This window comes from Quercus robur, chromosome 2 (assembly GCF_932294415.1).
Source record: "Quercus robur chromosome 2, dhQueRobu3.1, whole genome shotgun sequence".
Classification (NCBI taxonomy): Eukaryota; Viridiplantae; Streptophyta; class Magnoliopsida; order Fagales; family Fagaceae; genus Quercus; species Quercus robur.
The window spans coordinates 83,983,341-84,055,429 of NC_065535.1; the positions used below are offsets into that span (position 1 = coordinate 83,983,341).

At 36.8% G+C, this 72,089-nt stretch overlaps 3 protein-coding genes and 1 long non-coding RNA gene across 8 annotated transcripts; 2 read left to right on the forward strand and 2 right to left on the reverse strand.

Annotated features, from left to right (window-relative positions):
* The first annotated feature begins 20,079 nt into the window (after positions 1–20,079).
* On the forward strand, positions 20,080–38,096 carry LOC126715429 (uncharacterized). 4 transcript variants are annotated; one of them, XM_050416025.1, is made up of 20 exons: positions 20,084–21,398; positions 23,211–23,694; positions 24,307–24,394; positions 24,530–24,711; positions 24,927–25,063; positions 26,008–26,074; positions 27,781–27,949; positions 28,110–28,218; positions 30,244–30,319; positions 30,526–30,708; positions 31,829–31,989; positions 33,008–33,113; positions 33,652–33,856; positions 33,959–34,245; positions 34,440–34,561; positions 35,588–35,732; positions 35,839–35,931; positions 36,857–36,930; positions 37,244–37,297; positions 37,376–38,096. In XM_050416025.1, the coding sequence occupies exons 1-20, from the start codon at positions 20,335–20,337 to the stop codon at positions 37,674–37,676; spliced, it is 4,107 nt and encodes a 1,368-aa protein (XP_050271982.1). In that variant the 5' UTR covers positions 20,084–20,334; the 3' UTR covers positions 37,677–38,096. The 4 variants fall into 4 exon arrangements, with proteins under 4 accessions (XP_050271980.1, XP_050271979.1, XP_050271982.1 ...); XM_050416024.1 differs by having other exon boundaries at positions 20,085–21,398; positions 28,104–28,218; XM_050416023.1 differs by having other exon boundaries at positions 20,080–21,398; positions 37,244–38,096.
* A 16,698-nt stretch (positions 38,097–54,794) lies between these two features.
* LOC126715432 (uncharacterized) lies at positions 54,795–56,872 on the forward strand. The gene is made up of 2 exons (XR_007651862.1): positions 54,795–56,054; positions 56,131–56,872. It is a non-coding gene; the product is annotated as an uncharacterized LOC126715432 (long non-coding RNA).
* A 585-nt stretch (positions 56,873–57,457) lies between these two features.
* On the reverse strand, positions 57,458–60,591 carry LOC126715431 (actin-related protein 6). Its single transcript, XM_050416026.1, has 8 exons — positions 59,687–60,591; positions 59,041–59,263; positions 58,909–58,972; positions 58,663–58,747; positions 58,483–58,533; positions 58,326–58,388; positions 58,095–58,242; positions 57,458–58,012 (listed from the first exon to the last, which is right to left on the reverse strand). The coding sequence occupies exons 1-7, from the start codon at positions 60,421–60,423 to the stop codon at positions 58,113–58,115; spliced, it is 1,353 nt and encodes a 450-aa protein (XP_050271983.1). The 5' UTR covers positions 60,424–60,591; the 3' UTR covers positions 57,458–58,012; positions 58,095–58,112.
* A 3,652-nt stretch (positions 60,592–64,243) lies between these two features.
* On the reverse strand, positions 64,244–66,753 carry LOC126715433 (putative clathrin assembly protein At2g25430). 2 transcript variants are annotated; one of them, XM_050416029.1, is made up of 2 exons: positions 66,452–66,753; positions 64,244–66,389 (listed from the first exon to the last, which is right to left on the reverse strand). In XM_050416029.1, exon 2 carries the CDS (start codon positions 66,373–66,375, stop codon positions 64,507–64,509), a length of 1,869 nt encoding a protein of 622 aa, XP_050271986.1. In that variant the 5' UTR covers positions 66,376–66,389; positions 66,452–66,753; the 3' UTR covers positions 64,244–64,506. The 2 variants fall into 2 exon arrangements, with proteins under 2 accessions (XP_050271986.1, XP_050271985.1); XM_050416028.1 differs by having other exon boundaries at positions 64,244–66,405.
* Positions 66,754–72,089: the final 5,336 nt, after the last annotated feature.

Consider the following 72,089-nt stretch of genomic DNA (forward strand, 5'->3'; position numbering starts at 1 on the left):
CTCGGAGGGCATCCCGTTGACGCGCTCTTCCCCGTCTCACCAGGCAGCGGAGGACGAAGGTAATTTGGGTCTATCCGAGGAGGGATTTAAGGCATTTGACCAAGCTGACCCATCCGAGGATCCTTCTGGTGATCTGGGTGACCCTGACTTGTCCAAAACAGAACTGTTATCAGTGGGAACATCCTCTCGAGCTGAGATGGATCTTAAGAGAAAGCCCCCGACCAGCTTATTCGACCTCATTGAGGGTCAACCGGGGAAGGGTGTACAGAGCCGCAATCCAGTGTTCCAACTCCCCCACCCCAGCCCCAGCCTGTCCAAACTAGGTCTTCCTCTTCCAAGTCGCAGCCACAATCTCCCCGCCCCAAACTTCCCGCTCCTCTTCAATCAGCTCTGCCTCCTTGGCCTGAGCCCACTGACCCAAAGAGAAAGAGGAGTCCCAAGGGTAAGGAACCAATGGATGGGGGGAAATCCCAATCCTCTCAGGAGGGGGACGAAGCCCCGCGAGCTCAAAAACAGTTAAAGACCGGGCATCAAGGTCAGGGGAAAGGGATCGATGTCCAATCCGCGCCGAGTGCTTGGCTTCCCGCCCCAATGCTCCACGGGGAACCATTGCTGAAAGACGCATCCATGAGGAACCTTGGAGACGGCGGTTATGTGGCCGACGCGCTAGAGAGGGCCCTGCTGCTTCCCACTAATATGGGAGAGTTGAAGAATATGAGGATGCAGAAGGTTGCCCTCAGCATGAAGAAGTACCTAGGTATGGTAAGGCTCCTAAAACCTAAGACTCTATCGATTCTTGCTCCTAGATTCTCATTCATAATGTGTTTGTCTCAATTGGTAGGCTATCCAGGCCACCTATAGGATGGAGGAAGAAATTAAGGGGCAAAGTAAGACCGCCGAGCTTGAGTGCAATAAACGTATAGATGCTGCGCGAACCCTCAAAACTTCCAAGGCTGACCTCACGAAAGTCAGGGAGGACTTAAAGGAGGCTACCAGAACCAGGGATAGTGCCGAGGCAGGTTTGACTGGTGCCCAAAAGCAGGCCGAGGAACAGACGAGGCGTCTACTTGCTGCCGAGGAGCAATTGAAGATTGCCAAGGAGCAGATCAGTGATTTAAAGAAGAAACTGATCGAGGCAGACAACGCTAAGGGCATGGCGGAATTTGCCAGGGATGAAGCCGTGAGGGCCAAGACGGAGGCTGAGTTTGCCAGGACGGAGGCCAAAACTGCTAAGGACAAGACCGAGGAGGAGGGTTACGAGGCGGGGGTGGCTAAAACCTAGGCCCTCCTTAAAGCTTAAATCCCTAGAGTATACAGGCTATACTACTCCCAGGTTTGGGACGAGGCCCTCAAACGAGCTGGGGTGGAGGCTTCGTCCAACTTGTGGAAGGCAGAGAACGTATTTTATCCTCTAGCCATCCGTGAGACCGCCTCCGCCAGCTCCGAGACTATGAGCGTTCCACAGGAGGCTGAGGCTACTCAGTCAGAAGCTGCTCAAATCATTGTTATTCCTGGCGAGTCGACTGAGGGAGGAGAGCCTCATGAGGCGACAGAAGCACCTAGAGGTCTGAATCCCGAGATGTCTCAAGAGACTGCCAAGTCTACAGTCAGTGCTCAGATCTCTGGTGCCGAGGAGCCAGCCATCTTTGTTCAACCCCTTCAGGCCATTCCCCTTACTGATGTCCCCAAGGGCACTGAGGCTAATCCTGCTCAGCCTTCCCAAGAAGGGGATATCTCCCAGGGCCCTGAGGCTAATCCTGCTCAGCCTTCCCAGGATATGGCCAAAACGAAATTGAAGAAGTAGAAGTCTTGGCCAACTTTTGTATTTGTTTCTAGTTTAACTGTTAATTAGTTTCCCTTTTTTTTTGAGGACTTTAGAGTTTGCTTGTAATTAAACTCTTTGACCGCATGTATGAAATTCTTTTCTTCCTTTTTCCTTTAAATTACATGTTCGTTATCCTTGCCGATATTTACTATTGTTGTGAATCTCATGGTTTTTGAACTAGTTATCTTAACATGTATGAATAGTTATGCATATGATATACTCGAGATCACATCCCAGAGTTCTAACTTACCCGCACCCATGAGGCGTTGAATTTGTATCTAAACATACTTCTGGGGGACTGAAGGCATCATCCGAGGTGTCGTGCGTGTTGTTGGGCCGCGTCTGGTACTTAGATTTTCTTGGAGTATCTAGTTTCTCCATAGATTTGAGTCTGAGGACCATACAAGACCTTGGTTCTGTCCAAAACTTATAGTTTCTTAAAGTAATTGGTTTACCCATAGATTTGAGTCTAAGGACCATACAAGACCTTGGTTCTATCCAAAACTTATAGTTTTTCTCAAAGTAGTTGGTTTCCCCATAAGTTTGAGTCCGAGGATCATATAAGACATTGGTTCTGTCCAAAACTTATAGTTTCTTAAAGTAGTTGGTTTCCCCATAAGTTTGAGTCCGAGGACCATACAAGACCTTGATTCTGTCCAAAACTTATAGTTTTTCTCAAAGTAGTTGGTTTCCCCATAGGTTTGAGTCCGAGGATCATACAAGACCTTGGTTCTGTCCAAAACTTATAGTTTTTCTCAAAGTAGTTGGTTTCCCTATAGGTTTGAGTCTAAGGACCATACAAGACCTTGGTTCTGTCAAAAACTTATAGTTTCTTAAAGTAGTTGGTTTCCTCATAGGTTTGAGTTCGAGGACCATACAAGACCTTGGTTTTGTCCAAAACTTATAGTTTTTCTCAAAGTAGTTGGTTTCCCCATAGGTTTGAGTCCGAGGATCATACAAGACCTTGGTTCTGTCCAAAACTTATAGTTTTTCTCAAAGTAGTTGGTTTCCCCATAGGTTTGAGTCTAAGGACCATACAAGACCTTGGTTCTGTCCAAAACTTATAGTTTCTTAAAGTAGTTGGTTTCCTCATAGATTTGAGTTCGAGGACCATACAAGACCTTGGTTCTGTCCAAAACTTATAGTTTTTCTCAAAGTAGTTGGTTTCCCCATAAGTTTGAGTCCGAGGACCATATAAGACCTTGGTTCTGTCCAAAACTTATAGTTTCTTAAAGTAGTTGGTTTCCCCATAGGTTTGAGTCCGAGGACCATACAAAACCTTGGTTCTGTTCAAAACTTATAGTTTTTCTCAAAATAGTTGGTTTCCCCATAGGTTTGAGTCTAAGGACCATACAAGACCTTGGTTCTGTCCAAAACTTATAGTTTCTTAAAGTAGTTGGTTTCCTCATAGGTTTGAGTTCGAGGACCATACAAGACCTTGGTTCTATCCAAAACTTATAGTTTTTCTCAAAGTAGTTGGTTTCCCCATAGGTTTGAGTCCAATGACCATACAAGACCTTGGTTCTGTCCAAAACTTATAGTTTCTTAAAGTAGTTGGTTTCCCCATAGGTTTGAATCCGAGGACCATACAAGACCTTGATTCTGTCCAAAACTTATAGTTTTTTTCAAAGTAGTTGGTTTCCCCATAGGTTTGAGCCCGAGGACTATACAAGACCTTGGTTCTGTCCAAAACTTATAGTTTTTCTCAAAGTAGTTTCGAGGATTAGCCCCTCGACCAAGGTGTGGGGCATTGACTTGATGTCGAAAGCCCCTAGAACTGCCCGTGCTACTAACGCTTCGAAGCGTAGCCCCTAGTGGAACTTTATATTAGGGCAACAATGGCGGGCTGCTAGAAATGATGGAGGGGCTTTCGCAGACCCTTGTTTGACATGAGCTTGATCCTACCACCGCCTGTACCAACGCACAAGCCTTCCCCATAGACAGCGCCAATTGTAAAGACTCAATTCATAACGATCCCAAACTGGTATTGGATTCATACGTTAAAAGCCCAAACAATAAATTTGTAGAGAGTGGGCTAAAAGGTTAGGCCTTGGTCACCGGACAGTGATTAGTCATGGTGTTCATGGTGGATGCACAGAGGTGAACTAAGTTTGTCCATGGACCTTGTCCATTGAGCTTAATATTCTTATTATTCCTTTCACTTTTTAGGTACAATTCTCTCCATTTTTTTTGGCGCATGAATCCTTACATTATATAGCCCTTCTCAGTTGATCCTGACCTTCCATCTGTCGATCAGGCAGGTAACTACTCGAGTGCCTGTCCCATCAGCCGCCTCCCCCCACTTTCTGTTAGTTGCAATAACCGAAACCACATTATTCAGGGGTCTTTTCCCATCAATGTGGCTAGAACGTTTGTTGGCGCATTCAATGCGGAGGTGACGTCTTTTCCTTGAACCACTCCCACACTGTATCCCCGTGCGAGTCTCATTCTACTCACTTTTTCTTCTGGGAGCGCTTTGGAAGCTACCTTTGATGACGTATCGTTCTTCCTTTTTAGGCCTCAGGATACCGAGGACAGGGTCATCCTCGGCTGCACCTCTAGGCCATATGGACTTTCACTGCTTGTCCTCGGTAACTATTCTCCTTGGCGCGGGCCTTGGGCCCTAATGGAAAGTGGGCCAGGACCACAAATTCTCTGGCCCCACAATTACTAATATGAGATTTTATATTTTTAAGGATAAAAAACTCTTACTTTAAAAAAAAAATGTGTTGACTATACATGGGAAGAGAATAAGTTGATAATAATGTGGACAAACTTGAGATTGTTCCATAATAAAATGAAACCAAATTTAAACATATAATCTAGTTTATGATAAACTAAAATTTAACTCATATTTGAAATAAAATTAAATAAACAATCATAAACCCTTTTTTTTTTCTTGCTAAACATAAACTTTAAATAATTGATTCAACTAAAACTGGTTTGGACGCGTATTCACTGCCAAGAGTCACATGTTTCAATGACATTATCCAATCTTTTTGTGACCAGAAGTTCAGTTCAAATCTTCTTTGACCTCTTGCAATAAAAGTTGGAAAAAGAAAATAAATAAATAAAATCTTGTTTCGTACCATCACTATGTGAGATTGCATGACCCATCGGCCATCCGCCATCACATCTCATACGATAGTATGAAAGAATATAAAAAACCAGTGTGGGAATATTATGTCCAATTTTCAAAGGTTTCTATGAAACTATTATATAATTGTGCCAACTGCCAAGTAATAAAGGAAAGCATTATTATTAATCTTGTTGCTTTTCTGATGTCTTATTACTCAATTAGGTGCTTGGGTTTGTCTTTGAAAGAAATTACTAGACAGATAAAGTTTTCGTTATTTTCTTATTGTACATATATTCCGGCCCCCACACAACAAAAGATCAGATCTCCAAGATAAAACCCACTTTTTAATTCTTGGTAATCATAAAGTTCAATTGCAAATATTCTTTTTCCCCCTTATGAATATAGCTATTATTAACAGCCAACAGTCTTGTATTTCAATATCATCCCATACATAACAACCCTTATTCGAATCTCCTCCATGGCTGAATTGGCAAATTCTTCCTTTAAAATCCTAAAACCTCTAACACTTTTATCAAACAAAAACTTATTTTGTTTTATTTTTCTTATATTGTGTGCTTCTAAATTTTATGGAACTTCTTTGGGATGGAATAAAACTATTAGATTGTATACTCAATACTGTAATTGAGATTATTATGAAATATACGCTCTGTTTGTTTTAGCATTAACGTTTTCTAGAAAATTGTTCATTTTTCAATGTTTGGTAACAACCTTGAAAATGAGCTTAAGAATGTTTTCTGGTGTTTGGTATACAATTTTTAAAAAATATTTCTTGTATAATTTAAAACATTATATTATGTAAACCAACTAATATAATCATTATAAATAAAAAACCAAGAGTGAATTTGGTTTTCATACTAAAATTTCGACAATAGATACAATCAAAATTAATTAGTTGTCAAATTTTCATAATCTCTACCACTCATTTTGCTCATATATATGGACAGTAACGTACGTACGTGCGCGCACACACACACACACACACATATACATCAACCATTTGTCTATATATATATATATATATATATATATATATATATATATATATTTGACAGGGGAATACATTTTCAATAAGTATAAATATCAATAACTTTTAATTGTCTACTCTTTTTGTTGGTATACTAATTGTCTACTATGGTCAACCACAAGTTTTCAATATTACTCTAAATTATGTATTTACATAATGTACTGCATGATATATCATTACTACATAGTATCTACATAAAGTATCTTCCAACAAAAAAAGTATTTGCCAACAAATCAATTCCCCTAAACAATTATCACTCATTATATAACAATATTATTAGTCCAAGGTAAAGATTGTCCCATGTAAAAGCAATTTAGAGCAATATAGGTACTATATTTAAATTTTTTATCTTTTACTTCATTCATTCATTCATTCATTCATTCATTCTTCTTCTTCTTTTATTTTATTTTTTATTATTATTATTTTGCACTTTATGTACGAAAAAGAAGTAACTTCTACCTGAAATCCATCAAACCAAAAATTTCTTAGAGAAAATGGAAAATCAAGCTTGAAATTCAAGGCAAAGAATTGGGATTTTGGTAGAGAGGAATGAAATAATTGCCACTGCAAATTTGTTCTCCTTTGCAAGTCTGAGCTATTGACTGATCAATGAAGGAAAAAAAAAATCTAATTAGAGAATTGTGTTACAGAGGAGAAAAGAAAATTGAAGGAAAGAGAGAAGAGAGAAAGATCTATAGGAAGAGGAGAGACCAGAGTTAGTAACAGTGAGGGTGTGAGTGTGAGGAGAGAAAAAGTAAAGGGAAGAGAGAAAAAGTGAGAAATCTTACCATGAGAGAGGGAAGGTGTCAAAAAATTATGTTTCCCACGGCTACAGATAAAGATAATATTCATAGGAGATGTAACACGTGAGAGAGAGATTGTTTTCTAAAAAAAATTTTGGAAAACAACTTATAGAAAATAAGTCTTATTTTTATCAAGGTTTTCCGTTGACCAAAGATAGTTTTCCATTAACCCTTTTTTTTTTTTGGGTGCTATCAAACATTGGAAAATGTGGAAAACTATATTTACAGAAGGTTTTCTAGCGAAACAAACACAGCGATAATTTTTATGGAAGTTGTTTATAATTATTATAACTAGTGTGTAACCCCATACATATGCACGGATACAATTAAAAATAATCACAATTATATATATATATATATATATATATATATATATATGATTTAGTATTTAATAGGCTTTAGACTCTTCAGTTTATGCACCCAATAATTCACTTGCCACAAAAATTTAAAACTTAGATGGACACGTGGTGGAAAATTGGACTCAAATTGAAATCTAATTTAGAATCTAATTGGATTAGGACTTTTCAATTTGTACACTCAATAATTCACTAAACACAAAATTAAAAATTAAATAGGACACATGGCACAAAATTGAGAATCCAATTAAAATCAAATTGGATTTTCTCTAAACTTTGGCTATTAATATATAATATAGATTTGTAGTTAAAAAATATAAAAACATGTGATGCCCCATATTGATAGGATATTGAATTGAATTAGTTGAGTGTGTGATGTGTGGGTGTGTACTAAGACCCATATTGGGCTTATATTGGGTTGATATGTGTGTAACATTGCGTTTGTTTTGAAGTAAAATATTTTTAGTAAAACGTTTTCATTTTACCGTGTTTAATTGTCAACTAGAAAAAATGAATTTTTTTTTCCACCGTTCTCAAAACCCACCAAATGCAGGCACAAGTGCACCAACCACCACCATCCACCATTAAAAACTCCACATCGAAAGAAAAAACAACCACCAAACCACCACTAACCATTCAAAAACAGCCACCAACCACCAAACTACAACCAACCACCCAAAAACAACAACCATAAACCAAAAATCCAGATTAGATAGCCAAATCATGGACCTAGATTAGAACCCCCCCCCCCCCCCCAAAAAAAATCCATGAAACAAATAACATAATATGAAAATCTAAACAAATGGAAGAGAGATCGGGTAACTACCAAAAACTCAAGACCGTTGCAACTTGTCAATCAAACCCAAGGGTGGTGCGAGAGAGAAGAGAAGATGAGTTTGTGCAAGGAAGAGATTTGATAAGGTTGGTAGTGCTGATGATAGTGGTTGGCGTCGGTAGGTGGCATTGGTTAATGGGTGGGCATCGATGTGAGATGGGTGAGGGAGATGGGTTGTGCCAGATGGGCAAAGATGAAAGGGTTATGGCCTTATGATTGAGAGTGCTAAGAGATGGAGAAGGGGAGAAGAACTGAGAAAGTGAGAGAGGGGGAGAAATTAAGAAAGTGTCGGGAGTGAGAAGAGAGAAGAAAGTTTAAAATATTTTACTAATTTTTCAAGTGTAAAACATTTAGAGCTTTTGCCTTTGGTTTTTCCTTTGATTGAAAATATTTTACATTTGGCCAATTATTTTATTGTAAAACAAACATTGTAAAATGTGAAAATATTTTCCTAAAAATATTTTTTTAAGGGAAAAGATAGAGAAAATATTTTGCATTAAAACAAACAGACCGCTATAAATAATTATAAGAAACTTCATGTATGAACAGGATTTGAGTCCTAAGCCCAAAAGTTAGAAGGATCTAGGCCCAAAGAGCCCAATATAATGAATTTGTAGAGAATGGGTTGGAAAACTAGGCTATAATGAGTTGGGTAGCAATTATAGTGGATCAAAATGACAATAAAGTAAAGATAGACTGGTTTTCTCTAAAGAAAATGGTTCTCGGCATAGTCCGAGGAGATCAGTTCTTATACATATTTCTTGAAGTTGATTACAAGTATAGCTCTTATTGCTACAGTATTTCTTTCTTATTTTTCCGACCCTTTCTCTCAAGGCCTCCCTTCCATTTTATACTATCTTTTCCCTTCCATCTCTGCCCTCCACGTGTAGATTAGATTGTTAGTGTTGATTCCCGTCACATCAGCACCTTCCTGAAGTTTTTGGGGAGTAGCTGTAAGGCTGAAAACTACTGTTTAGTATCACTTTCTCATTAATGCGGCCAGAGAGTTAGCTGAAGAGCATTCAATGTAGTGGTAGCAGCTTTCCCTTAGATATTTCCCAGCTCCCATTTGTCCTGTACGTTCATAAGGCATATCCTTATTAATAGAATTTCCTTGAACGTCACTTTGGATGACAGAACACACTTTCTGACCTCTACTTCATTTAGCTGAGGAGATACTCCTCATCGGCCTACCTTTCCCAGCCTTCCCATTCGTAGCTTACTCATGGAGTTTTGAGTCTCACATCTTCATTTTTGTTTATCTGTCTTTGGACCACTCAGCGTCCTCAAAAAAGGCCTAAGACCCAACATACATTCTTGGACCCCTCAACCCTACACTTCAATTGTGACTAGATCAGTTCTTTTGAAATATGACACATATGTGATTAGTGTTTTGGGTAATTTGGTAAATTGGTATATATTGTTGGAAATATAATTTGGAAGATTGCTCAAATTGATTAACAAAATTATAAAGCAATATCAGTAATATATCAATACAATAAAACAAGGACATGCTAAGATCAACTTAGTAAAATCAACAAGAGTAAAAGCACATAAAATTTAGATTAAACAAAAATTATTGCTAAGGCACAAAACTAAATCCGCTATTCTTAAGAAACTATTTCGCCTCCACTAGAGTGCATATGGCTCAGACGGTTGCTCTCCAAGATACAACGGTAAATCTGTTAGTGTGCACTCACAAAAAGAGTTCTGAACTCGTCTCAAATGCCTAAAGAGAAAATTTCCAATATAATAGTACTAGTAGAAAATATCAAAGTGGTAGTTTTGATCTTTTTTGGGACAATATTATGTAGAAGAGCTAACTAATATATAATAAGAAATTAAACACACTTACACAACTGGCTAGCTCCGTTTACAAATTACTCTCCATGGAAAATCCCCAATTGCAGAAGGTAATTTTCTGAATGTTGAAAGTAATGAATTTTTGTAAGATTGAATAAGGAAAGAAAGGACGGTAGACTTAGGAAATTCTACCAACAAAGGAGGGATTTGAGGGATTTCATCCCTTTGATATCGGAGTTGCCCAAATCACAACTTTATGAAAGGAAATAGATGATATTGGGGATTTGTTTCTGCTAAGTCTCCACGTGCTGGCTGACTTAATTTATCATGGGCTTGGGCTTAGTTAAACACACACTTGGGTTTCTAAGAAAATGGTTCAAAATTTTTTAAACATATCCAACATATATACCCTAGCTTATATTCACACCAGCTCATGTATAGTCTTCTAAAATGCAAAAAGTGCTCAATTTTGCACATTTTTACCCAAAAACCCCCTACACCAACTCGTGTATAATCTTCTAAATATACACCATGCTCTTAAAAATGAACAGTAACCGTGCATATATACACGGTTACTGTTTACCGTGCAAATGATTTTTTAATTCTTTTTTTCTCTCTCCTCTATCAAACTGCAACAAACTAGCGCGGCAAGGAAGAAGAATATCCAAGCGCCAGAGCCAGCGCCACCACCAAACTACAACAAACCCAACCACCAAACCCAGCGCCACCACCAAACATCGCAACCTAGCATAGAAAAATATCCCAAAATCAACAGAAACCCAAAAATCAACCCAACCCAAAATCAACAAAAACCCAAAAATCAACATAACTCAAAATCAATTAAAACTCACCGGGAAACCCAACCCAAAAACAGTCCACACCCACCGGAAAACCTAGCCCAATGGAGCCGGATCTGCCGCCCGATTTGCTGCCACTACTGCCATCGGGTCTTCCATTGTTGCCGCCGGATCTTCCATTGCTGTCGTTGGTTGGGGGTGGGAGGCGAAGGGTCGGTTGTGGAGGAGAGAGGGAGGGGCGAAGGAGAAAGGGAGGGCGAAAGCAAAAGTGAGGCCGAATCGACTGATGACGGAGGCGGCGGCAGCGGCGAGATGGATTGGCGAGTTGGGAGTGAGCTAGATCGGCTGGGTCGGCGAGCTGGGAGTGAGTGAGGGAAAGAGAGAAACGGTGAGTGAGCTGAAAGAGAGAATGGGTGAGGAAAGAGAGAAACGGGTAGAGAAAGAGAGAAAGAAACGGTTTTAATAACTAATAATAAAAAAACAATAAATAATATTATTTAATTAGAATAGATTTGTAAAATAGATGAACTGATGTGGTTGTTTTGAAAATGTGATAATGTAAAATAGAAAAAGTAGGTTTTTAGTGTAAAATAGACGAAAATTTTAGCCGAGCTGGTGTGGATGCTCTTAGGTACTTAAAGGAGAGAGAGAGAGAGAGAGAGAGAGAGAGAGAGTGATGATTGTCAAAAATAAAAAATAAAAAAAGGGGGGGGGGGGGGGGGGGAGTGGGCAAGTTCAACAGTGTAAACTGTAAACTAATATATTCACATATTTTTTTGCACCACGTGCTGGTGGTCCAAGATCGTGGCCATTTGCAATGAAAATATGGAATGTCATCGGTACACCATTTATTTGTATTTTGCAATTCAAATATGCAATGGCATCAGTTGGCCATTCAACGAAATGACTTGGTCCCATGAATTTAATTTTGTTTGGTCTACCATTATATATTTTTAATGCATGTAAGCCACTTGCAGCATCATTAATCAAATATTCTTTTCACTTTGTCACCCAGATCCAAATTACGTCTAATAGTCGTCGCCAAGCCAAAATTATTGAGAGAGCAAAAAAAATAAAGACATTGCATAATCAAAGTACAGTTAAGCAGTTAATTAGGTTGAATTTTTACTTTTTTAGATGAGTTTTAAACTCGTTCACAAATTTTATATATATATTTTTAATCAACTAGTAATTGACCCAGTAAACTCCAAAAGTTTGTGTTACTTCAGTGTTCAAACAACTTCTAGAGAGAGAGAAAAAGAAAAAGAAAAAGAAAAAGGACAGCATGGTCCAAGAGCAATTTATTCTGTCATCTTAATTAGAATCCTTAAACATCTTAATTAACTGTTAAACTATTAGCTGTAGTGATAACAGATAAAAGAATGGAAGGGGTAAAAAAAGAAAAGAAGAGAAAAGAAAAGAGAATCCATCAAAAGAAGAAGATTGAGATAAATTATGAACAGGATGATTGTATTAGTAAAACTTTACGGATGTTTAAAACCTTATTCTTTTGTATAAATCAAAGTCTTCGAGAACTTCCAAAATAAAACAGTGAAGGAAAATCAGAAAATGCTAGAGTGACCAATCTAGCCAATTCACAGCATGATTAAGTGCAAAATGGCACAACGCTGCACCATCATATGTAACTATCATTACTGCATAGCATGCGTAAAATATACACAACTCTACAATGACTCCTACTTATTATCAAGGAAAAATCAACTAAAAGAAGATTTAATTAAAAAAAAAAAAAGACTTTTGATGATGTATAAGTAATTATATGGTTTTCTCGAAGTTAGTATGACATGTCTCAAGTGATATTGGTGTGATGTCGGCTTAAATTTTTCTAATATCTAAGTTAATACTCTAAATTTTTTTGATAAGAGGAGTGAACTTGTGAATCCTGATGTATTTTCTCATATTTCACAGTCATGAAGCCTATATATATAACATGTATAGAGAATTGAAATTGCTTAATATGTCCTCTAATCTTAGTGATTAGAGTAATACTTGGGACATATAATTTAGCACAATTTTATGCCATAATTCGCTATGTGGTGAATTGTGATAAAGGTATGATGGTAGCTAGGCCTAAGTCATGTGAGAACACACCTTTACCAATCATAATTTACCACATGGTAAGTTGTGATATAAAATTGTGCCAAATTTTGTATCCCTAACATTACTTCAGCAATTATCATAATTGTGACCCATGACAATGAGATGGCTTGTCGTGCACTCATGCACAAGATTGTGTGTAGTGTGCATCTTAGGATGGTGTGAAATATTCAAGGCCCATAGTTGTTATTCTTGTAAACCCAGGCATATATTTCAAGAATCATTAATCAGGGAGGTCTTCAGCTCCTTAAATTTGTCTTGTCTACATGAGGTCGTTGTCCATAGTGAATTATTAGACAATGACATTAAACGCATTCACCGTCATCAAATTATTTAGGAGAGGTTAATTCGCCTTGATATTATATTACGCCATTACACCATAATATTATATTACGTTATTATAATCTTACATTAATGCAATCTCAATATAAGAACAAAACATTACATTATTTAGGAAAACGATGAAATTAAGATGATGTGATATATTTTGTAATTTTAAATTATGGTAATATTAAAAAAATAAAATAAATCAAAAACTTTATGTCACATCATCGTAATATGCGTCATATAAAGGGCACATCATAACGAACCAAACGTCCTTTAACCTGTACTACAAATTAAGATACATTCAACATTAAATTAAAAATGACTTTTTGATACATGTTTTTTAGATAGGTATTTTGACACACACTAGAAAAAGAAGTTAAGCTATGCATAAATATAAAAATAAAGATACATCCAAAATTATGTTAAGAGTTTTGTAATTTAATTGATATCTCATGGTGTTTGCAATAAAAACATCTAAATCTAAGGTTCAAATTCTCTTAAAAAATATATATATATATATATATATATATATATAATTGTGGGGCCTAGTAATTTATGGGCCAGGCCCACTTATTCATGGGGAATCCTAAGGCCCAAGCCGAAGAAGGCTATAGTCCAAACCCAATAATGTAAAGCACAAAATGGCCCGGAGAAGCAGCCGAGGATAGTCCAGTCCTCGGCTGACCCAAAGCTCCACCGAGAAAAGGGGCAAAATTGGTAAAGGAACAAACATGACAAAAAATCTAAAGTATCTTGGAAAAGCTGCCCGTACGACCCTTTCCATACACGGCTCTGCACCTAACAGAGCCGTATTCTTCAGCTTTATCAACCACTCCCAACGACTTTGGTTTGGGACTGACGGAACAAATATCAGTCTTGAAAAGGTCGACCCTACACGTGGACGAAGGAAAGCGAACGCAGGCTAGTATAAAAGAGAAAGTAAGTAATCTGGATGGGGGACTGGGAAAAAATGGCCAAAAAGAGAGGGCCTCCCAGTCTACCTCCGAGAGACAGACTCCAGGGGTGAAAACACCTTAAACACGTACGAACACCATAAAGAACCCACCGCCGGGTCTCCAAGGCCTAGCCTTTCAAACCCACTCTCTACAAATGATATTGTCTGGGCCCTTTCACATGCGAGTCCAACACCGTTGGGGTTCGTTGCGTATCGTGTCCTTACAATTGGCGTCGTCTGTGGGAAGGGCTTGCGCGTTGACTCAGGCGACAGTGGAGTTAGGCTTGTGTCGAATAAGAGTCTATGAGGACGTCTTTATGACTGGTGACACATTGTTGTTGTTCCAACATAAGTTCCCACTAGGGGCTACGCCTCGCAGTGCCAGTGGCGTAGGCAAGTCTAGGGGCTTCAAACATCAAGCTGACTTCCTCCGCCTTATTCGAGGAGTTAACCTTTAGGAAAGAAATAAATAAATGAACAACTACAAGTTTTGGACAGAACCAAGGCCTTGCATGGTCCTCGAACCCAAGCCTCTGGGGAAACCAACTACTTGCGAAGAAAAAACAAGTTTTGGACAGAACCAAGGCCTTGCATGGTCCTCGGACCCAAGCCTCTGGGGAAACTAACTACTTGCAAAGAAAAAACAAGTTTTGGACAGAACCAAGGCCTTGCATGATCCTCGGACCCAAGCCTCTGGGGAAACCAACTACTTGCATAGAAAAAAAAAAAACAAGTTTTGGACAGAACCAAGGCCTTGCATGGTCCTCAAGCCTCTGGGGAAACCAACTACTTGCAAAGAAAACACAAGTTTTGGACAGAACCAAGATCTTGCATGGTCCTCGGACCCAAGCCTCTGGGGAAACCAACTACTTGCATAGAAAAAACAAGTTTTGGACAGAACCAAGGCCTTGCATGGTCCTCGGACCCAAGCCTCTGGGGAAACCAACTACTTGCAAAGAAAAAACAAGTTTTTGACAGAACCAAGGCCTTGCATGGTCCTCGGACCCAAGCCTTTAGGGAAACCAACTACTTGCAAAGAAAAAAAAAAAAGTTTTGGACAGAACCAAGACCTTGCATGGTCCTCGGACCCAAGCCTCTGGGGAAACCAACTACTTGCAAAGAAAACACAAGTTTTGGACAGAACCAAGGCCTTGCATGGTCCTCAGACCCAAGCTTCTGGGGAAACCAACTACTTGCAAAGAAAAAACAAGTTTTGGACAGAACCAAGGCCTTGCATGGTCCTCGGACCCAAGCCTCTGGGGAAACCAACTACTTGCATAGGAAAAACAAGTTTTGGACAGAACCAAGGCCTTGCATAGTCCTCGGACCCAAACCTCTGGGGAAACCAACTACTTGCAAAGAAAAAACAAGTTTTGGATAGAACCAAGGCCTTGCATGGTCCTCGGACCCAAGCCTCTGCGGAAACCAACTACTTGCAAAGAAAACACAAGTTTTGGACAGAACCAAAGCCTTGCATGGTCCTCGGACCCAAGCCTCTGGGGAAACCAACTACTTACAAGGAAAAACTACATTACATGGACCTTAGGATCTATCCGAGGAAAACTCTCCACTAACAATTGGGTTAATTCCTCAACTGCGAGGATTCTCAGGTCTGCTTTCGGATCTTCAGCACCAAAGGGATCGATGCAATATAGAACAGTATGTTGCCTGAAACACAATCGGAGTTCCCTACTGCTCAGTCAACTCCTCGGATGGATTATTTAGAGATTATCATTCTCAGATGGTATTCTCGCACTTATCACAGAATATTCAACCGTTACCTCGGTTAGTTTCCTAAGTTTAACTTACTATGAATTATCGTCATAATGCCTGGTAGTGTTGGTAAATCAGAATTAGTTGGATTATGTTTCAAGGTTTCCTGCTCTAAGTATCATTGAAGAAACACACATATGGAGCACACCCATTCACAAAGTAGTGTTGCAAAAAGAATAGTATTCAAACAAGTAAATAAATTTCCCCTTTGTACTAAAACAAAGAAATAGTACAGCGTACAATGAAAAGCTCGAATCAGCTCATGTCAAAGCTCACTACATAATCGGAAAGAAAGATACAAGAGAATAAGATAAAGCCGAGGAGGTGGCACAGAGGAGAGGTTGGCTACTGCTTCAAGACCTTGTTATTCCTCAATGCTTTTACATGCTCATAACTCGGGCAGCAAAAAAACCCAACTTGAGCCTCACACCGCTGAAGGAAAGGTGCAGGGAGCCGGAAGTTGAGGGGCCTTCACCAAAAATTTGCCTGCAACAAGGCAGAGGCGCTGATGGCGGAGAATCTTTCCTCTGACACACCAAAATTCTGGCATGAATAGAACCTGCTTTGGATTTTGACTAAAAGAGGGAGAAACACCCTTTCCCCTCTGTCGAAACGGAACATTCTCTTGAATTTATGCCTCCCTTGCCCGTACCTCACTACTTTGAGTCTCAGGAGGACACGGTGCCTCTGTGGCGGAGAGAGTTCCTTCACCCCAACCTTCGCCTCAAACATATTTTACTAAGGGAGGATAGCACCGAATATGGGAGATGTGATTTGGGAAGAAATTGAAGGATTTGTGCGTAGGTAAAGCAACTTTCTCTCCTATTTATTTAAAAGATAAGGTGGTGGCATTTAATTCACGCAGCGTCCCAAGGAGCGCTACAGACAAAATGGCTCCGGCTCAATTTCCAACGCCACCTGCAACCATGAGATTAAAGGAGTCTCGTGAAGGCACACCTCGAACACTGGGGCGCCAAAGGGTACCGCGTGACCAAAGACTACAGAAATGCCTCTTAATTTGTGGGCCTAGTGAATTCGCGACCCAGACCCATTCTGTGTGGGAGCCCAGGGGCTACGACCCACGCCGAGGAATAGCCATTGCCGAGGACAACCTCCTGCTCGGCACCTATACAAGTTTTGGACAAAATTAAGGCATTGTATGGTCCTCGGACTCAAGCCTATAGGGAAACCAACTACTTACAAAGAAAATACAAGTTTTGGACAGAACCAAGGCATCGCATGGTCCTCGGACTCAAACCTATGGGAAAGCCAATTACTCGGATGGGGAAAGTCCTCGGCTCAAATACTGTAAAAGGTTAAGGTCAATAAGAGTGTTAGGATGATGGCGGGACGCCCGACTATTCAGTAGCCTAAGGGGGCTGTTCATTTTTGCGGGTGATATGTCTTCGGATGATTACTTCCTACACCGCATAGAGCATCCAGTTCTAATCTCGGCATTGTTTTGGGTAAGTATCGTTCTTCACAGGTAGGCATTGTTGTGTCAAACAATTCTATTAAAGTTATGGTGACATCTTTTTATTAGCAAGTATTTTGACCTTAGTTGTCATTGATTCAAATGTTATATTATTGTGCCGAGCAGCGCTTGCAAATTTGTAAAAACATAGAGACAGAACATGCGAAGTAAAATAACAACAATTTTTATTAATATGAAAAATTATTACAACGTACAAAGAGGGGCTTAAACAAGCCTATACAAAAGGTGAACTGCCGAAGCAACGATAACATCCGCAATACGGATAAGTAAGCAGTCAGGTGTCTTTTAAACTCGTCTTCAAAGTCTCTCCAATCTCTGCCTCAGTATCGCTCATATTGAGAGAAGAACCTTTTTAGAAAAAGATGAAGGAGAAGGAAGAAGGAGATGGAGGAGATGAATAAGGAAGATGGAGGAGATGAATGAGGAAGATGGAGGACATGAGTAAAAGAAGGAGGAGAAGAAGAGGGAAGAGATGAAGAGAAAGAGAAATGAGCAAAAGAGGGAGAAGGAAAAGCACCAGAATGGATCTGGTAGTGGAAAGAAGAAGAAAGAGAGGCGAAGGGAGGCGCCAGTGAACGAAGAGAGGAAGAAGCAGGGGCACTTAGTCCCTGCCCCAGTCCTGACTCCTAACACACTGGTGTCATGTTAGATATGCTCATGAGAGAGCGGATGGTACTGATAATGTGTGTCCTCGGCTCAGTCACGCCGAAAGTGTGACGTGACGAGTCCCTGCTTCGGATTTTGGCTGAAAGGAAGGCGAGACAAATCTTGAGTCTCCGCCATCCTTGCCCTGACCGAGCCATTTCGAACTTCGTCAGAACATGGTGTTTCTGGGAGGGGAATGGCTTTTTCATTGCTTATTATTATGGTGAGTGTATTTCAGGTTAAGGTATAACCAAAGAGTAAAAGTAAACTCCGGAAGGAATCTAAGGGTTTCAAATTTCTGGGGAATTAAAGGGATTTATCTGTGGGAGAAACAACTCATGTTTTGTCTCTTTATATAGGGGACGAAGAGGAGGGTACTTAATGTGTTCAGATCTCCAAGGAAATCTGCAAACAAGAATATGCCCGTTCCGCTCCCCCACACCATCAGTAACCATTGAATATGGGAGGTCTCGTGAAGGGAAACCATTAAAGACATGCTTCGGATAACCGAACGGCATGAATGTATTGAGAATAAATTAAGAAGAACATCTCGTAGACCGGTACATTTCCTGGGCAGGTGGAGGAATGCCAACGTCAGTAAAAGACTGAATTAAATGAGCCATAATAAAGGCTCGGTATTTCCAAAACCCCCCTCTCCAACCATGAGGTCGGACAGCAGGGTTTTGAGGGGCTATTGTGGGGCCCAGTAATTTATGGGCCAGACCCACTTATTCATGGGGAATCCTAAGGCCCAAGTCGAAGAAGGTTATAATCCAAACCCAATAATGTAAAGTACAAAATGGCCCGGAGAAGCAGCCGAGGACAGTCCAGTCCTCGGCTGACCCAAAGCTCCACCGAGAAAAATGGCAAAATTGGTAAAGGGACAAACGTGACAAAAAATCTAAAGTATCTTGGAAAAGCTGCCCGTACGACCCTTCCTATACACGGCTCTGCACCTAACAGAGCCGTATTCTTCAGCTTTATCAACCACTCCCAACGACTTTGGTTTGGGACTGACGGGACAAATATCAGTCTTGGAAAGGTCGACCCTACACGTGGACGAAGGAAAGCGAACGCAGGCTAGTATAAAAGAGAAAGTAAGTAATCTGGATGGGGGACTGGGAAAAAATGGCCAAAAAGAGAGGGCCTCTTAGTCTACCTCCGAGAGACAGACTCCAGGGGTGAAAACACCTTAAACACGTACGAACACCATAAAGAACCCACCGCCGGGTTTTCAAGGCCTAGCCTTTCAAACCCACTCTCTACAAATGATATTGTCTGGGCCCTTTCATGTGCGAGTCCAACACCGTTGGGGTTCGTTGCGTATCGTGTCCTTACAATAATAAATTTAATATTACATTAAATGGTGTTTTTTTATACTTTTTTTTAATAAAATTATGTTATGCATAAATATAAAATATGACTCATTAATAATATTCTATAAGCACCGATTTGGTATAACTTATTTTTTAACCTTTTGAAAACGCAATTGTTTTAAAAAATAAAAGCTATTTGTAAGAAAATACTGTTCGAAATCATCTTTATCAAATAACACTTTGAGTATTTGTTTACCCTTCTAATATTTTAACAAAAATATTTAGAATTAAAATCCTTCTTTACTAACTATCAAATTAATTAATAAATAAATCACTCAAAAGAGAGAGGATTTCTATAAATAAAAAAATAAAAAAAATTCTATAACCACCCCCAACCACTTTAGGTATGGGCTGATGGGACAAATATCAGTCCTGGAAAGTCGAACCTACACGTGGACGCTGGATAAGGGATACAGGTTAGTATAAAAAGAAAAGTAAGCAATCCAGAGAGGGAGTTGGGAAAAATAGCAAAAAACCAGAGCCTCCCAGCCCGCCTCCAGGAGAAAGACTCCTAGAGCGAACACGATTTAATTATGTATGAATACCACGAAAAATCCACTGTCTGGTGATCAAGGCCTAACCTTTCAAACCCACGCTCTATAAATGATATTGTTTGAGCCTTTTTACGTGCGAACCCAACATTATTATTGGTCGTTACAAATTGTGTCCTCACATTATCAAATTAATAAATAAATAAATCACTCAAAAGAGAGAGGCTTTCTCCAAAAAAAAAAAAAAAAAAAAAATTCTAACAAACAACAGTTACAACACACACGGTCAAAAATATTTTCTTTTCAGCAGAAAAAGAAAAAAGAAAGTTCGTCAATCAGTCCCAGGATTCGGACGCACGTCACGCACGACTCGCAAGCTGTCTCCATTTTGTCCGAGAGAGTCACTTTCATAATCACAACCCAAAAAACCAACCGTTTAAAATTTAGACCCAATAACCGAACGTTCTTCCCCCCAACCCCCTCTCTCTCTCCTCCGTTACTCGAATCGCACGGTCGCAACAGAGACAGAGAAAGTCAATAAAAGAACACAGATCATACCCTGCATTCCTCTCTCTCATCAGTACAGTCAAAATTTCAAAAAGAAGGGGGCAATGTTGAGCCCAAGAGCACCACAACCACAACCACCAGCAGCAGCAGTACCACCAGTAGCGGCGGCGGCAGCAGCATCACCACCAACCCAAGACTCATTGGACTGCATGCTCCCTGGCCCAGCCAGCCGCAACAACTTCGGATCCGCCGACCTCAGCCCTTCAGGTCTCCTTGCCTTCCCTGCTAGTAGCTCCGTCGCTATTCTCGACTCTCGCTCTCTTCAACTCATCACCACTCTCCCTCTCCCACCTCCCAACTCTTCCAATTCCTCCAATTCTCTCTCTCCATTCGTCACCTCCGTCCGCTGGACCCCACTCCCTCTCCGCCGCGACCTCCTGACCACCGAGCCATCCTCCTCTCACCTTCTCCTCGCCGCCGGCGACCGCCAGGGCCGCATCGCTCTCTTCGATTTCCGCTCCAGATCTCCTATCCTCTGGTTCGAAACCGACTCCGCTTCCTCCAAATCGGGCGTCCAGGACTTGTGTTGGGTCCAGGCCCGACCCGACTCGTACCTCCTCGCTGCAATCAGCGGCGCCTCCACTCTCTCTCTTTACAACACCTCAACCGGAAGATGCTTTTTCAAATACGACGCCGCGCCGGAATTCCTCTCTTGCCTCCGCCGCGACCCCTTCGATTCCCGCCATTTCTGCGTCCTCGGCCTCAAGGGCTTCCTCTTGTCCGTCAAGGTCCTCGGCGAGACCGAGGACAATATCGTCCTCAAGGAGCTTCACGTTCCGACCGACTGCTCTGAATTGCAGAGATTAGAGAGAGACGCCGCCGCCTCCGCCTCTGGCACTGGAAATGGTTCGAATTCCTCGGCGCCTGCCTCCGGAGTGTTCCCGCTCTATGCGGTGAAGTTCTCGTTTTCGCCGCAGTGGAGGTACATTGTGTTCATCACGTTCCCCAGGGAGTTGGTAGTGTTTGATTTGCGGTATGAGGCATCGCTCTTCTCATCTGCGTTGCCTCGTGGCTGCGGCAAGTTTCTTGACGTGTTGCCGGATCCGAATAATGAGTTGATATATTGTGCTCACCTCGACGGGAAGCTCAGTACTTGGCGGCGCAAAGAGTAAGTCATTGAAATTCGAAACTACATTAATTTCTATTTTAGGCTTTCGTTATCTGATCTACCATCCATGCTAGAGATTTTATTATACCAATTTGTGCCATTATACAATGTTGACAAATTCATAAGCTTTGCATTGAAGTGTAGGAGAAGTGAGAAAGTATCTTAGAATTTGTGGGATTTAGCTATGCATATGTTAGTTGATTTAATTAGCATTAATTATGAGTAACTAAGGTGCATTGCCTAGTGTAAACTTCTACCATTTACAGCTGCTATTGGAACTCAATGAGTGCGTTCATTCAAGTTGAGGGAATGAAAAGAAGTAGAGAAAGACCAAGACCAAAATTTACATTAGTAGTAGTATTTTAAAAGAACATGTCTTGATAATTCTGTAGTTGGGGGTGGGGGGATTTGAACTTTGGATGCCTCCGTTGGAAGCTCTAGGAGGTGCCAGTTGAGCTACATGGCCCTTGGCAAAATATGTTAATTAATGAAGTAACAAAGAGTGACTTAGGATAGAATAGAATGGCGGAAAATAATATATGTTGTCAACCCGGAATAATTTGAGGATCCATTGTTGACCCCAAAAATTTGGAAATAAAGCTTGGTTGTTGTTGTATTAGAACTTTTCTACGCTTGTAAAACAGGATTATAGTACAAGGTTATATAAACCTCAAAGTCAAGTACATCTCATCCCTGTTTAATTCATTCACTTGCTCATTGCCCTCCCTAATTTTGCTTAGGATCTGGTTGTGGAGGAGTGGCTGAGTGGGGGCATTTTGTTCAGATGCAGCTTCACCTCTTAGCAACCTGGGGAAGTTGGTTTATTCTATGATTCTCATCTGGTAGTGGAGGAGTGGCTGAGTGGGGGCATTTTGTTCAGATACAGCTTCACCACTTAGCAACCTGGGGAAGTTGGTTTATTCTATGATTCTCACCCCCCCCCCCCCCCCCCCCCCCCAAATAAAAGTAACTGAAAAGATTGTTGAGTAAGAGGGATCTTTGGCTACAAAAGCTGCATAATGGATGTTTGTGTGTTTCTTTAATACAGAAACTTGCAATTCCGAATTTATAGAAGAAGAAACTTTAGGCTTCCAGAAAGCAGGGTAATTCTAAAAATGTGACAATTTACATTGGTTAGTCTCTTTATCAGGTTTCTTAAGGCACCTCACCTTTAGAGGATTTGAACCATTTTGATTTGATAAATTACTAGTTCTTCCCAAACCTTAAGCTGCTAGGAAAGAGTGAATCTAATCATTTAACCATTATTCTTAAATGAGAGGTAGAGTGGAGACCGAGTTTGAACTAAGAACCACCTGCTCTAATGCCATGATCAATTAGATAGTGATTGTATCGTTAAGGTCATCTTGGATTCTAAGATTGAGTTTACATAATGATGTGTATCTTACCATTGCCACTGGCATTATTTTGCACTGTAATACAGAGGCTTGTCTGGACATTGAGAGTTTGCATGATAGGTTGTTGGAAATTTCTGGTTAAGTTAGTTTAGGGCATTTTGGGTGCTAAGGGTGGACTCATATAATTTGGGCTATGAGAGTGCTGAACATATCTAGAAACTAGATAATGATGTGTATACTTACCATCGCTACTGGCATTATGTTGCATTGCAATATCTTTAAGTGGACTGGTGTATGCTTATCTCTGTTACTATATGCTTTTGAACGTTAATCAAGTTGTAATACTTTGTATAATTGGCATTTTAAATTTCTAATTTCTCTGACATAAATATTAATTGATTTGAACGCAAATGTTGTTTGGGTCCAAAGGGAATATACTTATTTTATATTGTCACAGAGGAGAGCAGGTGCACATAATGTGCGCAATTGAAGAGTTGATTCCCTCAATTGGCACACCTGTCCCTTCTCCTTCAATTCTTGCTGTCATCATCTGCCAATCAGATTCCACCTTCCAAAATGTTGGCAAGCTCTATTCTGATGTATCTTCTCCTTCCCCAGATGTGGATTTTGATACTCCTTTTGATTTTTGTGATGAACCTCTTCTTGTTTCTAAGACACATTTAATCTCCATTTCTGATGATGGAAAAATATGGAATTGGCTATTGACTGCTGAAGGGCCAGAAAATACTCAGAAGGATGATACAAACTTGGGCTTGGTTGCTGATGTCAGTGAAGTGCCAGTTCCTGGGACCAATGCTAATACTGTAATTTCTTCTAGTAGTGGATCTTTCATGGAAGCAGGTAAGCAACCAGAACATATGGATAGTGGCAGAAGCTGCCCATCAAACTCTACCTCCAGCCTGGCAGATATGTCCTTTAAGGTTTGTTTATAAGTATTTTTCTCTCAGTTTTCACTTATCAAAAAAAAAAAAAAAAAGTATTTTTCTCTCAGTTTTGTTTTTTTAATATTTGTCAATGCTCTCTTGTTGGCTGAAAGCAGTAATATTATGACATGAAAAAAGGGAACCCCAAATTATTCATTATAAGCTCTCACTGTCTCTCTCTCTCTCTCTCTCTCTCTCTCTCTCTCTCTCACATACACCCACAGAATTCTCTCTCTCTCTTTTTTTTTTTTTTTTTGATAAATATACACCCACAGAATTCTCAAGCTCTTTTTATCAAAATTGGTTTCTTTTGGAAAGAAAGTGAAGAGGTTTGGAAAGTTGCATGGCCAATTTATCTTGGAAGGTTTCATGTAATGCATGAAAACATGTTGGAACGTCTTTGAACTGGATGCATAATTTCTACCAAGTCCATTAGAATTCAATGAATGGTTTCCTGATTGGGTTTGGTCATCTCTAGTCGTATATCCAAACTTACTTAAATGGAGTTTATGAATTCATTGAATGGTTTTCTGATCGGTTTGGTTTATTTCTATTAGCAACTTTCTTTAGGTTCTCTATCTATACTCACAATCCATATCGCTCATGCAGATTAGCTTGGTTGGACAGCTTCAGCTTCTTTCTTCAACAGTGACCATTCTGGCTGTACCATCCCCTTCTTTGACTGCTACTTTGGCCCGTTAGTTTCCTTGTGTCACTAATTTACTATATTTGTCACATTTCGAATTGTATTAAGAATATTTTTAGTTAGCTACATTTGAGAAAAAAAAGGATATTATGGTTTCTAAAGCTAATTAAAATGACTTTATTGAAGGTGGGGGAAACATTCCTGCTGTTGCTGTTCCACTGGTTGCTTTAGGAACTCAAAGCGGGACAATAGATATTGTTGATGTTTCTGCAAACGCCATTGCTGCAAGTTTTTCTGTACACAACGGAATGGTTAGAGGATTACGGTGGCTTGGAAATTCTAGACTGGTTTCATTTTCTTACAGTCAGGTATGATTTAGGATATTATTTTCTTTAAATAAATGTCATTCATTTCACCCCTCTCCTGGGGCTGCATATTTCTCTTTATATTCCTTTTTTTTTTTTTTTTTTTTCCTTTGTTTTTTATTTTTGAATTGCCATCTTTTCTGTACCTTTTCTTCGAACGTTTCCATGTCCATCATTAGACTTTATGCTTACGTGTACTGGCACATCTGTTGATCCAGGCAAATGAAAAATCTGGAGGCTACATCAATAGGCTTGTTGTGACCTGTGTTCGAAGTGGCCTCAATAAAATGTTTCGGGTTTTACAAAAACCAGAACGTGCACCCATAAGAGCTTTAAGAGCTTCTTCATCTGGAAGGTTGACTTTCAATTAAGGATTCTCATCTTTAAATTTGTACCCATCAATTTAACATCTTCTATTTTATATCTTGTGATTTTTCATTAGTCTCTTTATCCATACCAAAGAGAATATATTCTTAGCTTGTCATTGGTAACTTACAGGAATAAAAACAGACCTAATTATGTTGTCTTGAATATGAAAACTATTTGTTTGGAAAACTATTTTCAGAAACCGTTTTTAAAACTAGTCTCATTTTTTACTGTGCAAAACTGTTTTTTAGAGAACAAGTCCACCTATTTCCAGTTCCCCTTTTCTGTTTTGGGTGGCATTTTGTAATATGCTAATTTTTAAAAAATAATTTTATTGTAATTTCAGCCCCCCGCAGGTTATAAGCCCTCTCTCTCTCTCTCTCTCTCTCTCTCTCTCTCTCTGTGTTGGGGTGGTTGAGACGGCAACAGAGGGGCTTTGGGGTTTTTGCGAAGGTGATGGCAGGTTGGGATTGTTCTCTCTCTCTAAGATGTGGTTATACTCGGTTTGGTGGTGGTGGATCTGGGTTTAGTGATGGTGATGGATTGTCGTGGGTGGTGGTGATTTTTTATTAGAAGAGAAAAGGATTTGAGGAAAAAAACTAGATGAGAAAACAATTTGCCAAACAGATTCAACTTGTTTTTTGGAGTGGGAAAACAAGTTTTGAGAAAAAATTCTCAAAACAAACCAAACAGGCTCTTATAGCTGCATAGGTTTTATAATTGATTATCAAACTTATTGCTTCAATCAATAAGTTTTCATAGATAAATTATCACTGGTATGATATGGCTGTGTTGAAGAGCTGAGAATTTTTTGGAATTTAACTTTCATTTAGTGCTCTCTCTCTTTCCTTTTTTTGCATGACTCTTTAGTATTCGTAACTTCATCAGCAGCTTGGGGTAACATTCTCTCTGGTTATGTTAACAAATTTGCAGGTATTTGCTAATTTTGTTTCGTGATGCTCCTGTAGAGGTTTGGGCAATGACGAAAACTCCCATTATGGTAATTTGGCAGCTACCTTTTCTTTCCCCTTCCTACCAGAAACATTTCTAATAATTGAACTTCATCATATCTGGACCATGGGACTATGGGTTTATGCCAAAGAGCTTATATATTGCAGCTACTAATTTTTGTGAAAATATATCTATTTAATGATTGGCTTTGGTATATTTGATGCATGACTGACATGCATGACCTAGTGCATGAGGTCAGTGATATTGGTTTTTCGGTTTTTGCCAATCCATTACATTTAATGCTTCTTTCTTTCCAAGTGTTTCCTAAACTTCACTAATTACTATTGGAGTCACACTAGCAAGAATTTTTTTTTTTTTTTTAAAGACAGGTTATTATTTTTTTGTTTTTCATTCTCCAAAGGGATGTATATCTCACTATCTCACTGTCATAGGATTATTGATTGATTGATTTATTTCTTCTTTGGGGTCACTGGGAGTGGGAAGAGGTGGATGTGGAAAACCATTGCTTCTTTTGCTAAAGTTATTGAAGTGTTTTATTTATTTTATCCTTTTTTAAAAACAATTAGACCTTTTCACCATTTTGACATTCCCAGATTTTATGTAAATTTTTTTTTTCAATGTGTACCTTTGAATATGTTACACCTGTTTATTGTGGAGATGAAAATGGGTTTTGGTGTATTAAATATCTGCAATGTTTCATGTCAATATGTCTTTGATGTAGACAGTAAAGGAATCGAGAGTTGCATGTTTATCTTGAGGCTCTCAATTTTTTATGGAGTTTGAGTGGTTCTCACAGTTCTCAATATGAATTCATTGAGTTTTCTAAAGTTTTTGTTAGGATATGGGTCTTATTAGCTTTCAGCATGTAACTTAATTTTAATTTTATAATAAAAGTTTCAGAATGGAGTGATAACTTCATTTTGCAAAGCGCATGTGATTTCAGAACACCTTGTCCTAAGCATCTTTCTAATTCGTGTTTTTAAATTAAAAAAAAAAAAAAATCTTTTTACCATTATCCTTGGCACCAAAAACCCTTCTGGATTTCTCAAAAGGACATGGATTTTTCTGAATTTAATAGCAGAGTATCTATTCGTTTTCTTATCCTCTATCATTGAGATTGTCTGGTGGACTAAATATTTTTATTTATTTTATTTTATTTTATTTTCTTTTGGACTACTTATTTATTTATTTCTTCTGATTGCGATTGAAGAGGTTTTAATGCTCAATATGTATCATACTTTGCGCCTTCACATATCTTATACCTTTATCTACCATATTAGTATGGTGTTTGATGGGTATTTGTTTATTCCTCGTGATACTTTTCTCACTTAAAAAAATAATAATAATGCACAATCAATTTTGCTCCTGGCCATGAACATAAACTCCTTAGACTATTAGGGGTGAATGCCCTTTGATTGGTCGGCAATTGGTTTTGGTGGGTGAGGTGAGTTGCTTGTAGGTTTTACTGGCCAGAAGCGAGCCCGAAGGCCTCTTCTTTAGTAAGGTTCTCTACATTATCCCCCCCAACCACCACCCCCCCCCCCCCCCCCCCCCCCCCAAAAAAAAAAAAAACACAATCAATTCAATTTTTGGGGTGTAGGTGATATATTTGTACAAGTACATGTACACATGCATATGCATGAACATACGTGACATGCTTGCACACGTACACACATGTTAAGATTTTAGTTTCTGAATAGTTTTTTTTATTTTTTATTCTATATCTCCATGTAGCTTAGATCATTAGCTCTTCCATTTACGGTATTGGAATGGACTCTTCCGACAGTTCCACGGCCTGTTCAAAATGGACCTTCTACACAATCATCATTATTGTCTAGGGATCATACAGCTGTGTCATCAGATGTGGCATCTACACAGACTGTGGCATCATCTTCAGATTCTAGTGAGCTCTTTTACTTGATATGCTTACATAGTTTTTCAACTTTTATTTTATTTTTTGAAAAATGCTAAAAAGACTTAGACCTGTATCTGGTCTATATATGTGCTTCTGTTTTCCTTGGATATATAAGATGTATGAATCTAAGTTTAATGTGCAGAGGCAGTGAGCTCAGATGGATCTCAAGATGACTCTTCTGAAAGTTTTGCATTTGCACTAGTAAATGGTGCACTTGGAGTTTTTGAGGTTCAAGGGCGAAGGATCCGAGACTTCAGGTATAATTCTTCTTCAATGCAAATAGGTGCAACATAGAGTCTGTATATTTGTATCTGGTCCACTAGTGAGCTAACTGAATATGTGATGATTTTTTTTTCTCCATTTTTCTTTTGGTTAATGTGAAAGGATGATGATTTTTGGATTGTCAATAGGTTCATATAGAAAAAGGTTTGCCATAGGTCTACATTCTGTTATCAAATTTCTTGTTTCCTGGAATTATCTATCACACCTTTGGTAAGTGTATATCATCATGAAAATCTAAGGCTCTTTGAAAGCCTTGGCCATACTAATGTTCTCATTTTTGCTATGCTGAACCACTTTCTGATTCATCTCACACCCATGGTTTACTCTTAAGGACAAAACTTAGATACAGTACCTTAGGTGCTGTTCCTTAGATTCTCCTCTTAAGTTTTTGTCATGTGGTTACTTAACTAAGAAATACACTTTCATCTCATGAGAAAAAATCCACTTGACATAATCTTAAGAAGGAACCTAAGGAACAGCACGTAAGTATTATACCTAAGTCTTATTCTACTCTTAATATGCATGAAGATATATATTTCTGTATATATTCTTTGAATGGGACATCTATGCTTGAATCCTTGTTTATTACATTCAAATCAGAATTTAAAGTCCATAGTGCTATAAGCCTTGAACTTGCATTTGTGGCACCCATGCTTTTGGCAGCATTCTTGTTGCGTATATATCTTTTGTTGTCCATAGGATGAACATGGATACTGAAATGATAGTGATTGTTAGGGATATCAGTCAATGTTAAATGTACACGTATTACTTATACTTTTGTATTGAAGTATTTGTACTGCACATCCTTTGTACAACACCCTAACATTAGTCTATGATTAGCCTAGGGTTAGTCTCTTTATATAAACCCCCCAATGGGATTATTGTAATATAAAAATTCAATGTAGTAAAGATGTAGTCGGTTAGGGCTTTTCATTGTGGATGAATGTTGTTAGGCCGAATCATGTCAATTCTGCATCCACTTTCTATTTCTCTGTATTTTCATTCTCATTGTCAATCCCAACATCAACTTTGACATGGTATTTGTGCCATGTTCTACCTTTCTAATATAGTATCAGAGTTAGGCAGTTGTCTAGTTCCCCAAAGGCCACCCACTTATTCACACGCCCCACCATGCCATTCTCCCTAGCCGTTGTCTACCAGCTCCCACAATGCCATCCTTAGTTGATGCATTCCGGCAAACGGTGTCGCTCTCCTCAGGTTGTTGGTGTTGTCCTCCCAATCACTGTGGTTACAACCGACATTTGTCTCGTGTATGCCATACTTGAGCCACCTTTCTTCTGCTAATGTCCCCTAGGCCACTAGTGTAGCCATCCTTTAGCCATAGTAGCCATCTTCTGGACACTGGTGTGGCTGTCCTCTAGCCACAATAGTCATCTTCCAGCCTCCATCTGTTGTCTACTGTTGCCATTCATTGCTGCCAACAACCATCTCATGTGTTCCAATTCACTTCTATGTACTTGTACCATTACTACAGCATTTATGGCACATTCAGTGACATTCTAATTTGTACTAGAGCCCAAGGTTAGTCTATGGTTAGCTTAGGATTAGTCTCTCTATAGAAATCCTCACAATGGGCTTCTTGTAACATATAATTCCATATAGTATGCTTTTCATTGGGACATAGGTTGTCAGGTAGAATTACTTTAATTCTGCTTCTGCTCTCTATTTCTCTATTTATCTCTCGCTCTCAATCCCAACATTAATTGGTTGGGATATTAGTATTGATTCTTTTTCAATAATTTCTCTTATTCTACAGAAATATGGTGCCCTTAAAACTTGATTCTTTATTTGTTTTTTCATATATTTTTCTCTCTCATACCTCTTAGTACCCTCCATTGTAGTTTTGATCAATGGCCAATTTGAACGATCACAGATAAAATAATTCTTTGAAAATTTGAAAATCTACGTTTTGCACTTTACATAAATTTATGGTTTGTTTGTTTGTATATCTACTGAGGTTATGTTTTGCTCGTCTCTAGACCAAAATGGCCTTCTTCTTCATTTGTACTATCGGAGGGATTGATTACAGCCATGGCCTACCGCTTGCCTCATGTGGTATGTATAATATCTTTTGGAATTGTTTCATCTAGTTGGTACTATGAATTTGCATTTTTTGATAATTCGATAATTGAGAGATGGGGGATTTGAACCCTAGATGTCTCCTTTAGAAACACCAAGAGGTGCCAATCAATTGAGCTATAAGAATCTTTATCCTTGCAAGATTTCTGTTTTGAGTGGCAGTTACTTAATTCATTTTTCAGGTTATGGGAGACAGGTCAGGGAACATACGGTGGTGGGATGTGACAACTGGACATTCTTCCTCATTTAGTACTCATAGAGAAGGAATCCGGCGAATCAAATTCTCACCATTTGTATCTGGAGACCGTAGCCGAGGGCGTATTGCTGTTCTATTTTATGACAATACATTTTCTGTATTTGATCTTGTAAGTATGAAAATGAGATTGTTTGCTTTGTTTCCTTTTCCGTTATGTGCTTTGAAATTGTTATACCACACTATTGGTGTATGCAATGTGAATTTTTGTAATTTTTTTTTTCTGACCCCATAAATCCCCACACATAACAGGCCAAATGGCTCAAATCTTGGCCTCCCCTTAAGAGAGGGGAGATGTACCACTCAGCTACCAAGGCCAGTGTTCTATGTTTGATGGTTGGGGATTGGCAATCTGGATGGGTTTTCCAATTGGAGCAATCATCAGGCATATTCTTCTGTGCCACTTGTGTAGGAAAGACTCGTGCATGTTGTTTGATTTCTTTGGTCCATTTGCCATGACATTTAGGCACAAACAAAATATTTCTCTGATGTGCAACACTTTGTCCATTATTCCTGCCCTACATTTTACCTGCTACTGAATATGTTAGGTCTCTTGGGGAGGTTGCATCCTATGAAGCATTTTATTGCCGTTCTTTTCTCTCTTGTCTAGGCCTAGACCTATGCCCCATCTTACTAATAATGAAGGGCTTCTCATATTCCAGTCCACTAAGTGTAGCCCCCTTTGATCTTTCGACTGCGCAGAGCAATGTACCAATCTTGTCACATACCCAGATTGATTCTGTTATAGCTGAAGCTGTATAAATTGGCATATACTGTAGAACTGCCCCCCTTCTCTCTCTTTTTTCAAGTGTGATTCTCCATGGGAGTGACAGCCATCTATTGGCCCACAGGTTCTCCCAAAAAAAAAAAAAAAAAAAAGAACAAAAAACCCTTCAGGTTTCCTTTCTGGTCAATTGAACTCCCAAGTAGAGAATGTTTTCCTCCAGCATAGCAGTTTCTACTCGTGTTCAGGAAAATGGTATTGAAAAATAATAACTTATATTGTGTTTTGTAAAATCTAGTCAGTGTCACTGGTAGAGTATTTTTTATGCACATGCCTTAGACTTTCGTTGAGTTCCTACTGGGACAATTTTCAAATCCAGCATCTGTGGTGCATATTTTATCAAATCATGTAAAGGTTTTTTTTTAAATAAATGCTTTTGTTCCACCACCCCTTTTAGAAGATCCTTCTTCTGTTTGATCCTGAATCTCTACATGTTTCTTACTTCCAGGATTCGCAGGACCCATTAGCCAATTCTCATTTACAACCTCAATTTCCAGGAACCCTTGTATTGGAGCTTGATTGGTTGCCTTTGCGAACTGATAAAAATGACCCATTGATATTGTGCATTGCTGGAGCTGATAGTAGCTTTCGCCTTGTTGAGGTTAATACGTATGTGCAGTATTTGTTTTTGAGTTTTTGGATTCTTTTCTATTTCCTTGCCTTTATATGACTCAGAATGTCTAGAATATATCTTTGATATCTCATAAGTAGCAATAACCAAGATGTTCATAATGAGGTCCAGTTGAGGTTAGATGGTGCTCTGTTATAGCTCTGGTTAAAGTACATGGTGTGAAAGGTTTTGTGTGGCTAATAATCAGGGCTTAATGATGATGCTGATGAAAGTGACATCAACACACATATATATATATATATATATATATATTTTATTAGGATTAGGTTAAAGTTACACATGATGTAATTTTAAGTAATGTTACACCGCTTAATATTTTTTAATTAGATGTGAATTTTGACAAATCCACCGTTAGATTACATTATATTCATATATTTTCCATGCTTGCAAAATTTCAAGGTGGTCAAAAATTAATAGTCATGTCATCAATCAATTATTTAAATTCAAGTTTTTGTAGTTTAAAATAATGCATTAAAAATGAGTTTATGGATCGAATGGTAAATAACAACCAATTGAAATAAAAATTGGTATGAATGTTAAGAACATATAAAACATGTAATTCAACGGTAGGATTTTCAAAATATGAATTCTATAAAAAGTAATTGGGTGGTGTAACATTGCTTAGACTTACACTACTTGTAACTTGAACCCAACCCTTTTTATTATATGGAAGAATTTTAATGATAAAATTTTAAGCCACTTAGACCTAATTTATGACCAACTACACATTGTTACAGTGTTCTCTGTACATGTCTTAGTGTCACTCAAATTGTGGCCTTCTGTAATTTATGCACCCTATGATGTGGTATGGTCCTCATGGAGTAATGTGTCGAAATTATTTTTAGCTGTTACATGTCAGAAAAGGAAAACAAAGCATGTAAGATAGCACTACGTATTCAAGTACAAACTTGCTTCTCTATTCAATTACTAATTTTCTATTTTCAATCTAAACTTATGTTTTATGCTTTGCTAATCCTGTTCCTCTCTTTCATGCAGAAATGACAAAAAAATTGGCTACAGACCTCAGTCCAGAACTGTTAAAGAGAGATTCCGGCCAATGCCTATATGTGCTCCCATTCTACTTCCTACTCCACATGCCCTGGTAACATTTATACTGTATTCTACTTTACTTCTTGATTCACTGAGTGAAAGCAATATCTAATACATTCCTGTTCTGGTTGAGTTGTCAATGGTAGATCATGTACCTTTAAGAGGTAAAGAAAAAAAGGATATTTAAGAAGCATTCATTGATAAAAATTAGCTTGCATATCTCATTAGAGCAGAAATAGATTTTTTTTTTTTGGTTACTTTTTTAAACTTCCCCTCCCCCTCTTGTGCCTACTCAGTCCTACTGCTGCTAACTATAGTGTTTTGTCTCATTTATGAATTCTGTAGAGCAGAAATATATGTGAGAATATGCTCTGATCTTGACATCAAACACAAATGCTGCAAATAGAGTTTTTTTTTTTTTTTCTTGATCAGAATGTTCACCATTGTGAACATGATGCTCAGTATTTTTTAATAAAATTTTTATTACCTATCAAAAAAAAAAAAAAAAAAAAGATGTGGAATTTAGGGAATGAGAATAGATGTCCATTTCTTGTGAGCCACTGAGTTTCATTGTTAATTCTTCACTACAGGCACTCCGAATGATATTGCAATTGGGCGTGAAGGCCTCTTGGTTTAATACATGCAGTACAACTCTAGAGAAAAGACCACACCTAATTCCAGGAACTGCTTCGTACACAGGAGATCTTCGCAGCTACATGATTGACTTACCACCTGTTGGTGACGCTGTGGTGCCAGAGATGCTCCTAAAAGTATTAGAACCTTATCGAAAAGAAGGTGGATCTTTTGTCTTAGATGTGGTGTTTCTAACTATGAATTTGAGCTTTTGATACCAATATTTGTTTTTTCTTACCTGTTACCAATACTTATTTGCTCAAGGCTGCATACTTGATGATGAGAGGGCGAAATTATATGCGAAGATAGTGAATAAAGGTTGTGCAGCGAGGTTTGCCTTTGCAGCCGCAATATTTGGTGAATCTTCCGAAGCACTTTTCTGGCTACAGCTGCCTCGTGCTCTCAATTATTTGATAAATAAGTTAGTAAATAAGTCCCCACAAAAAGTCCATGTATCAGCATCAACTTCAGAGCTTGATGACACAGCTCTGCTGAAGAGGATAACATCAAAGGAAAGATCAATGCCAGGAAAAGGGAAGAAGGATGCACTTGTAAGTCATTTCGCATATTAACTGTTGTATAATTATTTTCGGCTTTCTTAGAGTATTGAAGTTTTTAGTTAGGTTTCTACCTCATATATCTGTTATACCCTGTCATCTTCCAAACCTCAATTTTTGTAAGTTGTTTTTTTATTACATTTTAATCTATCTCATGTTCTCTATCATAAATTGTGTTATCTGGTCAGAGTCAAGGTCAACTTAGGTTGATGGCTTTTGAACAAGAAGAGTTATGGGAAGCTGCTAATGAGCGTATTCCATGGCATGAGAAATTAGAGGGAGAAGAGGCTATTCAGAATCGTGTACACGAGTGAGTGCTCCACAAGTTTTTTATTTTTTATTTGTCCAAGTTAAAAAATATGATGAATAAGCATGATTTCTGCTTAATTTTAATACATGAGTTGATTGCTTATGCTCTATGTTAGACCTGATCATGTACCGGTGGTCTGCCGGCCCAAAAGAGCCCATCATTGTTTCGGCAGGCTTGGGCTCAAATTTCAGGTCCCAAAAGTTGGGTTGGATTTAGGTTCCATTTGGTTGGGAGGATGAAAAAGTGAGAAAGTAGAAAATGTTTTAAAATTCTCTCATGTGTATTTGGTAGTGAGAACAGAAAAGTGAAAGGATAGAAAAAGTGATTTAAATGAATTTATTATTATATGCTTATTACATAAAAAGACGATAGAAAATATTGAATTATAAGTGACAAAATAGTAAATTACATGTGCAAAACTTTTTCTATCCGCCTTTTCCTCCCAATTTGGGAGGATTGTATTTGGTGGGATGGGTGGAAAACTCCACTCATCCCCTTTTCCATCACATCAAACAATGGAAATTTTTCCATCTTTAGATTCATAGTGAAATTACTTATGCTTAAGGGAGTGAAGTGTTTATGTCTTTTGGGATTCATTGGGTGTTGCCAGACAACGTAGCATCCCTTCTTTTTGGTTAGTGCAATTAGGTTGGGAAACACCCCTCAAATGGATGGAATTTGGTGCTGGCATGCGTGATGTGGTTAGTAAGGAAGGGTGCTATGTCAATTTCTGCAAATAACAAAATACTGAAATCTGAAATGAAGGGTGCCATGTCCTTGTACTGACTTTGGGTATCTGCAATATAGGTTAAAGATTAAGTTGATCAGCAAACACTAGAATAGCTACTAGATTTTTGGATTCCATGTCTTGCATGTTCTATTATTCATACAACTTATACATTCTACCTACAAAAAGTAAAATAGCCGGCAACACATTGCCTCTAGCTTGCTGTGTTAGGTTCCTGCAATTTTTGTTAGTTGTGGATTCACATCTTTGACTTATTCTTTTTTATCGCCAATGATCAGTCTTGTCTCGGTTGGAAACTTAGAAGCTGCAGTTAGTTTGTTGCTTTCAACTCCTCCAGAGAGCTCTTACTTCTCTGCAAATGCCCTGCGTGCAGTTGCTCTTTCTTCTGCAGTGTCAAGGTCTCTTCTTGAACTTGCAGTAAAGGTGTGTTTATGTTTCTTTTCACTGTTAAAACAAGTGGTAATTGGAATAAAATTGTATAGTTTTCCCCATGTGTTGGTTACTTCTTTAATGCCATATTATCAACTAGGTAGTTGCAGCCAACATGGTCAGGACTGATAGGTCACTGTCTGGCACTCATCTTCTCTGTGCTGTTGGAAGGTATCAAGAAGCTTGTTCTCAGGTTAGGATCTTTGTCTTGTATAAATTTTTTCTAGTCATTTTTAATGTTTAAAATCAATAGTATTCAAAGTCCAATCTTTGTTTTCAGAAGCATATAACTTCTCCCCCCCCCCCCCCACCCAACTCCCTCTTTTAAAAAAAAAAAAAAAAAAAAATTTAAGCTTGCTTTGGGCTTAAAGATATTTTAATTGAACTTTGTCAAATATTTCCATTATTTTATCGAGAATTTTCCTCCTCTCCACACAACCTTTTTAATCAGTTGGAATGTTTAAATTAGAGAGAATCGTCATGACACTACAAATGGAAACATATTTTCTAATGGGAAAAAAGAGAGAACATGAGCATACAATAGCTTAATAGCACAGATGAGAACACTACGGTTTGGCATTGGTTTCCACAACTAAGTGCCTAAGAGAAAGGAGTCAGTGAAATTGTTAACTGATATAACCAGCTATGGAATTTTATGAACATCACACTGCATGACTGAAAGTTCCTGTTTGGCACTGGTTTTGTTAAGACAAAAAGAAAGTGCCAATTTTGTAAATATTTATAATCTCTGAAGCTATTGGATAATAGAATCGGATAACCTTGATGAGAAAAAAGTAATAACATGATGAAGCGTTACTTGATGCAATCATAGTGGTGTCTGTTGCTACAAGGTGATACCAGACATGCATATAAACACAAGGATGTGCTTAGCTGAACAGTGTCAAAGAATGAAAAAGATGGATCAGAAATTGAAGCGTGCCTGCATGTATATAAGATTCCTGCAACTAGTGAATTGGGATGGACTTTACATAGTTTGACATTGGGACTTGGTCACAAGAAAAATGCTATTGTTTCCAACTATCTTTTGTGCATTAAAAGTGGTCAACATGGTCTGCTTGATTTTTGCTGGACTAATCGTCACATAATCTCTCATGCAGCTACAAGATGCTGGATGCTGGACAGATGCTGCTACTTTAGCTGCTGCACATTTAAAGGGAACTGATTATTCAAGGTCTCTCTCTGTCTCTCCCTCTCCTGTAACTTATTTTGTTCATGTCTCTAATTTAATCTTGGAAGTTATCTCAATGCTCCCCTCCCCTTTGCAAGGGGAAAACCGAAGGAAAGCAGAACCCAAGGGATTTTTCCCTTCCCTTGCTAGAGTGCTGTACCAATTTCTGGTAGCATTCGGTTGTTATATATTTGTTCTTCTTGCAACATAAACTACTATTTATAATTTTTTTTTTAAATCTAGTTTATATGTTTTAAATTAAGATAGTTTAAAAGTCTAGTATCCTCTTCTGATTTTATGTTTTGTGTTTACCCAGGGTGTTACAAAGGTGGGCTGAGCATTCTCTTCGCTCTGAATATAACATTTGGAGGTATATATTTCCTATGGCTCTCCTTAACATGATATTCTTTCTTCTGATTTGTTCTGAGCTTAACATGGCCAATTGCAGGGCTTTGATTTTGTATGTTGGAGCTGGTGCACTTCAAGAGGCATTAGCAGCACTTCGTGAGGCACAACAACCAGACACAGCAGCTATGTTCGTCCTTGCTTGTCGTGAAATATATGCAGAAATAATTGCTGATTTAGGAGATTTAGATGATGAATCTAGTTCTTTGGTGAAGGATAAGTTGCGTGACTTACCTGTGTTGGACCCAGAGAATGAAGATGTAATTGCAGTAGGTGAATGTTATGGGCAATACCAAAGAAAATTGGTGCATCTGTGCATGGACTCTCAACCATTCTCTGACTGAAAGGACTGCGCTTGGTCACATGCCTCCCATGCTTTTCATTCATACCAGTGTTTTACAGTGAAAATTGGCAAATATCTTCTGGATTCATTATCAAAAGATGACTGGGTATTATAATAGGCAGTTGGCAGTGGATGATCTTGAGCAGCTCAAGAGAAGGGATTTACCAGTCCGCATAAACACGGATTAGGCTTGAATGATGAAATTTTAGCTTACTCGTTTTTTGCAAAGGTTGCTTGTTGTAGATAACCATTACAGGAAGCTTTGATTATAGTGTTGTAACTAATGTAGAAAATTTTGTCCGCAAGAATATTCACATACACCATATGGTTGGTAGGAATGATATCAATTCTTAGAGAAAGAATCAATGTTATTCTTTGATTTTGTACAACACTACATTAATCATATTCTTTTTTGTTGTCACCTCCTTGTGTCTGTTTTGCAAAGATGATATCTGGACTTGTCTTATTCTATCGTGTTAGATTTGGAAGGTTATGAACTTATGATTAGTTGATTTAGGTTCTTGGCCTTTTTCATTAGTTCTCTCTTATTTTCATTATTTTTTGTCTATCACCACTACCCACACCTATTCAATCCTATTGTGCATTTCAGCATCCAGTGCAGGGCCTTCTTTCTCCTTCCAATCTTGAGATTGGCAACAAAATCAAAACATACGAATGAAAATTCATTTCTCACTAACCCTCATTAGTGAAAGATCATAGATTTTGTCTTTGAAAGACATTGATGGCAACAATAAGTCCAGCATCTGTAGTCTATAACGTATGGATTACGAACGCTCTTGTATATGTCCAGGCTATAAGCAGGATTAAAAGAAAAGAAATGGGGATAACACTGGATAGCACAAAATAAATAATCGTCAAGCAAATAGATGGAGACAAGAAATTAGGTTGAATGGACCTTTTTAGAATGTAGGGCCCTTTTATTAGAGAAACTATAATGTGGACAATATCACGAAAAAATGGAAGACCTTGAAGAGCCTTAGGCAAGCCTTAAACAAAATCTACACTTAAATCCTACCTTGGTCCTATGGTATAGGAATAGGCTTTATATAAATAGTTAAATACGTATTTCTTCTTTCCCTTATATAATTGGCAAGTCCGACATCCTGAAAAAATTCTAGCCACATCTCACTCTGAGCTTGGCCAATAAAATCTATCTTCAACCATGGAAATTGTTTTATCGCTCCCAAAATATCCAGTTGCTCCACGTGAATGCATTTCTCACATAAAAAAGTGTTACGCAAGCTGTGAGGGTCAAAAACACCAAGCATAGACAAATAACTAGATGCTTAAGATCAACACAACTAATTTATAGAAAAAAGGTAGGGGATCCAACTCCACAATGGAAAGATTGAAAGATTAAAGGTCAGGGTGAGTGGATTGAGCAATTAGGTAGGAACATCTAATTAATGCGGAGGTAACTACTACTTTGGGCTTTGCGTCTTTCTCCTTGTGTCCTCGACAAGGATTTTGGGCCAAAATCTCATACTCGATAGCTTTGTTGATGCTTTTCTTGGCAATGGGGTTCTTGGATCACCTTGGCAGATAGCTTGGGTCATTCTACTCTTTCTCGGACTCGAGCTTGTGATATTGAGACTTGGGCCCAAACTCTCATCTCTAAGATGCTTCTTCAATAGTCTTTCTTCGGCCCGCAATCCACGTGGTGGTGATTCACCCCCACACAAGCAAAGTGTGTTTGGTACTATCCACTTTTTAGATTAATCTTGGAGAAAAAAAAAAGTCATTACATCTAACATATTGTCAATTCCTGGATATGTTAATGACATGATTATTAGTACTTGATTGTCATTTTGATAAAAACATAACTAACGATACTCGATTATAATCTTGTTAATGGCATAACTATCAACACATGCATCAGAACCATCATTTTTAGGTGTAAGCTAACTTTCTCAAATAAATCCCTCGAACATGAGCTCTTCTACTTGCTTCTTAAGGGCAATTTAGGATTAATATGGCTTTTTTTAAATATAAAAAAAATTATCAATCAAATTTTTTTATTTTGTTGTCATTCCTTGCCTTTTATGTTTCATATACTTTACATTCCACTAAAACTAATTATTGGTATTCTTCTCAACCCAAAAAAAAAAAAAAAAAAATTATTGGTATTCTAAACATGCCAACTCTTTATGTATATTCTAATTTTTCTATTCTTAATCATTTTTCTAACAGGAAGTTGAGGCCATTTTTTTCAATTAGATCATAAGGGCGGATATAATGTCTTAAATTAGCTTTGGTAATGAATGCTCAAAATTGCCCGTAAGTCCTAAACAACAACCTTCACCCTTTCTATACTGTAGTTGCTAGAATGCTGAATTTTCTAGATGTGCTTTGTAAAATCTTCCTGCAATTTGGTTTAGTCTTGACAGAAAAGACTCATCTTTTCTCATTTTTCTTCTTCTTCTTCATCTTATTTTTATATTGAGTCTACATTTAATTTGCCCCTAAATCATTATATTTTTAAACTTGCAATCAATTTAGTCATTGCCATCATCTTGCCTACAGAAAATGTTTACGTAGCAAACGGTCTACATTATTGGCACACCTAATATTAAAAGATTAAGTATGATTTTGATGTGTCTAAATTTTAATGACTACATTAGATGACTACATGTCTAAATTTTTTTTTCTTTTTCTTTTTTTGAAAATCACAAGTCTAAATTTTTCAATGCTATGGTATGGGTAATTTTCTTTATCCCTCTCTCAAAACCCCCCATTGACTAATGAAACTACTTGTCAACTTGAGCTGCAATTTACAATTATGAAGATTTCCAGTGAACCCGATGGATATGAGCTAAACTATATTATATTAACCACTTATTCTTCTCATCATTATTCAATATAGAGCTTCACTCACATGTGTACACCCAAAATCTCCCATTCACTTGTGAGTCTCAGTTTCTCTGTGGGCCATGAATAAGTCGTACTCACTCCCCCTTGCCTTATAGGTTTTTTCTTGGCCTTTGTATCAATAAAGAAGGCTGATTTTTTTGGAATGTTTTGCGCTTTATGGCATAATCTAATCATCCCAAGCACTTTATACTTTCCTGATTTGATTAATGTTTCTGAGGTAGACAAACAACTAATAATCACCTACAGAATTGCCTTTACTCTTGATTGCATTTGCCTTTCACTATATTATGTGTAAGCATGTCCTGATATGTGACCAACAAAGTTTTATATATGACCTAGTAATGCGGCCCTTACCTAATCAGATTATATATGTTTTTATGAAATCATTATGGTAAATAAATATTAGATAATAGCATAACTGAAGATCTGCAATAATGAACATAGCACAATCATCTTTTCACTTTGGAAATCATGTTTTGAAGTAATCCCATTCTTAAACATAAGACTGACGTTAATATGATTAATCATGAAAGGACACTGACTAATAACAGCTTGTTTATTACATTTAAACACCCAAATACTGTTGATCTACCAAAGAAATAATTTGTACAGTAGAACCAAGGGATTTTTCCCTTCCCTTGCTGGCATGCTGTACCAATTTCTGATAGCATTTGGTTTTTGTAAATTTGTTCTCCTTGTAACATGAACTTCTCTTTATGTTTAAAAAAAAAATTATTTCTAGTTTAATGTTTTAAATTGAGAAGATATTTTGAAAGCCTAGTATGCTCATGTGATATTATGTTTTGTGTTTACCCATGCTGTTAATGTTACAAAGGTGGGATGAGCATACTCTTCCCGCCGAACATAACACTAGGAGGTATATATCTCCTATGACTCTCCTTAACATGATATTCTTTCTTCTGATTTGTTCTGAGCTTAACATGGCCAATTGCAAGGCTTTGATTTTGTATGTTGGAGCTGGTGCACTTCAAGAGGCATTAGCAGCACTTCGTGAGGCACAACAACCAGACACAGCAGCTATGTTCATCCTTGCTTATTGTGAAATATATGAAGAAATAATTGCTGATTTAGGAGATTTAGATGATAAATCTAATTATTTGGTGAAGGACAAGCTGCGTAACTTACCCGTGTTGGACCCAGAGAATAAAGATGCAATTGCAATAGGTGAATGTTATGGGCAATACCAAAGAAAATTGGTGCATCTGTGCATGAACTCTCAACCATTCTCTGACTGGAAGGACTGCGCTCGGTCATATGCCTCCCATGCTTTTTATTCACACAAGTGTTTTTACAGTGAAAATTGGCAAATATCTTCTGGATTCATTATCAAAAGATGACTGGGTCATTATGATGTGGATCAATTCAATTAGGGTTGGTCTTGAAAAAATTTCTTGCATTGCTATGTAGTAAATCCAATCTTAATAAACCGTATTATAATAGGTAGTTGGCAGTGGATGATCTTGAGCAGCTCAAGAGATGGGATTTACCAATCTGCATAAACTCGGAATAGGCTTGAATGATGAAAATTTAGCTTACTCGTTTTTGGCAAAATTTGCTTCTTGTAGATAAACGTTACAGGAAGGTTGATTATAGTGTCTAACTAATGTAGAAAATTTTGTCCGCAATAATATTCACATACACCATATGGTTGGTTGGAATGATATCAATTCTTAGAGAAAGAATCAATGTTATTCCTTGATTTTGCACAACACTACATTAAATCATATTCTTTTTTGTTGTCACCACCTTGTGTCTGTTTTGCAAATATGATATCTGGACTAGTCTTATTCTATCCCGTTAGGTTTGGAAGGTTATGAACTTATGATTAGTTAATTTAGATTCTTAGTCTTTTTCATTAGCTCTCTCTTATTTTCATTATCTTTTGTCCATCACCACTACTCACACCTATTCAACCGTATTGTGCATTTCAGCATCAAGTGCAGGGCCTTCTTTCTCCTTCCAATCTTGAGATTAACAACCAAATCAAAACATACGAATGAAAATTCATTTCTCACTAACCCTCATTAGTGAAAGGTCATAGGTTTTGTCTTTGAAAGACATTGATGGCAACAAACCGACCAGCCTCTCTAGTTTGTGAGGTATGGATTATGAACGCTCATGGATGATTCAATCTACGGAATCCTCTCAAGAACAACAACGGCATCGGATTCCTCTCTACACGCAAAATGCCAAGTCAGGAAATTTGATTCAAAGGGTAAAGATCCTTGTATTTGTCCAGGTTATAACAGGATTAAAAAAAAAATGGGGATAACACTGGATAGCACAAAATAAATAATCGTCATGCAAATAGATGGAGACAAGAAATTAGGTTGAATGGACCTATTATAATGTAGGGCCCTTTTATTTGAGAAACTATAATATGGACAATATCACGAAAAGATGGAAGACCTTGAAGAGGCTTTTAGGCATGCCTTAAACAAAATCCACACTTGGATCCTGCCTTGGTTCATGTGGTATAGGAATAGGCTTGTATAAATACGTATTTTTCTTTTTTCCTTTATATCATTGGCAAGTCCGACAATAAAATATCCATGGAAACTTTTTATTCCAAACATGCCCACTCTTTATGTATATTCTAATTTTCTATTCTTAATCATTTTTCTAATGGAAAGCTGATGCCATTTTTTTCAATTACATCATAAGGGTGGATATACCATCTTAAATTAGCTTTGGTAACGAATGCTCAAAATTACTCGCAAGTCCTGAACAACAACCTTCACCCTTTCTGTACTGCAGTTTCTAAAATGCTGAATTTTCTAGATGTGCTTTGTAAAATATTCCCGCAATTCGGTTTAGTCTTGATAGAAAAGACTCATCTTTTCTCATTATTATTATTATTATTATTATTATTATTATTCATCTTTTATTTTTAAAATTTTTATTTTGCATATACTTTTAATTTGCTTCCCAAATTATTATATTTTTGAACTTACAGTCAATTTAGTCATTGCCATCATCTTGCTTACAGAAAATGTTTGCATAGCAAACAATCTATACATTAGCACACATAATATTAAAATATCAAATATAATGTTGATGTGTTTAAATTTTAATGACTACATAAGCACTTAGATGACTACGTGCCTAAATTTCTGAATGCTATGATGAGGGTGATCTTCCTTATCCCACTCTCAAAAAACCCCCCATTCACTAATTAATGAAACTACTTCCATTCACTAATGAAACCACTAGTCAACTTCGAGCTGCAATATACAAGTATGAAAATTTCTAGTGCTCAATTTAGTACAAACATTGAGTAACTTGAGGTGTAATTCATATTAAATATTTACTCATTCTATTTATCTAACATGTTATGTTTTTCTTCTCAAAAAGAAAATGTTATGTTTTATTTTTAAAGTTTTTTATTTAGTTTTCTCTCTTGGTAATTAGTAATATAACTTTGTTTTTATTTTAGATGTAGCAAGAACAAGTGCATCTAAAAATGTTGATAACTTGAACTAGTCCATGTCATCAAGTATTTTATATTGAATTTTTTTTGTGTGTAATTGTATTATTGTGATATCATTAGTGAACTTTGAATTTGAATTATGTAAACTTTAAATGTATACTTTTTAATTCGGTTGTCGAAGTTTTTATGGTGGGTTTGAAGTTTGAACCCTCAAGTGTTGGCATTTGTTATAGAATTGTGCATTTTTTGTTCCAAGTTTGGTGGTTAGAAGCTTTGTGCTATTTGATTCGTATTGGGTGTGTATTTATTTTCACTTTTCATTTTACATACTCTTTTCTCTTTCTTACCTGTACTCATTTTCCATTCCCAACTCATTTTATGTTTGGCATAAATTTTCGAGTCTGCTTTTTGTTTGTTTTCACTTTGTGTTTTTCAATTAAAAACTCAACATAATACCCACACCGACGGTAAAACCAAAACCACATCCATTGGCATCCACCTTTATCACCATATTCACCACCACATGTACAGTACCGCACCACAACTAATTAAAACCCACCTCCACCACCACCATATTCTAATCCACAGCAGCACATCCACAACATAGCCACCCTGAGAGAGAGAGAGAGAGAGAGAGAGAGAGAGAGAGAGAACCATACCCATGGCAACCATAGCCCCCACCGGTAAACCCAATCACAACTGATTCCATAGCCACCACGACGACAAAATTGAAATGGGTTCAAAACCCACCCTGCCATCACCACAACCACAATCATACCCATACCCAAATCAAACCTACACAACCATCACCGCAGCCACACCCACCACTAAACCCAATCAGCTTAATTAAAAAAAAGTAATAACAAAAATAAGAACTCCTATGTGGAGAGAGAGAGAGAGAGAGAGAGAGAGAGAGTCATTAGGAGTAATAAAGGAAAAATGTGTGGGCCCACAAACTTTGAGTTTTTTTTTTTTTCCAAAAATGCCATTATATTCATTTTCAATGAAAATGAAAATGGCAAAAATGTGTATTCATTTTTTATATTCAAACTTATTTTTTTGAATACTAAAAATAAAAATTGAGTACTAGGGGTGTGTAGAAAACCCGCCAACCTGCCAAACCCAACCCAACTCGTCGAGTTGGGTTGGTTTTTAGGGATTGGTGGGTTGGGTTACAAATTTTTTTTTTTTTTTTTTTTTTTTATAGTAGGTCGGGTTGGGTTTGGGTCATAAAATTACAAACACGCTAAACCCAACCCGATCCACCCATATTTTAATATATGTTTAAAATATATTATATATTTAATAATTTTTTAAAAAAAAAACCAGCTATAGAGCACTTTTATCGGTTCCTACTATCATATATAATATAAAATCCTATTAATTCTTTTAATATATATTTAAATATATTATATAATTAATAAAAAAATTTAAAATTTTAGATATATTTTGTTTATAACTGAGTTAGGAACTCATGTATATTTTGTTTATAAGTGAATTATGATACTAGTTCATTTATATTTTGTTTATCAATTCAGTTGGATACTTAAACATATTTTATTTACAACTAAGTTGGAATATTAGTTTATATATTAATATATATTTTGTTTATCAACTTAGGTGGCAAGTGTGATATATTTTTTTCTGCTCAATTTAATAATAATAGTAATAAAAAAAATTGTCCAACCTATGGGTTCAACCTGACCCAACCAAACCCATGTTGGGTTAGGTTGGGTTGAACTTATGTGATAAGTTGGATTGGGTTGAATTTTTTTTGACCCACCATGGGTTGGGTTGGGCGGGTTGAACTTATGTGATAAATTGGGTTGGGTTAAATTTTTTTTTACCCAATATGGTGGGTTGGGTCAAAAAATCCCCTCAACCCGACCCAACCTGACTCATGCACACCCCTACTGAATACAAAAGACAAAGTCAAACCAATTTTTTAGTGATGGGTATTACAAAAAATTGAAAATGAAAACAAATTACACTTTTTTTCTCTTTATCAAACAACCTAGTCTTTCACTTTTTTGGATAATAATTCGTTGCATGACTTACCAAGTATTAGATATGTGTTTTTTTTAATATGAAAAAAAAAAATCATGTGAAAAAATATAGAACGACTGAACCCAACTAGTTTCTAATTTGGATAAGATGACTCGATTTGACCAATGCCAAACCTGATCCAACCCATTTGCTAGAAAACATGTTTTCAAAACAAAACTTTAACACTTAAAATCAAGTTTTTAAATACGATTTCAAAAAACTAGATACCCAATAGTTTTAAAACAATATCAATTTAATAATTTATAATATTATTATTAAAGTAATAATACCAATAGAGTATTATTTATGAAATAATTAAGCACCAGGCCACCAGTTCCTCTATTGAATCAACTGCACTGATTTACCTCCCAACAAGTCCTACCCAGAACTAGAAGGCCCAAAACCCCAAATTCAGAAGAAACACAAATATATTATTAGTAAATTGAGATCCACAATTGGATTTCAAAATGGCTAATAATAATAAGCTTCTTCTTCTTCTACTTATTTTTTGGTTTTCATAATTTCAATTTTATTATTATCTTCGACAGCCCTTGCCAAGACTCGACACCCTATCTCAGTAAGCTTGCCCAAGTGCAATCCTCTCTTTTTTTTCTTTTTTCTTTTTTCTTTTTCTAATCAATCTCTCTTCCTTTTTCCTCGACTAAATTGTATTGTTTTCTTATTTGGGAACACAACAGGAAGCCGAGACCGGACCCAGAAAGAACGAGAGTGCCATGCTGATATTGCGAGGTAACATTGGTTTTATTAATTAATAGAATTGAACTTATGTCGGTTACATTACTAATTTATTATCCCACATCGATAAGATACAAGCCAATTATATTATTTATAAGTTGTTGTGACAAGTAATCATACTGCCGAGCCTGGTAACGGGGGCTTATTACCAAGTGGGGCAATAAAAGTGGTTGAATCTATGTTGGGTTTGTCAAGATGGAGCCATCAACACTGATCGAAGACCCTTGGCCCATGGGTTAATGGGCCAAACCCCATCCACCATGGTTGGGTAGCCAAAAAATATATATGGATATTCATGAAATCAGTGTAAGCTTTCTAGCAAACCCACCATAGAAACCGCCACTTTTTTTTCTTTTTTAATAATCTTTATATGATTAATTTGATTGATCTATGTTATTCAATTTGGCATTGTATTGATTTTTCTGTCCTGTTGAAATTGAACATTAGTTTTATTAATTAATAGAATTGAACTTATGTCGGTTACATTACTAATTAATTATCCCACACCGATAAGATACAAGCCAATTATTTTATTTATAAGTTGATGTGACAAGTAATCAAAGTGCCGAGCCTAGTAACATAGGCTTGTTACCAATTGGGGCAATAAAAGTGGTTGGATCTATGTTGGGTTTGTCAAGGTGGAGCCTTCAGCACTGACCAAAGACCCTTGGCCCACAAGTTGGACCCTTGGCCCACAAGTTAATGGGCCAAACTCCATCCACCATGGTTGGGTAGCCAAAAAATATTAATTGATAATTTAGGAAATTAGTAATATGCCAGCTTTCTTGCAAACCCACCATAGTAACCGCCACTTTTTTTTCTTTTTCTTTTTTTAATAATCTTTATATTCAATTTGGCATTGGGATTAATTTTTCTGTCCTCTTGAATCAAACAATTTTTTTTTTTTTTTTTTTTTTTTGCACATTTTGTTGTTGTAAATTTTGCATGAAACTGAAACTTGTTGCAACTTGCATTTGCAATTTAGGATTTATTTGATTGGTCTATTTTATTCAATTTGGCATTGTATTGATTTTTCTGTCCCGTTGAAATTGAACCTTTTTTTTTTTTTTTTTGCACACATTGTTATTGTAAATTTTGCTTGAAACTGAAACTTGTTGCAACTTCCAATTGCAATTTAGGATTAATTTGATTTATCTATTTTGCTGCTCTTCCTCTTCTGTGAGATTGTGACTTAAACTGCCATAGCTGCGAAGTGTAACTGTGAAACATAATTGGTAACTACGTGGGTTATGTTGACAATGTTTGGCAATAATTGTGAAACACTCTAGCTGAAATGTGTATGAGACAAGATCAGTGAAGCTAAGAAAACAAATGATAAAATTACAATGAATATGATGCAAACCTAGAAAAGAAGGGCTAGCTGCTATTTTTCATGTGATCTACAATTTTGGCAATTAGGGGAATTTTTAGTTGTTCAACATTTAAATTTAGATTATTTTTAGTATTAAAGATGTGTGGTGGTACTATTTATGAAAAATTATTAATGAAGATAATTGATAAGTACGACTAGTTGTGTTGAACTTTGTACCAATTTTATAAGTAAATATCCTATAAATATAGTTGAACTACACTACCTAGACAAAACAAGTAGTTGATTATGATTGCCAGCATGTCACTGAAGAATGGTGTCAAAGAATGAAAAAAATGGATCAGAAAAATGAAGCGTGCATGTAAAAAAGACTCCTGCAACTAGTAACTAGGGATGGACTTTTCATTATTCGGCATTGCCGCATTGGGACTTGAATTGAACAAGGAAAATGCTATTATCGTTTCGGACAATTTTTGTGCATTCAAAAGTTGTCAACATGGTATGCTTGATTTTTGCTGGACTGATTGTCACATAATCTCTTATGCAGCTACAAAGATGTTGGATGCTGGACAGATGCTGCAACTTTAGCTGCTACACATTTAAAGGGATCTGATTATTCAAGGTCTCTCTCTCTCTCTCTCTCTTCTGTAACTTGTTCTGATCATGTCTCTAATTTTATTCTTGGGCATTTATCTCAACGCTCCCCTCCCCTGTGCACAGGGAATACCCAAAATCAACTCAGCAATGTAGTTTATGCATCAAATATTTTATCATGCATGCAGGAGTTTTAATCAATTCTTATCCTTTGTATCAATAAGGAAGGCTGATTTTTCTGGAATGTTTTGTGCTTTATGGCATAATCTAATCATCCCAACCACTTTATACTTTCCAGATTTGATTAGTGTTTTTGAGGTAGACAAACAAGTAATAATCACCTACAGAATTGCCTTTACTCTTGATTGCTTTTGCCTTTCACTATATTATTTGTGAGCATTTCCTGATATGTGACCAACAAAGTTTTATATGTGACCTAGTAATGCGGCCCTTACCTAATCAGGTTATATATGTTTTTACGAAATCATTATGGTAAATAAATATTAGATAATAGCATAACTGAAGATCTGCAATGATGAACATAGCATAATCATCTTTTCACTTTGGAAATCATGTTTTGAAGTAATCCCATTCTTAAACATAAGACTGATGTTAATATGATTAATCATGAAAGGACACTGACTAATAACAGCTTGTTTATTACATTTAAACACCCAAATACTGTTGATCTGCCAAAGAAATAATTTGTACAGTAGAACCTAGGGATTTTCCCCTTCCCTTGCTGGCATGCTGTACCAATTTCTGATAGCATTTGGTTTTTGTAAATTTGTTCTCCTTGTAACATGAACTTCTCTTTATGTTTAAAAAAAAATTTATTTCTAGTTTAATGTTTTAAATTGAGAAGATATTTTGAAAGCCTAGTATGCTCATGTGATATTATGTTTTGTGTTTACCCATGGTGTTATGTTACAAAGGTGGGATGAGCATACTCTTCCCGCCGAACATAACATTAGGAGGTATATAACTCCTATGGCTCTCCTTAACATGATATTCTTTCTTCTGATTTGTTCTTAGCTTAACAGGGCCAATTGCAGGGCTTTGATTTTGTATGTTGGAGCTGGTGCACTTCAAGAGGCATTAGCAGCACTTCGTGAGGCACAACAACCTGACACAGCAGCTATGTTCATCCTTGCTTGTCGTGAAATATATGCAAAAATAATTGCTGATTTAGGATATTTAGATGATGAATCTAGTCCTTGGTGAAGGATAAGTTGTGTAACTTACCTGTGTTGGACCCAGAGAATGAAGATGTAATTGCAGTAGGTGAATGTTATGGGCAATACCAAAGAAAATTGGTGCATCTGTGCATGGATTCTCAACCATTCTCTGACTGAAAGGACTGCACTTGGTCATATGCCTCCCATGCTTTTCATTCATTCGAGTGTTTTTACAGTGAAATTTGGCGAATATCTTCTGGATTCATTATCAAAAGATGACTGGGTATTATAATAGGCAGTTGGGAGTGGATGATCTTGAGCAGCTCGAGAGAAGGGATTTATCAGTTCACAGAAACACGAAATAGGCTTGAATGATGAAAATTTAGCTTATTCGTTTTTGGCAAAAGTTGCTTGTTGTAGATAAAACATTACAGGAAGGTTGATTATAGTGTTGTAACTAATGTAGAAAATTTTGTCAGCAAAAATATTCACATACACCATATGGTTGGTAGGAATGCTATCAATTCTTAGAGAAAGAATCAATGTTATTCCTTGATTTTGTACAACACTACATTAAATCATATTCTTTTTTGTTGTCACCTCCTTGTTTCTGTTTGCAAAGATGATATCTGGACTTGGCTTATTCTATCACGTTAGATTTGGAAGATTATGAACTTATTGATTAGTTGATTTAGATTCTTAGTCTTTTTAATTAGTTTTCTCTTATTTTCTTTATTTTTTGTTTGCAATCTTATGATTAGTTGATTTATATATATTTTTTTTCCCTTATTTCTCTTATCTTCATTATTTATTTATTTATGTTTTTCCTCCTCATGACTTACCTAGTATTAAATATATGTTTTAAAATAAAAATAAAAAACATGTGAAAAAATATGTATTGACTGAAGCTGAGTTGCTTCTAATTTGGATTAGATGATTTATTTTTACCCAAACTTGATTGACTCATCCTAAACCTGGCCCAACCCGTTTGCTGGAAATCATGTTTTCAAAACAAGATTTTAACACTTAAAATCAAGTTTTTACCATGATTTTTTATTGGAGTTATGGTGTGTCCTTATGTTAAAACCTATTTCTCTCTCTCTTGTACGTGTGTTAAAAAAAAAAAAAAAAGTTTTCAAAAAACTAGACACCTCAATAGTTACCACCCGATGGGTGTGATACAACTAGTATATGACTGCTAAGGCTTTACTACATCCCAAGTTCCAATTCTCGTGAAGACTAAAATCGCAATTTCTGGTAAGTTTCAGAAATCGATAAAGCCTGGGGTGTATGTGAGTTTGGGGTCATTGAGTTCCGATTCAAGCTAATAGGCTTACTCAAATGTACTGTGGGGTGTGGGACAATGACTGCCACACTCGAGTCCTCTTTTTCGTTTCTCAAAAAATTACCCTAATAGTTTTAAAACAAAATCAATTTAAATAATTATTAATTTTATTATTAAAGTAATAATACCAATAGAATATTATTAATGAAATAACAAAGTACCAGGTTACCAGTTCCACTATTGAATTCGACTGCAGCTCCTAACGTTCACTCCATCCTCCATATTCCCAGAAATAGAAGGCCCAAAACCCCTAAATTGAGATCCAAAATTGGTTTCAAAATGGCTAATAATAATAATAATAATAAAAGTAAGCCTCTTCTTCTTCTAAATTCTTCTTCTACTTAATTTTTGGTTTTCATAATTTCACTTTTAGTATGATATTCTACAGCCCTTGCCAACTCTCGTCACCCTATCTCAGTAAGTATGCCCAAGTGCAACCCTCCTTCTTCTTTTTTTTTTTCTTTTTTTTTTCTTTTTCTATCAATCTCTCTTTCTTTTTCCTATACTAAATTGTATTGGTTTTCTTATTTGGGAACACAACAGGAAGCTGAGACCAGACCCAAGAAGAACGAGAGTGCCATGCTGATATTGCGAGGTACATTAGTTTTATTAAGTAATAGAATTGAACTTATGTTGGTCACATTACTAATTAATTATCCCACACCGATAAGATACAAGCCAATTATTTTATTTATAAGTTGTTGCGATGAGTAATCAAAATGCCGAGCCTGGTAACATAGGCTTGTTACCAAGTGGGGCAATAAAAGTGGTTGGATTTATGGGTTGGGTTTGTCAGAGTGGAGCCTTCAACATTGATCGAAGACCCCTGGTGGCCCATGGGTTAATGGGCCAAACCCCCATCCACCATGGTTGGGTAGCCAAAAATTACAATAAATCCATTAATCAGTAATATGCCAGCTTTCTTGCAAACCCACCATAGAGACCGCCACTTTTTTTTCTTTTTTTTTTAATAATCTTTATATTCAATTTGGCAATGGGATTAATTTTTCTCTCCTCTTGAATTGAACAATTTTTTTTTTTTTTGGCACATGTTGTAAATTTTGCATGAAACTGAAACTTGTTGCAATTTGCATTTGCAATTTAGGATTAATTTGATTGATCTATTTTATTTTATTTGGCATAGTATTGATTTTTCTATCCTGTTGAAATTTTTTTTTTTTTTTTTTTTGCACACATTGTTATTGTAAATTTTGCATGAAATTGAAACCTGTTACAACTTCCATTTGCAATTTAGGATTAATTTGATTGATCTATTTTATTTTATTTGGCATAGTATTGATTTTTCTGTCCTGTTGAAATTGATTTTTTTTTTTTTTTTGGCACACATTGTTATTGTAAATTTTGCATGAAATTGAAACTTGTTGCAACTTCCATTTGCAATTTAGGATTAATTTGATTTATCTATTTTGCTGCTCTTCCTCTTCTATGAGATTGTGACTTAAACTGCCATAGTTGCTAAGTGAAACTGTGAAACATAATTGGTAATTACGTGGATTGTGTTTGAAAGCTCGAAAATGTGTTAAAAACACAAGAGCTAACCCCCAAATTAAAGTTACGACTCGATAGATTTTACACTAACTTAATACTAAGTGCGGAATAGTGCAAATGCGAGTGAATAAACAAAACAAACAAGCTACTCTAATCCATAATCAAGACAACACAACAGTAAAATGGAATGTAAAAGAGTAGAGAAGAGAGATGCAAACACAAGATAACACGCCAATGTGTTATCGAAGAGAAAACCGAAGAACTTGGCGAAAAAACCTCTCCGCCGCCCTCCAAGTGGTAATCGATCCACTAGACAATTAGTTGGAATACATGGGTTAGCAAGAGACCCTCCAAACCTAATCTACCCGATGAACCTAAGCCTTCTAAGCTCCTACTCCAACAAGACTTTTCGGAACCGTGTCTTATCTAGCTCTCCGGATCCCGCAACAAGCACCATGTTGCATCTGCCATCCTTAGCTTCTTCCAATACTTCCCAGTAGCACCAAAATATCACTTGACACTCTAAAAGGGTGTGGTAAGTGTTTGGGCTATCAACCTCTCAATGATATGGAAATGGAGAGGTAGGAGTTGAGGAAAATCCACAAGCAATTGTGTAGAGGATTGTGGGTATAACAATCTCTAACTCTCAAGGTTTGTGATTAGGGTTTTCTCTTTGAAATACTCCTTAACATTTGTGGGTAATGTGGGTATATATAGTGTGGGTACAGAAAGTGTGTATCAGATAGCATAGTCTGGCAAAACAGAATGTTTCGCAAGTGTCTCGCGAAAAGGCCTTACCCGCGAACTACTCGCGAAACACAACTATCTCCATCTATACTGACTTTTCGCATTCCAGTCATGTGCAAGGCACATGCATCACTTCGCGGGATGTTAAGTCACGAGCTACTCGCGAAAACCTCTTCAGTCTTCCATAGCTTCAGTCTTCACACACTCTCTCTCTATCACACAACCCTTACAATTAAATCCCACAATAAATACAAAGGTAAAAAAGATTGAATAAATTTACAATCAAATTTGGCACGGAATTAAAGCCAACAAAACACATAGTTGTAAATTACAACTTTACAGTGTTTACAATGTTTGGCAATATTTGTGAACATTCTAGCTGAAATGTGTATGAGACAAGATCAATGAGGCTAAGAAAACAAATGATAAAATTACAATGAATATGATAAATATGATAAATCCGTAAATCAGTAATATGCCAGCTTTCTTGCAAACCCAACTTAGAAACCGCCACTTTTTTTTTCTTTTTTTTTTATAATAATCTTTATATTCAATTTGGCATTGGGATTAATTTTTCTGTCCTCTTGAATTGAACATTTTTTTTTTTTTTTGCACATATTGTTGTTGTAAATTTTGCATGAAACTGAAACTTGTTGCAATTTGCATTTGCAATTTAGGATTAATTTGATTAATCTATTTTATTTTATTTGGCATAGTATTGATTTTTCTGTCCTGTTGAAATTGAACTTTTTTTTTTTTTTGGCACACATTGTTATTGTAAATTTTGCATGAAACTGAAACTTGTTGTAACTTCCATTTGCAATTTAGGATTAATTTGATTTATCTATTTTGCTGCTCTTCCTCTTCTGTGAGATTGTGACTTAAACTGCCATAGCTGCCAAGTGTAACTGTGAAACATAATTGGTAACTGCGTGGATTGTGTTTACAATGTTTGGCAATATTTGTGAACATTCTAACTGAAATGTGTAAGAAAACTAATGATAAAATTACAATGAATATGATGCAAACCTAGAAAAGAAAGGCTAGCTGATATTTTTCATGTGATCTACAATTTTGGCAATTAGGGGAATTTTTAGTTGTTCAACATTTAAATTTAGATTATTTTTAGTATTAAAGGTGTGTGGTGGTACTGTTTATGAAAAATTATTAATGAAAAGAATTGATAAGTATGACTTGTTATGTTGAACTTTGTACCAAGTTTATGAGTAAATGTCCTATAAATATAGTTGAACTTTGTACCAAGCTTAGGAGCAGTTGATTATGATTGCCAGCATGACACTGAAGAATGGTGTCAAAGTATGAAAAAGATGGATCAGAAAATGAAGCGTGCTTGTAAGAAGATTCCTGCAACTAGTGACTAGGAATGGACTTTTCATAATTTGGGAATGGGACTTTAGATTACAAGGACAAGGCTATTGTTTCAGACAATTTTTGCACATTCAAAAGTTGTCAATATGGTATGCTTGATTTTTGCTGCACTGATTGTCGCATAATCTCTTATGCAGCTACAAGATGCTGGATAGATGCTGCTACTTTAGTTGCTACAATCTGATTATTCAAGGTTTCTCTATCTCTCTCTCTCTCTCTTCTGGAACTTATTCTTATCATGTCTCTAATTTTAATCTTGGGTGTTTATCTCAACGCTCCCATCCCCTGTGCACAGGGAAAACCCAAAATCAACTCAGCAGTGCAGTTTATACATCAAATATTTCATCATGTATACAGGAGTTTTAATTGATTCTTGCCTTTGTATCAATAAAGAAGGCTTATTTTTCTGAATTATTTTGTGCTTTATGGTGTAATCTAGTAATCTCAACCATTTTCTACGTTCCTCATCTGATTAGTGTTTCTGGGGTAGACAAACAACTAATAATCACCTAGAGAATTGCTTTACCCTTGATTGCATTTGCCTTTCACTATATTTATGTGTGAGCATGTCCTGATATGTGACCAACAAAGTTTTATAGATGACCTAGCAATGTGGATCTTGCCTAAACAGGTTGTATATGGTTTCATGAAATCATTATCGTAAATAAATATTAGTTAAAAGCATAAGTGAAGATCTGCAATGGTGAATATAGCACAATCATCTTTTCACTTTGGAAATCATGTTTTGAAGTAATCCCATTTTTAATATTTCCCCTAAGACTGATGTTAATATGATTAATTACGAAAGGACACGGACTAACAGCTTGTTCATTACATTTAAACACCCAAATACTTATGCTCTGCCAAAGAAATAATTTGTACAGTAGAACCAAGGGATTTTGCCCTTCCCTTGCTGGAATGCTGTACCAATTTCTGATAGCATTTTAGTTTTTATAAATTTGTTCTCCTTGCAACATGAACTTCTATTTATGTTAAAAAAAAATTAATTCTAGTTTAATCTTTTAAATTGAGAAGATATTTTGAAAGCCTTGTATGCTCCTGTGATATTATGTTTTGTGTTTACCCATGGTGTTACAAAGGTCGGCTGAGCATGCTCTTCCCGCGGAACATAACATTTGGAGGTATATATCTCCTGACTCTCCTTAACATGATATTCTTTCTTCTGATTTGTTCTGAGCTTAACATGGCCAATTGCAGGGCTTTGATTCTGTATGTTGGAGCTGGTGCACTTCAAGAGGCATTAGCATCACTTCATAGGGCACAACAACCAGACACAGCGGCCATGTTCTTCCTTGCTTGTCATGAAAAGCATGCAGAAATAGTTGCTGATTTAGGAGATTTAGATGATGAATCTAGTTCTTCTGTGAAGGATTAGCTGTGTAACTTGCTTGGGTTGGACCCATAGAATGAAGATGTAATTGCAGTAGATGAATGTTATGGGCAATATCAAAGAAAATTGCCTCTGTGCATGGACTCAACCATTCTCTGACTGAAATTACTGGGCTCAGTCATATCATATGCAAGTGTTTTTACAGTGAAAATTGGCAAATATCTTCTGGATTCATTATCAAAAGATGACTGAGTAATATAATAGGCAGTTGGTAGTGGATGATCTTGAGCGGCTCGAGAGAAGGGATTTACCAGTCCGCATAAACACGGAATTGGATTGGATGACGAAAATTTAGTTTACTGGTTTTTGGCAAAGTTGCCTGTAGATAAACATTACAGGAAGGTTGATTATAGTGTTGTAACTAATGTAGAAAATTTTGTCAGCAAGAACATTCACATGCACCATATAATTGGTAGGAATGATATCAGTTCTTAGAGAAAGAATCAATGTTATTCCTTGATTTTGTACAACACTACATTAAATCATATTCTTATTTGTTGTCACCTCCTTCTGGCAGTTTTGCAAAGATGATATCTGGAGTTCTGGACTTGTCTTATTCTGTAACGCTATATTTGGAGTTTATGGTTGGTTGATTTAGATTCATTGTTTTCTCCTTATTTCTCTTTTTTTTTTTTTTTTTTCCTCGAGTGCTTGATTGCCGTTTTAAACTCCCATTTATTACATCATTTACCTTTATCTTCCTCTTTTTTTTCTTTTTCTTTTTTGTGGAGAATCAACCTTTATCTTCATTATAACTCGGCCCTTTTCTCAATTCTCAATTCAACCGTTCACTTCTTTTCTTCAATTAAACCGTTACCACAGGACTCTCCAACTCACATTCTCCTCAACTGAACTTTAGCTATCAAAGTATCACCATTATTCGCACCTATTCAATCGCATTGTGCATTTCAGCATCCAGTGCAGGGCCTTCCTTTCTCCTTCCAATCTTGAGATTGGCAACAAAATGAAAACATAGCCTACATAGGTTTTGTCTTTAAAAGACATCGATGGCAACAAATGGATCAGCCTCTCTATTTGCAAAATACCAAGACATGGAATTCAATTAATAGGGTAAGATTTCCGTATGTGTCCAGGTTATAACAGGATTAGAAAACATGGGAATAACACTGGATGGCACAAAATAGATGCATCTTATAATTACAGCAAACAGCACGAATGAATAATTGTCATGCAAATAATTGGAGACAATAAATTAGGTCAAATGAACATTTTTAGAATGCAAGGCTTTTGATTTGAGAAATTGTAATGTATGAACTGCAGCAAGCCCAAATTTGACGCCAGACTCAGAACATAAAGGAGCACACTGCAAACCAGGATTTGATTCACCATCTCTAGATCTCTTCCTAATCAAAAATAGGAATATGCAAGAGCATGGATCCAGCATTGACAACCTGCACTTTCTTCTTGAATAGAGAAAGTTCTGCACAAAAGCTATGGCTAGCTCAGGACTTGAATGTATTGGACTAACTTCTTTATCGGTGGGATAGCAACCCAAGGGCATCCTTTGGCTGAAAGATCCAAGAAGCCAGAATGCTGCCCATCACCATATCATGCCAATGAATAGAACAACCTCATTCGGGTTGCTGACTTACACCTTTCTTTGATGCAGCAATAACAAGAATAGCTGATAAGTGGAGTGCATTTTCCCATCATTCACTTGCCAAGAAGCTATAGGAAAATCGACAAAAATTCAAAGCCTGACAAAATTTTGGAATTTCAAAATTTGAAGATACAAAATTCCATCTCTAACCTTCAAGATTTCAAATATTCAATGGAAGAATCTCCTCCGACACCTAGCAGATCCAAGCTCCTCATACTCAGCTTTAGTGACACACATCGCTTCAAAATCAGGACTAGATGCCAACAGCGACCCCCCTCTCCAGACACCTAGTATGGGACTGAACAAGAAGTGCAAGTTTTAAGCCAACAGGATGCAATAGAATCTTCATAATGAAACAGTATATTTTAGAGGGAAATTTACTCTTCTTGAGTTGTTATGTTCACTTGATAGTCATCAGCGACAAGAGGCCGGAGCTCCCTCTCTCTGCAATTTTTCAAATCAATACAAACTAAAGTCTGGATGATGCTTAAAATAAGTAATTCTGAATATAAATAACAGCAGAATGATTAGAAGTTACAGTCTCTCAGCAAATCGAGGAAATAACGTGCATCCACCAGTCAAAATAATGCTGCCGAAAAAAAAGATTCAAACACAGAAATTGGTATTGGAAAATGAAACAGGAAAAAGGTAAGACTGTAAGAGTAATATTGAGATATTTAACATGCTAAATATAAACTCCAAGATTTTGTAAAAACACCTTTCATAGAGTACAGGGTGAAGATGAGGATGGCAAGCATTGATAGCTCGAACAATGCACTCTGCTAGTCCAGCTTGGTTCATTCCTGCAGAACCAGGTTCAAGTCAGCAATTTGTAGCACTACATTTTCGTCAAAAAGACCAGGCAAACCCCAAATGCCTTAAAATATATATATATATATATATATATGTATATATATATATATATATTACTTTACAATTATAAAAAATAGAATATGAAACACACCTAGATCTGCAGGACGAAAGAGCATCTCGGGGACAAGGAACCGCTCATTTGTCAAGTCAAACTCCTGCACAAAATAAAATTCAGTAAAAAAAAACTGAAAGTTCACTTCTCTCCAAGGAAAATAATACTAACATTTTTTGAGAAATCAACTTCTCTCTTCCGGTTCTCACTCCTCTCTGTAACTTCAATTTGATCCATTTCCTTCTTATTAGCCTCTAATTGTGAAGGTGTGTCCCCGTGTGTCACAGACAAGTATCTTTTTGCTTGTTCCGGGTCCTTAACAAAGCCCTTGGTGTGAGTTACTCCATCTGGAAGCACATACGTGCACCTGTACAAATTGTCTCTCCCAGTCTTCCTATAATAAACATAGTAATCAAACACTTAAAGGGCTGTAAATCAAATAAGTTGAACTCAAACATAATACCATGTTCGTGAATAGACTCGTGAGTATGTAACTCAATTTAAATATTATAAGTCTATATGTATACTGTATAACAATATATACTTAAAAATGAGCGAGTCATATGATATCAAATTATTATTTGTAATTTATTAATAATAAAAATTTTATGTTTTTTTAATCATATAATATTGATTAATCTTTTTTTTTTTTTTTAATTCATCAAGGAAAGTCATTCTACCAAATTAACTCAAACAACATAATCAACTATAATTCAGCATAAAATTTTAGTCCTATGAGTAAGCTCAAGCAATGTAAATGAACTAAGCTAATTTGATTATAAGCTCGAATTAAAAAAAAGAAAAAAAAGAAGCAAACCTTGCGATGTGGAGGTCACGTGGGACATCGAGGGAGACAAAGCAGAGGTTTTCTTTAACGTCGTCGATCAAGAAAGTCTCGTCCATAACATTAACAGCCCTGTAAGACACGAGCTCTTTAAGGTAATTAGTGAGGGCTTTACCACCGAGGTCGATTCGTTTCACGGCGTAGTTGAGCGTGAAGTTTTGGAACACAGGTGCGGCGTGAGTGAAGGAGAAGCCACAGTCGACAACGAGGCTACATTGGGCCCTGGAGACGAGCCGGCCCGTGGGCCCAGATCGACTGGCCTCGTAGAGATGGGCCAAGGAAGGGGAGTCGGCCACGTAGAGGGACTTGAAGTTGAAGTCTTCGAAGACGATTTCGTCGGTGGCGCGTTGGATGGAGGGGAGAGTGAAGAGGGGTTCGGTCAAGAGGAGGGAGGAGTGAGAAGGGGTGACGCGGAGGAGTGTGGTGAAGAGGTGGGCCCATATGTCGCGTTGCAGGTCTGGGTTTATTAGGTAGCCACGGTCGAGTGGGCGGCGGACGGCGGCGGATGTGAGGTCCAGGGGGTCGGAGTTGGGGTTGGTGGTGGCGGGTGGAGGGGTGATCCATTTTTTGGAGGAGATGGGGCGGAGGAGGCAGTTGGGGAGGACGGTGGAGGGGTTGCGTTCGCCGCCTAGTCCGGCTTTTATGAGGCCGCCGCCGTTGTCGAGGACTACCACGTTTGAGAAGTCCGGGTAGGAGAAAGACGACGACATTTTGCAATTTGATGAGGAGAATGGGTTTTTTTTTTTTTTTGCTTTTTTGTTGTGTTACTTCTGGGGTTTATGTGTGGGGTTGAGTATGGTTTAGTGTGCGGTGTTAGAGTAGTTTAGTTGGTAAAATGGTAAGAAACTTCGCCTGATCAAACAAAAGAGGATTTTTCATGAATTAGGTAGGTTGCAAAAGTGAGAAGTGGGTTGAGCGAAAATGAAAGATAATTTATTTTCTATCTTTTTGCTGAAAATTTGTCTTATTTGAACACAAATTTGTCTTTTTTGTTAGAATAGAGAAATAAAAGAAGAAAATACTATTAAAAAAAAGAAGAAAAGAATACAAAATGTATTTTAAAGATTTTTTAAAAAAATTTATCTATATTATTAATAAAGAGATTCTTCTTTTTGAATTGAATTTTTATGTAGTTTAGAAATACCGATAAATCTTACATTTAACAAAAAAAAAAAAAATTTGAGGACAATCTGATAAAAAAATAAAGAAATGATATGTTCACAACATTTTTACAACGAATCATAAGTGGTAAATTGTTACTGGTTGTTATTGTTGGGGCAAAAAAGTAATTTTAGTGTTAAGTTCAAATTTGAACTAATAACAACTAACCACCTATGATTTGTTGTGAAAATATTGTAAAAATATTGTGAATGTAGCATCACTCAAAAATATATCTCCAACTCCACTTAAAATGCCTACAAAATATGGTACTCTCCTAATAATTTATGTCTTCAAAACAAATTTATCCAAATTAAAGATAAATAAATAAAGGAAATTATGACACTAGGAAAAAAAAATTGTCAAAGCGCGTGAGGCTAGTTTATTATAAGGAAGTGGTAATGTTATCAAATTGTGAAAAAATTGGTGGAAAATATTTTACATAATTTGCCTAGTTTATTAAAATCAATTAATATTAAGCATGAATAATTACACTTTCCTCCCTTCAGGTTTAAAGGAATGACACTCTATCTCAAACCTAAAAATAAAAAAAAAAATTAAATAAAAAATAAAAAACTCCTCCATTGAGATTTGAAGAAATTAACACACTCTTTCTTTTGTTTATATTAGTAATGAAATATTCTAAATTTTTATAAGAATCATTTTACAAAAGTTTAGTCATGTTTAGTAAATGAATAACCGTAAATTCATAATAAAAATGTAAAATTTATGAAGCACCAAAACACTTGCAACAGGGAAGGAAAATGCTAAAACCACATAATTTTACACAACTTTGTTCACAACTCGCATTGGTCAATGAAAAATTTCCCCATAACCAGTTGAAAAAAGAAAAATAATATTGTGGGGGCCGTTCGATCAATAGGCCCATTAGGTCAGGATTGTTGGGCCTGTGGCCCGTCCGAGGATGCGTATCCGTCCGAAGAGGCCAAGTCCAGTCATAAGGTAATTACTGAAAGGGGTGGTAGTCAATATCACGAGGGTGAGGTGCTGTATTCGTCTGAGGACGCCATACTCCTCGGCACTGTGCGTCTGAAAACGAACAGGGCGCAGTCTGTGGCAGCCGGGCCTCAAAATTACATCACCAATGCTGATAAGATCGCAGACCAAGGGTAAAAGGGAAAAGATAGACAAATATCTATAACCACAGCTGCTTCCGCATTAATGACTTCTCAACCAACTCTCTGGCCGCATTAATGTGGAGGTGATACCTAAACAGTAAGGAGGCAGCCTTACAGCTGCCCATAGGAAGTTCCAGGAGATGCTGGATGGGACAGAAAAAAATCCTCCGAACCCAACCTACACGTGTGCGGTGAGGATGGAAGGCAAAGGGTGGTATATAAACTGAAAGAAGAACATACGAGAGAGGGATCGGAACAGAAAAAGAAAAGAGAGAAAAGCACAGAAAAAAGAAGAGGAGCAAAAGGAGAGAAAAAGAATTGTATTGATCACAAAAGAAAACGATCGTTGTACCAACTTGAGACCTTTAATATACGTGAGAGTGAATCTTTTTAAGAAACCACAGTTAACCTAGTTCTTTACACCCACGCTCTACAAATCATATTGTTTGGGTCTTTTTACGTGCGAACCCAACACTGTTACGGTTCGTTACGAATCGTGTCCTTACAAATATAATAAGCAAAATCTTCTTAATATTTTAAAATACACTTTAATAAAAAATTTAAAACAATTAATTTTAATTATGAAATAAGATAATTTTGGAAATTTGCCCTTAAGCAAAGGGCAAATAGTACATAACATTTTTAATATTTTGATATAAGATAGAAATTCTACTCTAGTCTAATCTAAGTGTATATGTGTGTGAAACTCTCTCTTAGAGACTTGAACTCCGGCCCTTGCCTCTTCACCCCACAAACACTTATACTTGTGGAATGACCATCAAACTAAAGATGCGTGGTGGTTTAACTAAATTTAACAAAATTTGGATAATTGAATGTCAAGGGGAAAACTTTTCCCTTTAAGTTTGGGATGAAGTATTATTTCCTCAAATTTCAAGGAATGGGAGTGTAATTATCACGAGGATTATCAATCTATTCTTTCATCTTATTTCTTCACCATTGTTTACATGTTTGTTTTTCCCACTCACTTTTTTTTTTTCCTTTTCTACCAATTAAAGTCGTAACGTGGAGTTTTAGACTTGAAAATAAATTCTATATGGACGTGGTGTAAAACCCATGTTTTACTCTTTTAATCCTAACATGTCACATCATCTTATCACATATTTAAGAATAAACACAATCACACTCAATCAATTCTAATACCCATATATAAATCCAACCAAATTGGAAATTTATTGAAATATTATTAGGTGTGGTAAGATGTACTGAATTTTAAGTAAAATGCTGACGTAATAATCACTTATTGGATAGTGTAAAACATGGGTTTTACACTCCATCCTTATAGAATTTAATCTCTTTAGACTTTACCTAATAAAAAAAGCAAAGTTTTGTTTGTCATAATAAGTTGATAGATTTTCTATGCTAATCTTGGAAAACAATTGCCGAAAATGAGAATAATACGTCGATTAAATTGGATTTTGTTGTTTCCTAAAAAACTTCATCTGAACTGTCATTGGTGATAAAACACTGAACGGCAATATATCTAGAATTTATAGGTTCGAATTTATAGGATCAAGAATTTTTCTTTTTATAAGATAAGAACTGCTGATCAAATGGGTTTAATATTTTATTTAAAAGATAACACGGTTCAATCCTAATATAACTATTATTATCTATACTATGCGGGAAAAGGCAAACCTAACATGAGAAAAGTAATTGCAAAACCCAAACCTAGTAGTTTAGTCAAAACCCAGAAACTGAAATTGAAACTCCATATTAAAATAAAGTTTTCGGTGCAAACCAATGTAGCCTGTAACCTTCGGATATTACCAAAACAGTTGGCTGCATATCGAGATGGTCATAACTAAAACAACGAACCATCATCAAACAAAAAGTAATCAAGACATGGTCAGAAACCACCCATCAAGGTCCCGCCCATATCAATATCATGCCAATTCATTTCAAATTCAACGCTTGAATATTCATGATCATGTGAAACCTATATGTGAAACCTAATGCAGAGATGAACGGGTCTGACCAAAACCGATTTGAATAAGTCATATAGATGTAATTGGACTGTGATGTGGTCAAAACAGGCCAGAGGAGCTCAGTCAAGAAAAGGGAACGACCTGACCTATTGCTACTCCTAGTCATAGCCGCCATATCTCAAAGAGCCAAGCTTCAGATTTTCTGTTTTAAATTCTAATCACAGGTCCAGCATACAGAAAGAGTTCAATGAAATTAAAGAGTGTGAATGAAAACATAGGAAGGTCAATTGCAAAGCGAAAAGGAACATAATATTTTATGGCTTCATTCAAAGCTGTCTTAGAATTACATTGCACAAAGAGACTAATAATAAACGCTTCATTACATTGTATGTACTCTGTTATTCCAAAACCACGTATGTCTTTAAGTAAAGAAATAAACCACAATGGCAAACAATGAACATACAAAATCTTCCAAAAAGAGTGGAAGTAAGATAGTAGTATAATCTGCATCATGGGAGGAACACAAGCCCTTTTTCAATTAAGACCCATTTCAATAGGGTCCATGGTAGTACCCTCCTGGCTGTGGCATGCCATAAGGCATCATTGGTTGAGGACTTGGGCCATAGTAGCCAGAGGCAGCAGCAATCTTAGCCAAACCCACTTGGCCTTGCATCCCATTGCTTCCATACTGCTGCCAGAGCTGCTGTTCTTGGACAAGCAAGTGCTGCTTTTTCTCCATATCTGCTATTTGCACGTATGAAGGAGGCGGCACTGTAAGTGATGCAGCAAAAGGGTCCTGGTGCCCTACCGCCTGAACTGTCCCATCTGGAGCAGGCAGAGCTAGCACTGGTGTAGCACTCTTGCCTGGCCCAGGCAATGCCACACTACTTGCACTTCCTCCACTCAATTGAGTAGTGCTCACATGCTGCCTCACTGCCCCCTGATCATACATTCCATTCAACAACAATGGATCCAACCCACCCCCCAATGCAGCTTTCTGATTCGACAGATTGCTAGCTGTTTCCACCAATGCCAACTCCCAATCTGCTTTGCCACTCTCAGCAGCAGGTGTCTGCCAAGCTGAAGTCACCTCAGGCTCTCCATTAGATGGGAAAGCTTCCCACGAACCATTAGTATTCCCTTTTGGTGGTCCAGAGAACAATGCCAAAGCTAATTTGTTGCCTTGTTCATCAGCTGAAACACCATCTTCCTTTAAATTCACCAAGTCCTCGGTCACCTGCTGAGGCTGAGGCTGTGGCTTAGGCTTCGGTTCAGGTGGTGGTGGTGGAGGGGTATAATTCTCTGGCGGAGGAAGAGCCTTTATCTCATTCATATTCTGCTCCACCACTACCTCCTCATCCTTCGCAGCCACTTTCTCCCCTCTACTCTCAACGCTCTTTGGCTTGTTTGTCATATTCCTCAAGAACCCTTCAAGGGTTCCCAAAAGCTTATCAGTAATCCTCTGGACTTCAGGATACTCAGAAGAGCGCGCAATCCCCATTTCTTTACACCAACCATAAAACCCCACAAGCTCATCAATCATCTTAGCCGCACTAACATAAGATTCAAAAGCCTTAACACAAACCTCATACTCCATGTCCAGAAACCTATCCAACAACAACCCCAATGCCTCACATATCTCCACATAAACCCCAAAACTCTCCCTGATAACAGTATAAAGCGCCACAAGCACCAATCTACTACTCTTAGCCGCACCGGTTGGCCTACAAGCCAATATCCTATCAAGAATCCTTAACAATTGATTCAATTTCCCCAAAACCTTCTCGGGCTGCATTTCCCTCATCGGTGTCTCTCTCCTCTTCTCTTTCCCAACCGATTCACTCACATCCCCATAAGACCTCGTCCGCCTACCCATCCCCATTCCATTATTATTATCATCAAACTCATCCTTATACCTATCATTCTTATTATCCTCACCTTTCATTTTCTTCTCATACACCACACTCTCGACCTTCTCATCCAAAAACACAGCATAAAGCCTCACGAAACTCGAATGTTCCCACGAATTCGAATGCGCCTCGTCTCTGAAATCCGACATATTCAAGACCCTCATGCCCCTCCGAGTCGCGTACACGATCTCATCCTCAAACGAAGGGTGCCCATCGACTAAAACCCGATGCACAAGCATCAGAGACTTGAGCGCCACAATCCAATCCCGGGTTTTGCTCAAACGCCTCGATATCGTCACCACACACGCACTCACATAACCCCGCGAATACGTGGTCAGATTGATGATCTCTCTGATGTGCTTCTCCTCAGCTGGTTCGTCATCGTGGGACGTTGCTTTTACGACCAAAACTTCGAGGTCTGGGGCTATATTGCCAGCCACTTTCGCTATGCTTATACTCGTTTGGTCTTTCACCGCCCCGATCGCCTTTCGGATCGTACTGGGTGCCATTGCTACTCTGAATCCTACAAGAAAGCACAACTGGGTTTTGAAGATTTCAAGATTTGGGAACTGGGATCGAGCTTACCTCGGATCTGTGGAGAAAAATGAGAGATCTGTGGACTTGGGGTCAACACAGGTGATCGGAGGAGGAGAGTGTACGATCGGAGAAGTGGATGCGAAGTACTGGATCAAAGTATAGAGGTGCTGTTGGTAGCGAAAGAGCCGAAGAAGAGTCTCTTCGAGTCTACAGGACTCTATCTCTCTATCTGTGTCTGCGTGTGTGGGTAAGCGTTATCGAAAGTGTAAAGCGGGCAAAGATTTTTAAGAAAAGCGCGTAATTGACGAGGTATTCTATACTCATTTTGGGTTAACAATACCCCGCGCACCGCGGTATTCACATAACAAATATAAATGCATGTAGGGGTGTAGAGGTTATTGTTGAGATTTTAGTTTTTAAGATGAAGTTTTACATATATATATATATATATATATACTTTCTATATTAGATTAAAGTAAAAATTTTATTTTGTATAAAAAATAAATAAATAAAATTTAAGAATGGACCTGGAAAACTTTTCAAAAAAAAAAAAAAAAAAGAATTGACCTGGAAAACATTTTTAGCATAAAAAATTTTTAGGTAATATATTATTATTGGCAGGTTACTAGAAAACCAAAAAAGTAATTTTACAATAAATCATGGATTTAAATTAGATAAGATACGCGTAACAACATAACATCTGTAATTTAACAGCTATAATTTATTACGAGAGTGTTATGAAAATGAAAATGTAGTAAACTTTATCTTTATGAGACGACGTCGTGCGGGGATTTTCATTTTTGAATTGAATGCGAGGCACGCACGCGTTACGTGTCATAATAAATTGTATCTCTTTCTTTGAGTACCGACCAGTTGGTTCTTAATTTTTGTTGCAAATGCCACTAATCAAATGGGATCTGACTCACCTGAGTTGTTACTTACGACTGTTTTTTTGTGTTTTCTTAAAAGGCGTTAAAAATTGTGGAGGAAGATTTTTTGCTTATCAACTCTTTTTGAAACTTTTCTTTTTCATCTTTGGTTTGATGAGCAATTTACTTTTTATGTTTTTCACTTTTTTTTAGGGGAAATTATATTATTGGTTCCTGAAGTTTATTTTGTGTGCACAGTTGGTCCCCTTAAATTTGAAGCGAGCATAATTGATCCTTTAAGTTTTAAAACTGAGTTGTCTTAATCTATTTACTAATTGCCGTTAATAGTGTTACTTATGTGACTAACGGAACAATGATTAAATATTGTTTTTAATGATATGCCATGTTTTTAATTAAAAATTATAGTTTCCACACTAGAAACAATGAGGGCGTTTGGGCTGGGCGTTTTCTGTGTCCGCGTTTGATCAGTTCACGTTTTCTCTTTTCTTTTTTTTTTTGCCTGCATTTGTTGACTTTTGGGAGACAAAATTCACTGTTCATGTATTAAAAAATATTAAAAATGGGTCCACAGTACTATTTACATATTTAAAAATTATTTTGCTACAGTGTTTTCAGTTTTCAGTTTCAGCAACAATAACCTCAATCCAAACGGACCCAATATTCACAACCCGCTCCCAACCAAATTATAAAAATCTAAAAAAAAAAAAAGAAGTAATTTCTACCCTAGCCACCGCCCCTTGCTCATGATTGGACTATTTTGTTTTAGCTAGGCAGTAGTAGCCATTTCTAAATAGCTGTATTGAGATGACAGCATCTCACATCAACAAAAACGTCAGACCAATGTTGCTGTGAATGTGTTATTGCATGAGCTTCCTATGGCATCAAACTATCTTTGGTACCTTAACTATTCAGCATCAACCACAAGCAAATAACTTGGGTAACCTCTGAGCATACATGGCCCAGTAAGCCCAACTGTAAACAGAACCAAAACCTTGAAGCAGTGTCATATCATATAAGGCATTAGATTGTGATACTGGTCCAAACACATGAGATAGTAGACTGACCAAAAAAGAACGTTAATCCATGAATAAAAACACTTCGATGTATTCCTTCACATCACAATGTTTATTTAGCGTGCAAGAGAAGCAGGGACGTGAATGGCTGTAGTCGGTGGCAGCTAGGGCTTGGGCTGTTGCCGGCGGTGGCTAAGGCTTTGGTCTCCACCAGCAGCGAGTCCGTGCTTGGATTTCTTTACTCTCTCCCCTTCTCTCTCTCGTGGGTGGGTTTGTGATTTTTTTTTTTTTTGAAGCAATGGGTTTGTGAATCAGTTGCAAATACTGGTTTTTATTTGTTACTGGTTTGTGAATTTCTTATGTGTAAATTTATTTTGTAATTTTTAATAATAAAAAAAAGTTATATCATTAAAAAAAAAAATGTCAAATCATTGTTCTGTAGCCATGTAAGTAATACCACTAACGGCAGTTAGTAAAAAGACTAATATAATTCAGTTTTAAAACTTGAGGGACTAATTGTACTCACATTAAACTTAAAAAACCAATTGCGCACATAGGATAAACTTGAGGGACCAATATTGTAGTTTTGCCCTTTTTTTAATCAGATTGTGAAGGTTTGGCTAGACATAAAAGCTAAATCTTTCCTTCATGTTTAAGTTTTTTTAGTGGGATTCTAGCGTCTTCATCAAATGATTTCAATTTCTTTTTTCAAAAAAGAGTTTCAACTTTTTTAATAGAAAATTCAGCCACCATATAGTTCATAACTACAGTTTTATCTTCCAAATTATGATTAATCTTTTTTTTCAAAGAGCTAACATTTATAACCAATAGCATTCTATTTTGTAAAATAATAAGATTTGAGAGTTGAAAGTATGAACCCAAAAAAAAAAATTTGTGTATATTCTGATGGTAGCATTCAATTTTGGAAATAGTTGACTGTTGCCTTTATATTTTTGCAGTGTCATTATGGACATAAATTGTGTTCTACTTGTAAAACAAGGGTAAAAGACTGATGCCCCACTTGTAGACAAGAGCTTGGAGATGGGAAGGCACCCCTAGAAGCATCCGAGATAGCCATAGGAAGTTAGAGACAGCCATGTGCGTAATGTTTGCAGTTAAGGTATAACCATAATCATGTGTCAAATGGACCCTAAACTTTCCTCCATTTTGTTACTGTATTGAACTGCATATTCCTTAAAGATTGATTGAAATTGTGACAAGTTTGAGAAAATTCCAACTTGATATTCCTTTCAAATTCCGGCTTGTTATTTTGTTGCATGCAACAAGCCGGAATTTTGCAGGAATAACAAGCTGGAATTGTTTGGGTGACAGGTTTTTTATAGTAGCGTTTGTAAAACTTATAGTAGCGTTTGTAAATGCATTTGCCATCTGGCCTAGAAAAAAAAAAGAAAAAAAAAAAAAAAAAAAAAAAACTATAGCCGCGTTTTTAAAACACAGCTATAGACAAATTCAAAAAATATTCAGGGGGTTATAGTCGCGTTTGAAACGCGGCTATAGACAAATTCAAAAAAATATTCAGGGGGGTATAATCGCGTTTGAAACGCGGCTATAGGTGGAAAATATAGCCACATTTAAAAAAACACGGCTATAATTGTCAAATGCAGCTAAAATATGTCTTTGAAGCTATCAACAAGTGACCTATAGCCACGTTTTTAAACGTGGCTATAGATGGCCCCTATAGCCACATTTAGAAAACGCAACTAGAGAATGTCCTATAGCCACGTTTATAGGAACGTGGCCATTGGTTCAATCCTATAGCCACATTTTAAACGCGGCTATAACTATCACCTATTGCCACGTTTTAAACGCAGTCATTGGTCCGATCCTATAGCCACGTTTCAAACTCGGCTATAGCTTTCACCTATAGCCACGTTTTAAACATGGCTGTCCTGGCGTATAGCCACATTTGAAAAAGTGCGGCCATAGACCCCTCAGGCCTATAGTCACGGGTTTTAGGCTAGGTTTGAAAACGCGGCCTAAAAAAACGCGGCTATAGGCCAAATCGTCCTATAGCCACGTTTTTAAGAGCTATAGCGCGTTTTCAAAACGCAGCCATAAGATCGTTTTTTTGTAATGACTTATATTTGTGGAGTAACCACCGCCTCCGCACCAAAGGTGCATGGTTTCTCACACAAATTCTTAAACTCTCTAAAATACCCATATTTTTTAGTTAAATAATTATAAATTTAAAAAACAAACTGATTAAAAGAGTAATTTTATTTTAAAAGTTCCTAAGTTTTAAGTTTTTTCTTCTCTTTCCAACCTAAATTACCACTTTTTATTTGAAATTCAAAATTTCAAACTTTTATTAACCCTCACATGGAAAAAGATCTTAAAAATTATGACACTACATCTATCTCACTTTTAAATATTACGACACTAAACCTAAAATTAAAAATTAAAAATAGTCTCATTGCACGTGCAAAGTGCGTGTGATGAGGTTAGTAAGACTATAAGAGCATTCTTATTTGCTTATGCAAAAAAGAAAATTTAAATGCATTTTGTCTCACCAAAAGCCACTTTATTATTCTATTCTACATAATCTCTAGTCTATATATCTCATTTTTTTTTTTTCTAATACTCCATTTAAAATAATATATATTTTTACACTTAACAAAGTTTGTGTGTGTTTAATGTTGGGAATAATACATAAAGTAATAAGGGAAGAATAAGGATAACACAAAAGACAAACAGAAAAAGATAACTTGGAGGTACAAAATTGTTATCCTTAAACAATATTTGCCCCCACACTTTTGTTGTTAAAGGGTTATCGCAAATTTGTCCCCCAGAGATAACCAAGTTGTTAGATTCTATAAATAGCAATTCTGGAGAATAACCACAAGATTTCTTGTGTTTCTCTCTAATTTACTATTTTTCAAGTGAATATAAGCCGCTATTTATACGCATAAGGTTATATTTCATCAAAAGACACTTATGAAGAGTTAAAATGTTTCATAAAATAGTTCACGAAACTTGAAACCTCTTCAAACTTTCTGAACTGTCACCATAAAATTCTGCAGAAAATTCAATTTTTCGAGTTTTGATCGATCGAGATCGGTTGAGAGTTCCTTTCGATCGATTGAATGCTCTTTTCGATCGATCGAATAGGAATCGAATAGCGATCAAATCATCTAGAAATTTTAGGATTATTTTCTCCATCATTTCGATTGATCGAGCAAAAGTTTCAACCAATCAAAAATACTGAATTTCGAATTTCACTTAGAAAATTGCAGAACTTGAATTTTCACTTTCTAAAATAATATTCTCCAAACTCAAACATTATTAATACAACTTATCCACGTATATACTTATATATACAACATTTAAGAGTGACATTGAAAGAATCAAAGAAAAAGAAAACGAAAAAAAAAATTAAAAAAAATGCTACAAAAAGGTATTATCTAAAAATAGATAATACAATGCATAAATTTTGCTACAAAAATGCGGACCGGAAGTAAGGCTCATTTTATTGTTTTTTATGAAAATTCTTATGTATTTTTCATTTCATCTGGAATTAAAGTATTAGATGAGAATGCTCTAACCAATGGGTTTCTATTTTGTCAAATAAAATTTTTTTGAGAGCTAAAAGTATGAAAAAAAATACCAATAAAAAATACTCAATTTTAAATATATACATAAAAAATATAATTGGAATCTATTCAGTATTAATAAAATGTAAATTAAAATAAAGATATAAAATATTTTTAAATACATCCTAACTTTTTTTTTTAGCGAAAATCAATAGTAAATTTTATTGTTCAT

Excerpts from the sequence above, each read along its gene's own strand:
- LOC126715429 (XM_050416022.1), top strand. The coding sequence starts at position 20,335 with ATGTTGAGCCCAAGAGCACCACAACCACAACCACCAGCAGCAGCAGTA. Across the intron at positions 27,950-28,103 it reads GGCATCATCTTCAGATTCTA|AGGCAGTGAGCTCAGATGGA; the intron begins GTGAGCTCTTTT and ends TTTAATGTGCAG. Across the intron at positions 33,114-33,651 it reads TTCCTACTCCACATGCCCTG|GCACTCCGAATGATATTGCA; the intron begins GTAACATTTATA and ends TCTTCACTACAG.
- LOC126715431 (XM_050416026.1), bottom strand. The coding sequence starts at position 60,423 with ATGTCGTCGTCTTTCTCCTACCCGGACTTCTCAAACGTGGTAGTCCTC. Across the intron at positions 58,973-59,040 it reads AAGTTGATTTCTCAAAAAAT|GAGTTTGACTTGACAAATGA; the intron begins GTTAGTATTATT and ends TATTTTGTGCAG. Across the intron at positions 58,389-58,482 it reads CCTCGATTTGCTGAGAGACT|AGAGAGGGAGCTCCGGCCTC; the intron begins GTAACTTCTAAT and ends GAAAAATTGCAG.
- LOC126715433 (XM_050416029.1), bottom strand. The coding sequence starts at position 66,375 with ATGGCACCCAGTACGATCCGAAAGGCGATCGGGGCGGTGAAAGACCAA.